This window comes from Homarus americanus, unplaced genomic scaffold (assembly GCF_018991925.1).
Source record: "Homarus americanus isolate GMGI-L3 unplaced genomic scaffold, GMGI_Hamer_2.0 scaffold25727, whole genome shotgun sequence".
NCBI lineage: Eukaryota > Metazoa > Arthropoda > Malacostraca > Decapoda > Nephropidae > Homarus > Homarus americanus.
Window position 1 is genome coordinate 1147 of NW_024737110.1, and position 72089 is coordinate 73235.

At 41.5% G+C, this 72089-nt stretch overlaps 3 protein-coding genes across 4 annotated transcripts in view; all 3 read right to left on the reverse strand.

Moving 5' to 3' along the window:
• Positions 1-10128: 10128 nt before the first annotated feature.
• LOC121873391 (p21-activated protein kinase-interacting protein 1-like) lies at positions 10129-18526 on the reverse strand. The gene is given in 9 exon segments (XM_042376933.1): positions 10129-10445; positions 10821-10906; positions 10909-11017; positions 11558-11690; positions 13565-13571; positions 14819-14937; positions 15084-15201; positions 17591-17759; positions 18406-18526. Coding segments are annotated over 9 exon segments (1041 nt in total). The 5' UTR covers positions 18478-18526; the 3' UTR covers positions 10129-10217.
• A 5525-nt stretch (positions 18527-24051) lies between these two features.
• Positions 24052-42135, reverse strand: LOC121873393 (CCR4-NOT transcription complex subunit 10-like). The gene is given in 22 exon segments (XM_042376936.1): positions 24052-24138; positions 24263-24516; positions 25044-25131; positions 27103-27212; positions 27939-28043; positions 28046-28095; positions 28189-28195; positions 28250-28435; positions 30074-30211; positions 31033-31514; positions 31719-31831; positions 33584-33786; positions 33975-34123; positions 34301-34407; positions 35090-35235; positions 35326-35338; positions 35941-35955; positions 36364-36371; positions 36607-36757; positions 37702-37794; positions 37926-38120; positions 42076-42135. Coding segments are annotated over 21 exon segments (2700 nt in total). The 5' UTR covers positions 42076-42135.
• A 14545-nt stretch (positions 42136-56680) lies between these two features.
• The window catches only part of LOC121873392 (WD repeat-containing protein 17-like), a gene marked incomplete at its 5' end in the record, with an annotated part of 34854 nt that continues 19445 nt past the window's right edge, over positions 56681-72089 (reverse strand). For both annotated transcript variants that reach the window (XM_042376935.1, XM_042376934.1), the window contains 8 exon segments: positions 56681-57485; positions 60380-60524; positions 62828-62902; positions 65524-65734; positions 66080-66290; positions 68419-68637; positions 68801-69033; positions 71364-71464. In XM_042376935.1, the coding sequence (XP_042232869.1) occupies positions 57366-57485; positions 60380-60524; positions 62828-62902; positions 65524-65734; positions 66080-66290; positions 68419-68637; positions 68801-69033; positions 71364-71464 (1315 nt within the window).

The window sequence follows — 72089 nt, forward strand, 5'->3', positions numbered from 1 at the left end:
GAGGCGGTCATACACACCAACAGTGAGACAATCCCATGTCGACTTAACCGAGCTGTTATATTACTACAGGGTGCCCCTAAATGATTACCCTGATTTAAATATGAGAACATACTATTTTTAGGGTGATCATTTAAGGACACCCTGTATATTAAGAGGTCCACTATAAGGTACCACCCAAATGCCAGCAAGTCGTTCCTCATTGTGAAGCGGGTAATGGAGGTGTGTGGTTCAAGTAATAAAAGAAGGCTACTGAAATAATTGGCACGTTCTCTGGTATTTCAACACAATGACAAATTAATTCCAACTCTGGTGAAAAGTCATTAGTTAACCCCAGCACTACCACCGGGACAGGGAGGAATGGTGATCACTTAACACGGAGTTTTCTATAGTAAAATTATTGTTTAGGTTATCCATCTATTTTGATATAGATCAGAAACATTCAAAACACATTAATAACCATCGGTAAAACATCATTTCAACCTAACGAGAACATAAAATCCTAAAATTAACTAGATAACCGAAAGACAAAACTGCGCTTACTGCCAAAGCTCATAAAACAGTCAAGCTCACAGCCGCCTTTACCTAGAGCACAGTAACTCAAAATGCAGCAAGTCAAGTGTATAAACTCAACCAGTCAACGCAATATACGACTTTACATTACAATAAACAGGACACTCAAAGCAAAAATCCTTAACAAGTACATACATGGTGGTTAGGTCTTATACATATTAAAGAAAACGAAACCTCTCTCAGCACGTCACTATGGCTCCACATACTATATAAAAGACTAAATTCATCTTATTTTCTCCTCTTCACCACTAATTGGCTCGTTAGGTTATAGGAAGAGTGATTATGTTACATCCACTCTGCTTATAGGAAGAGTGATTATGTTACATCCATTCTGCTATTGGACGAGTGATTATGTTACATCCACTCTGCTTATAGGAAGAGTGATTATGTTACATCCACTCTGCTATTGGACGAGTGATTATGTTACATCCACTCTGCTTATAGGAAGAGTGATTATGTTACATCCACTCTGCTATTGGACGAGTGATTATGTTACATCCACTCTGCTTATAGGAACAGTGATTATGTTACATCCACTCTGCTTATAGGAAGAGTGATTATGTTACATCCATTCTGCTATTGGACGAGTGATTATGTTACATCCACTCTGCTTATAGGAAGAGTGATTATGTTACATCCACTCTGCTATTGGACGAGTGATTATGTTACATCTCACATCCACTGCTTATAGGAAGAGTGATTATGTTACATCCACTCTGCTTATAAGACGAGTGATTATGTTACATCCACTCTGCTTATAAGACGAGTGATTATGTTACATCCACTCTGCTTGTTACATCCACTCTGCTTATAGGAAGAGTGATTATGTTGCATCCACTCTGCTTATAAGACGAGTGATTATGTTACATCCACTCTGCTTATAGGAAGAGTGATTATGTTACATCCATTCTGCTATTGGACGAGTGATTATGTTACATCCACTCTGCTTATAGGAAGAGTGATTATGTTACATCCACTCTGCTTATAGGAAGAGTGATTATGTTACATCCACTCTGCTATTGGACGAGTGATTATGTTACATCCACTCTGCTTATAAGAAGAGTGATTATGTTACATCCACTCTGCTTATAAGAAGAGTGATTATGTTACATCCACTCTGCTATTGGACGAGTGATTATGTTACATCCACTCTGCTTATAGGAAGAGTGATTATGTTACATCCACTCTGCTTATAGGAAGAGTGATTATGTTACACCACTCTGCTTATAGGAAGAGTGATTATGTTACATCCATTCTGCTTATAGGAAGAGTGATTATGTTACATCCACTCTGCTTATAGGAAGAGTGATTATGTTACATCCACTCTGCTTATAAGAAGAGTGATTATGTTACATCCACTCTGCTTATAGGAAGAGTGATTATGTTACATCCACTCTGCCCAATGATAACCAATTGACGTGATAACAAACGGCCTCAATATTGCTACACACACCCGGCAGCCTACACCACCTCAACAGTCAACTACGGTCTTCAAGTTGTTGAATAGTGGTTCTTAACTTTATGGTCACGCTCCCTACAGCAGTTGGTCCTAAACATTCTAAAACCATGGCCATAATCACCACCACATGGCCATAATCACCACCACATGGCCATAAACAAAAGTAGACCACGTGTTTACAATCCATTTTGAGTTTGGTAAATTTCATTCTCGTCATAAAACGAAATTAACATTTTTTTAATTTATATAAGTAATTATTATTATTTCGTTCATTAAATATCTACACTACAACAAATCTCAAGTGAAGGAACAAGTTCGTGAGTGTGAGAAGTAAAAGTTGTTACTTTTACTTACTTTATTCTCTTAACCACTTATCGGCTCGTTAACAGCTTGGGTAGTCCATCACGTCTCTGTTACACACTGTTAACAAGTACTGGTCTGTTACACACTGTTAACAAGTACTGGGTCTCTGTTACACACTGTTAACAAGTACTGGGTCTCTGTTACACACTGTTAACAAGTACTGGCTCTGTTACACACTGTTAACAAGTACTGGGTCTCTGTTACACACTGTTAACAAGTACTGGGTCTCTGTTACACACTGTTAACAAGTACTGGTCTCTGTTACACACTGTTAACAAGTACTGGGTCTCTGTTACACACTGTTAACAAGTACTGGGTCTCTGTTACACACTGTTAACAAGTACTGGCTCCTGAATGTACCTGAACCTGCTCCAGTCTGGTCTTGAAACAGCTCACACTCGGTGCCGTCACAACACCCTCAAGCTGTGACCTCTTGTGGGGTGAGCGTCCGTCACCTCCAGGTAATGACACTCGACTGACCCTTCACACTGTGTTGACAAATTTTCAAACGTGACTATCGTACTGAGACCTCAAAATTATCATACTGGAACCTCAAAATTATCGTTCCTTCATCAAATTATCGTACATTTCTACATAATTACTACCTTAATTCAGTCACTTTTAATGGAATTGTATATTTTTATTTACATAGTTACCATTTACGATATTTGAAGTATCTGTGGGAGAAAGACCATCCCCCTGCACCCCTGTTAAGAACCTCTGTTGTAGATGAAATGAACTCTAAAACAAGACAGTTGATATGGCTTCATTTTTATCCCTTACAAGTCTTTTAATATTAATAATCCAAGCATTTATATTACATGTTCTCCTCACACACTGGCCTCAAAATACAAGCTACATATTAGGCGTTTTCAACATTTATTGAGTTATTTCATGAGTATCCAGCTTCTTTTCAGTTCTTTATACTTTAGAAAGATATGGAGAGTTATATTATGACTGTTTTTAATTTATGATAAACACCCCAAGACTGAACAACCTCTTGCCATGCTGCTGCTTGTAGTGAGGAGACGCATGACGTTCATTAACACAATTTATAATAGTTATCCTCTCACCCAAATAAAACTTTCTTCTTTCTCTCAACCACTAATAAATCTTTCTTCTTTCTCTCAACCACTAATAAAACTTACTTCTTCCTCTCAACCATTCAGTAAACCAAGTTAAGAGCAGACATCAACTATCTCAGTTAGGTTAGGTAATACAATGGTGGTGAAGGTATGGCTATAAAAGGAGGTTGGGGGCTATTATACAAAGGGCACTACTCAGTTGAGTGTCCTTACCTGTAGCTGGTGGACGCTCGCCCCACAAGGGTCACAGCTCAAGGTTGAAGAAGCCACAAGTCCAGAAAACTGTGAGGGCAAACTTTTTCAGAGTGAGAGTATTATTATTGTTAGTAGTAGTTGAGATGACGAGTGTCCTCTACCAGGGGAACGAGAGCTGTGGACCTACAGATATTGACTATGAGGCAACAGTCACTGAATGCCTCATAGATTTGCCGCCAACACAGCTGGGATAGCTTCTTATGTATTAGGATATTCAATTTTAAGGTAATAAAATGGTAGTGAAGGTGTGGCTATTGGGCGAGGCTGGAGGTCATTTAAAGAAGTTATAGTACAAGTAGTAATAGTACAGTCAGTAGTAGTAGTAGTACAATTAGCAATAATAGTAGTACTGTAGTAGTATTTTCACATTAACAATAGTATAATCAAGATTATTACATATTTACTTTTCTTTTCCTTTTCACAGAAAATGGAAAACCAGAAGTTTGTGGTCAAGTCCTGCTGTTGTGGTTGTACACTACTAACAGCTTCCATCATTATTGCTGTCTTTAGTCTGGTGAGTACTTGATGCTGTCCTTACTGTGTGTACTTGATACTGTCCTTACTGTGTGTACTTTTAGGGGGCAGCCAGACCTTCAGGCATTGTTCATATACATATCTAAGACTCCAAATTTGAGCTGATATGTCGAGGTTTAGTCTGTCAGATTTTCTACTGAAATTTTTAAATTTACCAACAGTACTAGCCAAACAGCCGCTGTGTGGTGCAATGTTCTGTTCAGTGTTTATCAACTTTTTTTCATATCTCTTATTTCATTTAAGTTGTCTTGTTGCAGATGAGTATGGTGCTATGTCTATATTGATTATCAGCCTTTTCTCATTTCATTTCTCAATGTTGTGTTACTGTACTGTAATGTAGGAGACCTGGGTAAGTTACGACTTGAAATTATTCAAATAGTTACCGTTAAGCAGTTCACAACGCAGGATCACCACGTGCTTCCTCAGTCACCCATAAGCAGTCATTCTGAGACCAACGTAAATGTAGGATCAGAAAATGGAGTCATTCATCATCTTGAAATGTTGCTTGGTCACCCGCCCATTATTTCATATGTCAGCTTCACGGAAATGAGCTGCCTTTCCCAGTTTTTATCACTATGATGGTAAACCAAGTGGTCCTGAGCATTGGCGTGGTCCCATTGGAAAGCAGATCAAGGAGTCTTTGTCTGAGCTTCCAGTTGTCGCCTTCCAGCCAGTCAGTTTCCTGATTTCCTGTGTTTAATGATGAAGTGGAGAAAGATCTGTCCTGGGATCAGAAATACCTGTATAGGATTTGTAAAGGAGTTATCACAGGTGTTGTTGAAGATGACTTGGCTGCTATTGAGCCAGGTCCTCCCTGTGTGTCAAGGTGGAACACCTTATGGAGTAGAATCCTCAGGTTGTATGTAGCAACATCAAGACCCAGCCATGAGTTGAAAAGAATTGTCATTACAATAATAAAGTTCAGTGCTCCAATGTGGTTACATCAAGATACCCCTACGTACACACGGCTCAAGGAACGTATTCCAGTCCCTGCTATATATGAAACACCTGAATAGTGAGGAGGAGACGATAGTGAAGAAGCTGTCCAGAGAAATGCATACTTCGCCCACACAGATCAACTCTTCTTGGTATGTGTGCAGATGAGGACATGACTGTTAGAGAAAAAGCTGTCTCAATGATAAGAAAAATTAGAGAGAGAATCAGCAAAAGGGAAGAATGCACTGGCAGATCTGAAGAGGAGGAGGAAGTTTCTGATGCTGCTGTTGACGAGAATTTGTTAAACTATACTGATGAGGAGGGTAAAGATGGAGATGTGAATGAGGATGTGCCTCCTGTAGTCAACATGAGAAAGGTGGTGACTCAAACTAAGTGGCAAGCAAAAACTATCATTCCATGATTAACTGGAGGAATGAACTCAAGACTGAGCCTCCTTACATTGCTTCTCTGTCAAATCTACAGGTTAATGACATTCTTGAGACACCATTAGTGGTGCCCAAGTGGCCAAACAGCACTCAGGCGGTCGAGAGAGCATAAAAGTGATGACTGAAGCTTGCACTGAAGTGACGGATACTAATCGAGATGGATATATTAGGCAAAGATTATTGTCTAGGAAAATGATGCCAAGGTTCCGACAAAAAAGAATTTCAATATGAACTTGTAATGATTTTCTATACGGTGTACCTGTAAAATAACATGTGAATTAAATCGATGTCACCCATGTAAATTTATCATTATCCTGGAAAACATTAAATGACACCTAATTTTTGGTATACACTAAAAGTTGACAAAAGTCGTTCTCGGCGCGGCAGGGTAAGTATGCATGAAATGGCATGAAATTTTGCACAGGTGTTTGTTACAGCCATACAAACGATGCCTGAAAAGTGCAGCCTGCAACTCAAATAAAGTGTTTTTCCCTGCCCCCTAGTGTACTTGATGCTGTCCTTATTGGAGTGTACTTGATACTGTCCTTATTGAGTGTACTTGATACTGTCCTTACTGTGTGTACTTGACTCTTATTATCATCATTTCCACACAGGTATACGGGACTCGCTAGTGCCGCTACAGTATTTCTCTGGGAGTCACTGGTAAGTAAGAATATTAACCATAATTTCATGTAAATCCACAATGAAAACGTGGATAAGATAATCTTGATAGAAATGAACGAGATTCTGTTTATTCAAGATTAACTTCAGAGGCAACTGAAGTTGCCTCTGAAGATGTCTTGAATAAAGAGAAAGCTGGTGCTGTTTCATTTTCCGTGATTTATCAAGATTAACCATAATATATAAACTTTATAAATATTACAATTACACTCAAAACCTAACCTAAACATATTAAATACAGGTTCTTAACACTAACAACCTCCCCCCCAGGTTTGAACGAGGCGGTTAGATCTGGTCATCAATATCTACAATGTTATTTTCACCATCATCCTTAACGTATTCGTAAGGTTAGTAATTGAATCCTAACTTAACCTACCATAATTGACACTTGACCCAATTTAACTTAAATGTAATCTAACCTGTATTTAAGAACTATTTGATAATTTACCAATATTTATCAGCTATCTACTTCAAACCTATATATACATGTATGTATTCATGCGTTAATCTCCCAAGGACCACCATAGGCTAATAATGGCCTGTGTATGTATATATGTATGTATTCATGTACGTTCATCTCCCCACAGGACCACTGTAGACTAATCATGGCCTGTGTATGTATATATGTATGTATTCATGTACGTTCATCTCCCACAGGACCACCGTGAAGACTAATCATGGCCTGGGTGTGGGCTGCAGGTCTCAGCATTGCCCTCAACATCACCCTGGGCATTGTGTTCCTCTTGATAACTCTCTCTCCATCGGCTGCCTTCGTGGTTGTTCCTCACGTCTGCTCTACAAGTTTACTTCTTAGTGGTGGTTAGATCTTATGGTCTTAGCCTGACACCACGTAATACTGTTGTGATTAATGTAAGTGTAGTGTAGTGTGGTGTAGTGTGGTGTGGTGTGGGTGTGGTGTAGTTACTAAATTGTGTTTCTGTAATGGTGTTAATGACATTAGAATATTATTATTACAACTACAGTGGTCCTCGGTTAACGAACACAATTCGTTCCACAGAGTCGTTCATTAACCAAAATATTTCATTAACCGAATCTATTATTTCAATGGGATATTGGAATTGGTTGTGCCACAGAAAAGTACATGCAAAGTATAAACAAATGCAGAAAGTACACTGACCTTGAGGTGTATGGAGGCTCTGGTTAATGGTGATGATGATGATGGGAATTAGAAGTGGGGGTGGAGGAGAAGAGAAGGAAGTGGGGGTGGAGGAGAAGAGAAGGAGGTGGAGGAGAAGAAGAGAAGGAGGTGGAGGTGGAGGAGAAGAGAAGGAAGTGGGGGTGGAGGAGAAGAGAAGGAGGTGGGGTGGAGGAGAAGAGAGAAGGAAGTGGGATGGAGGAGAAGAGAAGGAAGTGGGGGTGGAGGAGAAGAGAAGGAAGGGGGTGAGGAGAAGAGAAGGAAGTGGGGGTGGAGGAGAAGAGAAGGAAGTGGGGTGAGGAGAAGGGAGAAGAGAACCATTTTAATGCTTCTTGGAAGGCGAGTCACCTTCCATAATAACGTCAGGAACCTCTGACTGACAGATTCTCTAACAGTAACATCCTCTCTCATTTCTGGACAGGAACACTGAGGATAATCATCTTTCCCACCTATGCTTGATGTAATTATTTCACTAATAAAATTTTAAGTTCACAGCTGCAATTAAAGATTATTTTATATAAATCAACACTGCACTATATACAGTTATTATCAATATGTCAACTAAATTTCAGAATAACCAATAAATTTAATGTAAAAACGTAAAAATACTCTGTAGTCAAGAGAGCGACAAACATGAAGTCTCCTCCACCGTAAAGAAAGTTAAACAGAGACGCTTTGGTGGGTGAGTCAAGCGGCTGATGGGCGACAAAAACTAGTTCCCCGTACTGTATATATTATCAATATGTTAAATAAATGTTAAAATGAATAATAATTTTAATATAAAACATTAACAAATATTAAAGAGACCAACTTTCTTGATATTTACTCCACTGGAAACGAATGTAAACATAGTACAGATTACTGTATTGCGACTGGCCCATCAGCTGATGCTCACAACAAAACGCGTTGCTTTGTAAGGAATTAGATAAGCGAACTGAAAATCCTTATGGAAGGTAATTGCTAACCAAAATTTCGTTAATCGAACCGTTCGTTAACTGAGGGACCACTGTACTATTACTACTACTACTACTATTATTACTACTACTATTACTACTACTAAAACTACTATTATTACTAGAACTACTATCATCATCACCCACTTCAACTCTTCCAGATGGCCGCTCCTGAACAGAGTATTGCTTAAAGAAGATAAATACTGGATATTATAACATTGTTTGTGTGTGTGTGTGTGTGTGTGTGTGTGTGTATGCCTCGGAGGCAATCACTCCACACAGTGCGCTTGGAGGAGCACCACACAAGAAGGTGTCAATATGTTCAAGTTAGCCCGACTGTATACAGGCAGACAAGCGCCAACGCCGGAAGAGCGCTGCCACCGCCCCTCCGCACTAGATGTAGCCCCCCACCGTGCCACATCTGTGATCGACCCTGCGGTCCAGTATCGGCCTCTTTAGTCACCTCAGAACTCACCAACGAAGGTGACATCATAATAACTCATATCATTGTATCATAGCTGGATGATCGTCATACTTGATTACCAGTGACAGTAGTAGTAGTGTGTGTGTGTGTGTTTGTAAGTGTTAAGTAGTACTGTAATTTACATTAGACTAACTTACTTATATACTTATAAATGTATTTACTCACTTATTAACATTAAATAATAAATAATAAAATAAATTATAATGAATTTACATTTCCCTAAAAGAATCAAAAGCATACACACATGACTTACATACACACACACACACAAATGACTTACATACACATGACTATGTACACATACACACACACGACTCTCACACACACACACACACACGACTTACATACACACACGACTTACACACACACACACACACGACACAAAGATAACTGGGAAGGTAACAAGTCAGGATGGTGTTGCAACAATACTGAATGACCTGCAGGAGCAGTTCATATGGTCTTTAAACTGGTGAATGTTGTTTAGCATGACAACAACCCCTAAGGGATATGGTTGATAAGGGTCATGGTGTTGCGATAGATCATAAGGCAGAGCAACAAGTAACCAAACCACACAAACATTTAGTAATTATAAGGTGTAACACTAACACAGGTAGATGCTAGTGTACAAATGTGACCCAGTGTGTATTAGTGGTCACCCTGCCTCCAGCAAGATAAGGTGTAACACTAACACAGGTAGATGCTAGTGTACAAATGTGACCCAGTGTGTATTAGTGGTCACCCTGCCTCCAGCAAGATAAGGTGTAACACTAACACAGGTAGATGCTAGTGTACAAATGTGACCCAGTGTGTATTAGTGGTCACCCTGCCTCCAGCAAGATAAGGTGTAACACTAACACAGGTAGATGCTAGTGTACAAATGTGACCCAGTGTGTATTAGTGGTCACCCTGCCTCCAGCAAGATAAGGTGTAACACTAAGATCATTGCTCAACCATGTCATCTAGAGGCCTATAAACCCTTCACACAAGGCACAGTAAGACACATCTCATAGAAACATTCACAATATTAAAAGTGATGAACCCGGGACATTTGTACGTCATGTCCCGCACCATCAACACAACGGGACACTACCACAAGCTGTCCAAGTTGTCAATTCTGAGCTTTAATAACTCCCATAATGTGCCCTACTAAGCTTATACCACACCACAGCTTTAACTATAAGCTTAATAAGGCTTACAACACAACACTTATTAATTACATTTATTATAAGTATATTTTAGACAAATTTAATCTTTTTCTTTTTAGGTTTCAAGTCATCAACATTTCCCTCCCTGAGTCACCATCTTGGAGAGTTTGTTTTTCCTTTTAGCTGTTTTAGCTTCTTGGGTGGCGCGTATGTATGGTCGGCTGTGTGTACGTTGTCGCTCTCCTCTTCCTCCGAGTCGTTATGAGAGTCGGGTGTGTGCGTCCTGGGGGGTGGAGGCAGGTGTACGTCCATACAGATGATGCGACAAGTGGTATCAATCTCACCCAGAAGTGTTGGCAACGATGACAGTGATAACAGCTGTAAAATTAAACCGACATAAACGAACTGTATCTGACTGACTAACTGGGACTGTGATAACTGTGATGTACTCAACTCCTTGTGTATGAGTCCCATATGTACTCAATATACATGTGTAGCTATATCTGACTGACTGACTGACTGGACTGGTGGAAGAGCGTTGTTATGTACTCAATAAATATGTCCGACGTTAGCCAATTAAAATATTAAAAGTGGCGCCCCCATAGTGAAGGTGTCGAGAGTGGGAACTATAGGGGCACCTAAACCTAATCCTACCAAACCCTAACCTTAACCTAACCTAACCCTACCCCAACCTAACCTAACCCTGTACATCACCAATACTCAAAACCTAGAGTGGAGACCATCTGAAATTACCTCCAGTCTCCACACTTTTATCTTGCCGTCGGAGGAAGCGGAGGCCAGCCAGAGGTCCTCGGAGTCCGCCGTGTCTCTCGGTATGTGAGACTCTTTATCCGCATGGTGTGAGCCGCCCACTGTGTTAACTCCACCTTGGTTGTCAGGTCGTAGATACAGATATTTTTGCCCTCTCCACCGACTGCTATAATGTCATCCTGTAGAGGAGGAGGAGGAAGAGGTGGAGAAGAACAACAATAACAAGGAGAACAAAAATTAATCGATTATAACAACTACATCCATGGCAAACCAAAACACCAGTCACATTCCACACAAAATTAAACCATCAAACCACACTCCTAAACAAATAAATAGTCTAATATTAAAGTTATCACAGATCGTGGACTCAGATTTATTAGGTTGAGAATGTTAGTAGATTTCTGCCAGGTTCAGTGATGGAAGGTCTGCTATACGCCTCTGACGCAGATAGTATTAGGTATAGGTACTGTACTTATGACAAGGGTAAATGACTATAATTAACAGTGACTATAATTAACAGTGACTATAATTAAACAGAAGTGACTATAATTAAACAGAAGTGACTATAATTAAACAGAAGTGACTATAATTAAACAGAGGTGACTATTTACAATTAAGTCTATGACATGAAATATAATGGTGACTAAACATATACATAATTGGTGACTAATCAGGTATAATAGATGACTAATCAGGGGACTAATCTTCAGGTAACTCACCATAAGAAATATAAGTGAAGTAACCGTCTCTTTGAAGTCAACAGAATGTACCACTTGACCCACTGCCACTTTATACAGGTCAACACAAGAGCCTTTCACCACCACATACTGGGAGCCATCTGGTGACCAGTGGCTCGCCAACTGTGTCGGGATATACAGAATTGTTATATTATGTTGGTATATAGTTCAGCGTATAGTATAAATATAAAGACAGTGTAGATATTAATAATAATACTACCAATAATAATACTGGCGGCCCTCTTGTGTTCGAGGATGGCCAGTCCTAGGGGGCCATTTAGATGTGAATTTGTTTAAGGTGTAGAAGCTGTCACCAACACAACAACATCACCCTAAGTTAACGAGCTGTATGCCCATGTTTAAGGTGTAGAAGCTGTCGCCAACACAACAACCACACCCTAAGTTAACGAGCTGTATGACCCAGTGTTTAAGGTGTAGAAGCTGTCACCACCACAGAGTTAATGAGCTGCATGACCCAGTGTCAAGGAATAGTCCGAGAAGACCGGACAGCTCATCAACTGCACTGGCTAACCATTACCCCTTAACACGATCTGCAAATTTATCATCACCTAGGTTGTAAGTGTGGGTGTTCGTAAGTGTGGGTGTTAAGTAAGTGTGGGTGTTAAGTAAGTGTGGGTGTTAGTAAGTGTGGTGTTCAATAGAATATGTACAAAAGATTCATTATTGTTTATTACTGAATATGTATTTGATGGAATTAATCTTTATATATGTGAAATGAACAATTCAATTCATTAATAATCGTAGAATATTAAAACACACAAGGATAAAGGCGACATTGTTTAGTGGTAGCGATGGTTCTACATAAGAAACTAAACAAAATTAGACCCTGGTTGTAGCTGTAGTAAACTTAATGTAAAAAATTTAATACCTGTATGTATGTTTTGAGTAATGTTATTTAATGTTAATAAATGGAACACTAGAAGTAGCTAACCACTAATGGTAAAGAAATAAAGCGAGACGATTGTGAACGCCAACATATGAACAGTAGGCGTACATGTGAAAACATATCGTCATTTCTCTACATAATAATATGAAAGCAACACTTATTACTGTTCATATATGTTTTAAATAATATTTACTAATGTAAAACAAAAATTCTACTCCCCTTTTTCATATCGTTTTAACACATCAAGTTTCTCGACTAACCTTATACACTTTCTATCAGCTATTGGACCAGCACTACCATCACTTGCTCTCTTGCTCAGGTTGAATAGGGAGGCAAATATGATGTAAGGAACCTGAGGAAGTTTTTCCCTTTACTGTTCAGATCGTGAAACAAAAGGCCCGTCAGCTCCAACTGTTGTTTACCACTCATTACCAAGGCAGCTTCTTCGCACAAGGAACTCTTAATTTTTTTTACAGTAATTTTTTTTTTTTTATAATACATATCGGGATTTAGTTATTATTTATATGAAAATAGTAATTTTATTTTATTTTTATTATATTTTGGTCGTAAATAATCTGAAATGAAATAAGGACGTAAATTGAATTGGGTCATTAAATTAACAAGGGTTTTATATATGAAAAGTTGTTAGTTGAGCCGTTGTTATCAGAGACTTTACTGTACTGTATAATTTCCTTACATCACATACAGCTCCTCCCCGACCACCTCAGTCGTACCAAAATTTTGTCAAATTTCGTATTTTCGAGTCCCGACGTCAGTGATTGCACTGTGTACCGACAAAATTTTCGTTTGTAATTCACTTTAAAACGGCTGGCAAGCTTAAAAGTGAGAGTTTGTGCTGCTGAGAAGAAAAAGAGACAACCATTTTAGATTTTCTATGTATTATTTAAGCATTTTCGACTTACGACCTGGATTTGGGTCCCTAACCCCGTCGTAAGTCGGGAAGGAGCTATAGTGTATAGCTCTGGTCAGGTGGACACATCACTGACAGTTCTCTCTCATAGCTACTGTCAGGAGGATTCTCAACAGCTGAAACTCTCACATGTTTGTTCTCTTGTTGATACACAGAAACTATCGAAAGTCCGGAATTAAGTAAACCCGAGCCTTGAGTGTCGGTGTTTGTAAGTGAAGGCATCAATAAGTGTGGGTGTTTGTAAGTGAAGGCATCAATAAGTGTCGGTGTTTGTAAGTGAAGGCATCAATAAGTTGTCGGTGTTTGTAAGTGAAGGCATCAATAAGTGTGGGTGTTTGTAAGTGAAGGCATCAATAAGTGTGGGTATTTGTAAGTGAAGGCATCAATAAGTGTGGGTGTTTGTAAGTGAAGGCATCAATAAGTGTGGGTGTTTGTAAGTGAAGGCATCAATAAGTGTGGGTGTTTTAAGGTGAGCATCAATAAGTGTGGGTATTTGTAAGTGAAGGCATCAATAAGTGTCGGTGTTTGTAAGTGAAGGCATCAATAAGTGTGGGTGTTTGTAAGTGAAGGCATCAATAAGTGTGGGTGTTTGTAAGTGAAGGCATCAATAAGTGTGGGTGTTTGTAAGTGAAGGCATCAATAAGTGTCGGTGTTTGTAAGTGAAGGCATCAATAAGTGTGGGTGTTATGAATTGAAGGCATCAATAAGTGTGGGTTTTTGTAAGTGAAGGCATCAATAAGTGTGGGTGTTTGTAGTGAAGACATCAATAAGTGTGGTGTTTGTAAGTGAAGGCATCAATAAATGTGGGTTTTGTAAGTGAAGGCATCAATAAGTGTGGGTGTTGTAGGTGAGAGGCATCAATAAGTGTGTGGGTTTTGTAAGTGAAGGCATCAATAAGTGTGGGTGTTTGTAAGTGAAGGCATCAATAAGTGTGGGTATTTGTAAGTGAAGGCATCAATAAGTGTGGGTGTTTGTAAGTGAAGGCATCAATAAGTGTGGGTATTTGTAGTGAAGGCATCAATAGTGTGGGTGTTTGTAGTGAAGACATCAATAAGTGTGGGTGTTTGTAAGTGAAGACATCAATAAGTGTGGGTGTAAGTGAAGGCATCAATAAGTGTGGGTGTTGTAAGTGAAGGCATCAATAAGTGTGGGTGTTGTGAAGTGAAGGCATCAATAAGTTTGGGTGTTTGTAAGTGAAGGCATCAATAAGTGTGGGTATTTGTAAGTGAAGGCATCAATAAGTGTGGGTGTTTGTAGTGAAGGCATCAATAAGTGTGGGTTGTTAAGTGAAGTGAAGGCATCAATAAGTGTGGGTATTTGTAAGTGAAGGCATCAATAAGTGTGGGTATTTGTAAGTGAAGGCATCAATAAGTGTGGGTATTTGTAACTAGAGGACCCCCCCCACACTGACCTGTCTTTAGGTTGGTGATATAAGCCTTCCTGCCCTTGATGAGGTCCCAGGTCCGCAGTGTTCGGTCCTGACCCACTGACAGGTAACATTATCTAAAATATTTTAATTTAAAACTAATTGCGTTGATGTACTGCCTCCTCCACCATAAATTGACAGTGACACCCACTTCCGACAGTGACACCATATGAGGCACTTCCATTGACAGTGGCACCATATAAGAGGCTGTAGTGTTGTGGTGAGTTATATCACTGTACACAACTCAACACAGTATGTCTGCCTAACCTGCCATTTCCTTCTGTTGTATATACAGATGTGGCCGTCCTGTGCTGCTGAGAACAAGTAACCCGACTTATGGAAGGCCACGCTGGTGATGGTACCTGTTGATTGATTGATTGCTGTAAGTACATCCAGTGACCCAGAAGCTTAGGTCATTATGTCTTTGAATTAAACTAACCTACCCTAATCTAAGGTAACCTAACCTACCTAACCTACCTACCTAACCTAACCTCTTCCTGCCAGAACGCGCCTCTCGAAAAATTGTTCCTCCCGGAATTTTTCGTAAAATTCCGACTTTGGGAACAATTTTCAGAGACAACTTCAATTCCGTCTATTGAAATTCTGAGTTTGAGGGATTCTGGCTAATGGAGACGTTATTACATGAGAGATAGTACAGTAGAGTAGAGTAGAGTACAGTACAGTACAGTAGAGTAGAGTACAGTACAGTAGAGTACAGTACAGTAGAGTACAGTACAGTAGTCAGGGATAAGATCTTCAGAGCATCAGACTGCAGGCTGCTCACACTTTCTTTTCTTATAAGCAAACACATTTATTTGAGTTTGTAATAACAGCCTCTATAAAGTTAGGAATAATTATCATCTACCATTTCCTTTCCCTTTTAACCTTTTATAAGTATCATCAATTAAGTAACAATCTGTAATATTGTAACAGGTAATGTAAAGTAATGACCAGTGAATAAACAGTGTTAGTGATGAGATTTCTGTATGGAAGGCACAATGTAGGCACCAACTTCCAGAATAATTGTCCAATTTGAATACATAACAAAATGTCACATTACACAGAAAATACTTAACATGAATCAGCTGTCATGTGGTAAAGTGATACTCTGTGCCATAAACCTATACAGTGGGGTATGCTATAACGAACGGATCCTACTACGAATATTCCTATAACGAACGGTTTTACCTATAAAATTGAGAATGCTATAACGAGCATAACTCCTACATGACGGATGAATACGGACTATTTCGCCTGGCGCATGAATATTGTTGTACGCGACCCACAACAAGCGTCAGGCGCCATCTTTGTCTCATTGTGTAGCCAGTGCACCACTGTTATTGTTGAAATTTCGTTGACGTTGAAATTGCGTTATTGTATAACTATTTTGTTATACAAGTACAATTGTAACAATGAGTCGTCCAAGAAGTGAAAAGCTAATAACCCTTGAAACTAAGAAAGAAATTATAAGAAAGTGAGAATGGAAGAAGCATTGCAGAAACTTAGTGATGAACATGGGATGGCTAAATCGCTATATATGCGATTTTGAAGAATAAGAAGGAGTTAAAAACTGTGCAAGTGGCTAAGGAATCTTTAGACTTAGCAAAGCAAAGTGTAATGTGATTGAAGAGATGAAAATTTTTCTTAGTGTGGATAAAGGAGAAAGAAATGGCAGGTGGTAACATTAGTGAAGCTATAATTTGTGAGAGCTAAACAATTGTTTGAGGACCTTAAAGCCAAGACTCCCAGTGGAAGTGATAGTGATGTGCCAGTGTTTAGGGGTACCTGCATGCTGAATAACACTAAGGTAAGATAAATGCCGTATTTTTACATTTTCCAGAATTTTTTCAGTGTTAAGCGGTTGTATTTGGGGCCTGAACGGATTAATCCTACTTGAGCGAATGCTATAACGAACGAGATTCTGGAACCAATTACGTTCGTTAGAGCATCCCCCTGTACCTGTTTCTGAGCTGCTCCTCCCTCCCTTTAATTTCTTATATATTCCTTTCTTTATTCCTATGTCATGTTTAAGTTTTTCTTCATCCACCTTGGCTCATTCTTATGACCTAATTTTTCTGTATGGTATATTTTGTTCTTGTGCTTTATGTAGTATACTAGTGAATATATTATAGTCATGATCAATTGTTGTGTCATCTATGACCTGGACGCTGTTCCCAGGCGACCTCACCTAGGTACCTTCTTAACCCCTAATCGCCAACCAAAAAGTCTGGGACTCTGACCATATTGTCATTGTTTTTGTTATCCAATTTGGTGAACTTGATTTCTCTGTGATCACTGTTTTTCAGTTCTTTACTGTGATATCTCTGATAATATTTTCTTTATTTGTTAATACTAGGTCTAATATATTGTCACCTCTAGTAAGTTCTGTAATTAGTTGTTTCAAAAAGTCCTGTACTGCGCTCTAGGAAGTCATCAGATTCATAGTCACTATTGTCCCAGTCAATATTTGTGAAGTTGAAATCCCCATAATGCAGAGGTTATTATATTTTGCTGCCCTACTCATTTCCTGCCATATTGGCTGAGCTGCTTCTTTGCCAAGACTTGGGGGCCTGTAAATCACTCCCATAATTAGTTTTCTCTTCCTTCGTGATTTCTACCCATACAGAGTCGGTTCCAATTTCAACATAACCGACTTAATATAACCTAACATAATATAACCTAACATAAACCAAACCTAACCTAACCTCCACTAATGACAGTCAGTAATTAAGGGTAAACCAAGAACTATACCTTGATGCTCCATGATGATGCCAACCTCAGCACGCGTCCGTAGATTGAACACTCTGAGGGTCTCATCCGAGGCTCCAGACACCAGGTACTTGCCACTGACAGCCACCTGACGGACACTGCCGGAGTGTGAGTGGTCAGCGAAGGTCTGGCGTAGTGACACTGTCCCATCCTGATGACAACGAACTTTACTGTTACTGTGGTGATACTGTTACTGTGGTGATACTGTTACTGTGGTGATACAACTGTGGTGATACTGTTACTGTGGTGATACTGTTACTGTGGTGATACTGTTACTGTGGTGATACTGTTACTGTGGTGATACTGTTACTGTGGTGATACTGTTACTGTGGTGATACTGTTACTGTGGTGATAAAATACTAATCTGTATTTTAAACAGTGGCTATTATACTCAGTTCCTAGTAGCGCTATTTAACCGTGAGTGCTCTGATTGGCTGGTCAAATCAAAACAATACCCAAAACCTAACCTAACCAAACCTAACCTAACCTGTCACGGTAAAATAGCGTTAATAGGAACTGATCATAATAGCCACAAATTAATCCCGTGTTGGCTGGTCTATTGTCAATATTACCTCCATATAACGAACTCCTCCTTGATATAGTTCGTTATATGGAAGTTTTACATATAATTAACCCTCTATATAACGGAATTCCTTTAAGATAGTCCGTTAAATATGAGGTCAAGCTATGAGCACCAAGTATCACCTCAGTTCAACAAGTCACTGGTTAACCTGGAATAAAATAAGACTTAAAGAGTTAATTAAGTTGTTAGTAATAAGATAGGTGTTGTTACTGACCTGTTGTGGAGATAATTGATAACCTAAGATATATTCTTCATTAGTCCCGATGATGATCTCTGGGACGGCCATGATGCCTCGGTTATGTTGATGATACTACCACGACCATCACTCCTGCCTAGACTATAATAATTCATGAAATATAAACTAAATTTACGATGAAATCTTATGGTAAAAATATTATATATATTTATTAGTATTTATATATGTTTTAAACTGATGTATTGATTATTATATCGTAAAACAACTAATTAATTTTCTGAGGAATGTTCAGTTTATTTCTTAACATTATTTATCTGCCATTATGTATATAAACCCGGTTATGTATTGATAAAAAATTAAATATTTATCTTTAGTAGACCATAATCCCATTCTAAGTAGTTTAATCGAAAAAATTAAATATTTTCGTCATTATAATCTAAATTATTAAGGTATAACTACATTTATTTTAGACATTTTGTTAAATATCAACTATATAACCCTGACAGGTGGGGGGCAGCTGGGTGGTCAAATGGCGTCTTATTTTATCAACTTTTTCAATCCTTTTCATCTTAATGGCGGCGGTGTAATGGTTTAATGACCTCCACGATGACTGGCCTGGCAGCTCCTTGGTCTATACAACAAGAAATATGTCGACGGGGGAGAATATCACTAGTTAGGGTGTACAGGGATTAACACAGGTTAAGTTGGATTAATTTAGATGGATTAAGTTGAATTAGGTTGAATATAAGTAATTAAAACACTTAATAAAACACTAAATAAAGGCAAGAGTTGGTGGGTTAGGGGCAAGAGGTGGTGGGTTAGGGGCAAGAGATGGTGGGTTAGGGGCAAGAGGTGGTGGGTTAGATTAGGGCAAGAGGTGGTGGGTTAGGGGCAAGAGGTGGTGGGTTAGGGGAAGAGAGTGGGTTAGATAAGGGCAAGAGGTGGTGGGTTAGGACAAGAGGTGGTGGGTTAGATTAGGGCAAGAGGTGGTGGGTTAGATTAGGGCAAGGTGGTGGGTTAGGGCAAGAGGTGGTGGGTTAGGGGCAAGAGGTGGTGGGTTGGGCAAGAGGTGGGTTAGATAAGGGCAAGAGGTGGTGGGTTAGGGGCAATAGGTGGTGGGTTAGATAAGGGCAAGAGGTGGTGGGTTAGATTAGGGCAAGAGGTGGTGGGTTAGGGGCAAGAGGTGGTGGGTTAGGGGCAAGAGGTGGGTTAGGTTGGGTTTATTTCATCAGAACCAATCATAAGGAGTGTGTCATCTATTAACTGCTCCTGACCCTTTATCTCAGGGGTCAGGAGCCTAACCTGTTTCTCTGAGGGGGACACTGCCCTTGGACCAGTAGTGTGTCTAGGAGTCAGTGTTAGGATGTTTAGGATACCTTTTTATAAGGGTCTTGGGAGTCCTCAAGTTTCCAGACCTGAAGAATTTGGTTCACATATTTCTTTATCCCTTTGAGCTGGGGTCAGGAGGCTTTTGGACCAACATGCTTGTTTGTCCAGTGGTTCAGTGGTTGAGGATCCTCTTGGGGGAGAACCCTGGCCTTCTGGGTTCACGGACTCCCATTTTTTCTCATCTTATGCTCGGTCTTAAAGCGTACCTCCCTAGCTTCATGCTGGCTGGGGCGCCACAAACATCCATGGATTGCCGTTGATTAATAAATGTTAAACAATAGTCCCAGGTCTGTACATACGGTCAGGTGATGTTTAATACAATTTTACTGTTACATTTATTTATCAACTTAGTGGTCCACTTTGGTAATGCCATATTTTGTGTACCAAGACTTGATACACATTAACCCTAGTTCAGCATTACTTATAAATGATTACATACACGGTTGTCTGTACATAGATAATAAATGTGTAAAGACCTTACAGTTACGGGGTCAAATTATCACCAACACTATGCCAGGCCATCTGTACCATCTTAACAATTTCAACACATACAGGTTGTCTACAAAAGAAATCATACTGTCACATCATAATTAATACACAATACACCTGACCTTTGTTATATGAGATGATAATGTTCAGCAAAAACCTGATATGAAGTAAATAATTCCTTAATATTATGGTGGAAAATTGTGAGGGTTCCATTATACAAGCTCCATTAACCTGAGTTGTGGCTCTTCTCCAACACAGAGTCAAACTAAAGCACAATAGTATGAAAAAATCAATATAAATGCAGTAAAAACCTCACAGTAACATCACGAATCTTTAAGAAATTATTTTAAAATGTTGAAAAATGTCTTACGAGTCATTGTTGTTGAGATACACACGTGGCTATTATCGGTACAGACATGCCTGTGGGTCCCATATACACACACCGCAGATATCACCTACTTACCAGGCAGCTGTGTAGCCTTGAGATGTGACTTAAAACTATAGAAAATATCAAATAAAACTAGAAAAAAATAAATAAGTCCCTCATGAACTGTGTAGGAGGTGATGGATGGGTCAGAGTGTAAGGGTCACTACACCTCTGCCTGACTGACTACACACACTCTGAGGGTCACTGCACACACTAGTCGGCCAAACCACATAATAGGAACCACATAATACACATTGTCAAGTTATACAGTACCAGTAGTTTATATATATATACAGTACATAATTTGTTATATAAAATACAGAGTAATGAATGTATGTATACAGTATAATCTATACATAAATACAGTATAATGAATGTATGTATACAGTATAATCTATACATAAAATATTACTTATGGAGAACAGTATATGGAGGATTCTTTCATAGTCACCCTGTACAGTACAGTATAATACAATACAGTACAGTATAATACAGTACAAACAGTATAATATAATACAATACAGTATAATACAGTACAGTACAGTATATCTAGTACAGTACAGTATAATACAGTATAATACAGTACAGTACAGTATATCTAGTACAGTACAGTATAATACAGTACAGTACAGTATAATACAGTACAGTATAATACAGTACAGTACAGTCTAATTCAGTACAGTACAGTATAATACAGTATAATACAGTACAGTACAGTACAATACAGTACAGTTAACCCTCACTTTACGCGGTTAATGTAACCCGGAGGGTCCCGCGTAAAGTGAATAACATAACATATGGGATTAATTGAAATGGAGTCCGGGCCGATCCCAACCCACTTTTTGACGACACACACAACTATGTTGTAGTAAAATATTATCTTAACTTTTATGATGGTATGCACACACAATTAATAATTAAGAGAAATATCAATAATATTAGGTTTTAACACTTACATTAGTAGAAAAATGGCTGGGCACACGGGATGGGCGGTTGTTCCGAGGCAGAGGCAGATTATTGGCCCTCACCTGTGTCACTGTATCAATTGTATCACTATCCACCACAGAGTTTCAGGGCCTCTTTGTCAAACTCCCAAAGTCCATATAAGTCCATATCCTCACCATAATTATCACTATCACTGACTTGGGCCGGCTGTGGTGGGTGGCGGTGAAGAACTGGTAATGTTTTGATGACTGGGCATTTGTAGGCGCATCTATGTTTCAAGCAAGCAGCTTACACAACATGGCGGATGGCGGGAGGTTTGGATCAAAATGGCGCTGCCCGCCAGCTTTCTCAGCCAGAAGGGGTACACGCACTGCATGAATGTGAGCATCCTGGGTTCCGCAGGGCACCGCGTAGCGTGGAAACGCGGAATGTGGGACCGCGTAAAGTGAGGGTTAACTGTACAGTACACTATAATACAATACAGTACAGTATAATACAATACAGTACAGTATAATACAATACAGTACAGTACAATACAGTACAGTACAGTACAGTACAGTATAATACAGTACAGTATAATACATTAGTAATAAACATCAAATACACGAGGTGATTAGTGGAAATGATTTAGTGGTTCAGTTATGGTGAAACAATGTGTGTGTGTGTGTGTGTGTGTGTGTGTGTGTGTGTGTGTGTGTGTGTGTGTGTGTGTGTGTGTGTGTGTGTGTGTGTGTGTGTGTGTGTGTGTGTCTGTGTGTGTGTGTGTGTGTGTGTGTGTGTCTGTGTGTGTGTGTGTGTTGTGTGTGTGTGTGTGTGTGTGTGTCTGTGTGTGTGTGTGTGTGTGTGTCTGTGTGTGTGTGTCTGTGTGTGTGTGTTGTGTGTGTGTGTGTGTGTGTTGTGTGTGTGTGTGTGTGTGTGTGTGTGTTGTGTGTGTGTGTGTGTGTCTGTGTGTGTGTGTGTGTGTGTGTGTCTGTGTGTGTGTGTGTGTCTGTGTGTGTGTGTGTGTGTGTGTGTGTGTGTGTGTGTGTGTGTGTGTGTGTGTGTGTGTGTGTGTGTGTGTCTGTGTGTCTGTGTGTGTGTGTGTGTGTGTCTGTGTGTGTGTGTGTGTGTGTGTGTGTGTGTGTGTGTGTGTGTGTGTGTGTGTGTGTGTGTGTGTCTGTGTGTGTGTCTGTGTGTGTGTGTGTGTGTGTGTGTGTGTCTGTGTGTGTGTGTGTGTGTGTGTGTGTGTGTGTCTGTGTGTGTGTGTGTCTGTGTGTGTGTGTGTGTGTGTCTGTGTGTGTGTGTCTGTGTGTGTGTGTGTGTGTGTGTGTCTGTGTGTGTGTGTGTGTGTGTGTCTGTGTGTCTGTGTGTGTGTGTGTGTCTGTGTGTGTGATGGAGACAGTAACTAATCTTCAACCTTTCTCGTGATTTGGGTACATCACTGTGTACCCCACATTATGTACACATTCAATAAATTTACATAAATACACTATGTCACTGAAAATTAATTAACTTTCTACTACAACTTAATATAAACTTTATTAAGTGTGTTAAGTGTTAAGTGTGTTTGATTGACTCACACACAGGCTTGATGGTGTATTAAGGGGCGGTGTGGATACTGTATACTGAGGCAAATCCTTCACCACTATAGACTGTATATTATTATTATTATATATATATACAGTTATCCTCTAATATACTACTGTACTGTCAGGTGAGGTTAAGTTAGGTCAGGTTAGGTTAGGTCAGGTTAGGTTAGGTCAGGTTAGGTTAGGTCAGGTTAGGTTAGGTTAGGTCAGGTTAGGTTAGGTCAGGTCAGGTCAGGTCAGGTCAAGATGGGGTGCAGTAACACATTTATACAGTGTGATAATGTGCCACTAAACTGTCCTCTACAACACACCAGACCCTGCCAGGCCCCGGGACTGAACACTTGTCTCGTAGGTAGAGCGTCGTTGACCCCTGGTAAGGTGACCTCACAGTGATCAGGTCAACAGGATGTTTTTTTTTGACGATGTTCTTCATGACATCAACATGACCTGTGAGGGGAATAACCTATTTTATACACATAGAAAAGGTTAGGTTAAGGAAATAGGGGGTCATATATATATGTTAGGTTAAGGAAATAGGGGTCATATATATGTTAGGTTAAGGAAATAGGGAGTCACATATATAGTTAGGTTAAGGAAATAGAGTCATATATATAAGTTAGGTTAAGGACAGTTGTATAAAGTATTGGACTTTGTTACTTCAGTTAAAGTATTGTTACATTGGTGAGATGTTACTCAAGTAGCAGTAAATAAGTAACTCATTCATAAAGTTCTCAAGTAGTGAAAGTAACAACAAAATTATTATTTGTCTTAAATATTAAAATAAATCAACAGTAAATTATAATAAACTTGTTAACTAAAGATAAAAGTCAGAGGATCACATAAGGTTTATTGGGCGTAGAAGCCTGAAGGATCGAGGGCGTAGAAGCCTGAAGGATCGAGGCGAGAAGCCTGAAGGATCGAGGGCGTAGAAGCCTGAAGGATCGAGGGCGTAGAAGCCTGAAGGATCGAGGGCGTAGAAGCCTGAAGGACTGAGGGCGAGAAGCCTGAAGGATCGAGGGCGTAGAGTTTGAAGGGTCGAGGGTGAGGTCCAGCGGGCTGGAAGGGCGAGAAGCCTGAAGAGTTGGCGGGCGAAGTCGAAGGGTCGAGGGCGAAGCCTGAAGAGTCGGGCGGGCGAGAAGGCCTGAAGAGTCAAGGGCGAGATCGAAGGGTCGAGGGCATAGAAGCCTGAAGAGTCAAGGGCGAGAAGGCCTGAAGAGTCCAGGGCGCCCAGGGCATAGAAGGCCTGAAGAGTCAAGGGCGAGAAGCTTGAAGAGTCGAGGCGAGAAGCCTGAAGAGTCGAGGGCGAGAAGCCTGGAAGAGTCAATGGTTATGGCCAATGCTATAAGCCCAACAACTTGTCCCTGAATACGAATTCACATCTTTCGACTCACACCAGGTACCTACTGCGCGTTAGGTGAACAGGGACTAATGAGGGCTAGGAAGAGTGTCCAGACAACTTCCACTGCCCGAATCGAACCCGTGGACCTCTCGCCAGAGGCAAGTGTGAAACTGCTCTACCATCAAGTGCCCCACAAGAAAATCAAAGGGTAAGTCTGCTGTAATTGCCACCTGACCTGACCTGACCTCACTTCAGGAGACCTCTACATACCCGACACCCACCACAGCCACACCATACCCACCACACCCACACCATACCCACCACACCCACACCATACCCACCACACCCAATAATGTTACTTGAGTACAGACCTAAAGTAACACATTTGGTTACTTAGCTCTGGTTAAGTATACATTAAGAACCAGTGTATACAGCCTATGACACACCCTGTACACAGCCTATGACACACCCTGTACACAGCCTATGACACACCCTATACATGGACCATAATACACCACCACGAGCTGAATATACATAGCCAACATGATCACCTGTGCTGGCATGCTCCCATTGCTCTCAGTCCACACCTGTAATTAAGGCATCAGTTTAACCTGTAATTAAGGCATCAAACCTGTAATGAAGGCATCAGTTTAACCTGTAATTAAGGCATCAGTTTAACCTGTAATGAAGGCATCAGTTTAACCTGTAATGAAGGCATCAGTTTAACCTGTAATGAAGGCATCAGTTTAACGAGGTATTGTAATTATTGTTTCTTGTCTATCTGTGTCTGCCAACTCTATATACAGTCATTGTTCACATGTCTGTATTGTTTAGGTCCACGGGTGGTCCTCGTTAACGAAATTTTGGTTAACGAATTAGCTCCCATAAGGATTTTCAGTTCGATTAGCCTAAAACTCTCACGAGAAACACGATTGTTAGGGCGATCAGCTGATCGGCCGGTCCCGCCAACACAGTAAATGGTTCTATGTTTATATTCGTTTCCAGTGAAGTAAATATCAAGAAACTTGGTCTCTTGAATATTTCTGCATTTTTATATTAAAATTATTGGTCATTCTGAATTTAGTGAACATATTGATAAATAGTGAAGAGATTATTATGAAACATGAAGAAGGCTTTAGAACCAATGGACTCTGAAGAATATGGACGCCATCATCGACTGCCTCTATAATCAGCCGTTTGATATAAAATACAACACCTCAGAGTGTTAAAATACAGTATTCTATTTTTATTTATTATTATACAGTATACAGTACAGTACTGTATTAGTTTTATTGTTTTGTTAATTCTATTACCAGCACAGTACTTGTGGCGTATACTTTTTCTGAGAGCTGGAACCAATTACCCAATATCCCAAAGAAGTAATAGATTCGGTTAACAAAATTTTCGGTTAACGAACAAATCTGTGGAACGAATTGTGTTCGTTAACCGAGGGACCACTGTACCTGTATTGTCTACACCAAGGCTAATTGTTACATCAAAGTCATCTCTTGTGTCAATCATCTCATAAAAGTCTGAAAACTCTTGATTCACACTGATAAGTCGGTCCAGTGAAACATTCTTGCATCACATTAGACCTTAGTTCGTTAATGGATCAATTTCGGTCACCTGCCCACATGTTTCTTCCCATGGAACAAAATACCAAGTTCCATTGATTGTCATGTTACTTAATGTTACTTGTAGAAAACTTTGTAGTGCCACAGTTAATCCCCTGCCATTAATATCTGACTCAGCTTCAGAAGAGTGTTGCTCAGTGTTGCATTTAGGTCCTGAACATGTCACTTCACCTCTCCTAAGATCTGGAACCTTTCATTGAGGGAAGTAATGGCTACATCCACCACTAATTATAAATGGTCATCATCTACCCTGAGTGCATCAAGTCAGTGTATCTCCTAGCAGTAATCTGTGTACCAGTAAAGCCAGTTATAGAGTATCATGTCAAATCACCTCTACCAAACAACCCTAATGACATGATCTGCAGTAGTTTCCCTCACCTCCAGAAGTATTTGATATGACCTATAATCTATCACCTCCAGAAATGCTTGACATGACCTATAATCTATCACCTCCAGAAGTACTTGACATGACCTATAATCTATCACCTCCAGAAGTGCTTGACATGACCTATAATCTATTACCTCCAGAAGTGCTTGACATGACCTATATAATCTATCACCTCCAGAAGTACTTGACATGACCTATATAATCTATCACCTCCAGAAGTGCTTGACATGACCTGATAACATTATACAATAGACACCTCAGCCAATTAATAATAGTTTACTGCCTATATCAAGATTCCACGATACATCCTCGGTTAAATGACAAACTCGACCATAAAAAACAAAACAAAAACAATAATAGCCTATTGTCTTGGGCATTTTTCTGGGCATTTTCTGTTCATTCTCCCCCAGGCATCAGAGAGAGCCTTGGGCGTTCTGAATACAGTTAACATGAATGCCAAATGTAACGTATCTGTTCACATTTAGGTTTGGTTAGGTTAGGAGACGTTAGGGTAGGTTAGGTTAGGGGTGACTTACCTCCTTCAGTAGATTATTAGCCTTCTCCAGCTCCCCCCTCAGGGTATAAGCAACACTCAGGTTGTATCGCATTACCTGCATAGCTGTTGTTGTATTGCCTGGGTACCATCCTGTCAATAGTACAGTGTTATTAGTACAGTATTATCAGTACAGTACAGTATTATCAGTATTATTAGTACAGTACAGTGGCCATCATAAATACTGTACCCTGATCTGTTCAGAGCTGTAAAATAAGAGAGATATTTCGGTCAACTCTCTGACATGTGGACGCCATATTGTTACTCACCTGATGAAGAGGTTTGCACTCATACTGTACAGGATAATGATAATGATGATGATAATGATAATGATGATGATGATAATGATAATGTTTATTCTGTAAAAGTGTCATACAGGTTTATAATTAGATAAGTATATCATCTAAGGTAGAGAGCCCGAGAAGACATTCCACCTGCTGAGTAACAATATGGCGTTTGGTTGGCCGAACTAACTCTAATCTATGGCCTGGAGTGAGTGAGGGACAATTTGTAACAAGACAGCTGATTGGTTGGTGGATGGACACATGAGGAGCCACTACATTTCTAAGCATCAATCTGATTGGTTGGTTTTGTCATTTCTTCTTTCATCATCAGTTATTTTAGATGTAGGCCTAAGGCTGTGATAAAGTGGTATTTTAAACACTGGTCAGGTCACAGGTCAGGTCACCATGAATCAATACATACCTTGGTTTGGTTAGGTTAAGTCAGGTCAGGTGTTTAGGGGTCATTAACCACTTAGGTCACGTCAGGTCACCATTAGTCATACACCACTCAGGTCAGGTCAGGTCACATACCCACCTTGGCTAGGGAGGTTAAACGAGGTAGTTTGAGAGGCATCTTGTGTGGGAGGGCAGAGGCTTAGATCCCCCACCTGTCGAGGGTCAAGATGAGCGATGGCTTCCCCACCTTGCCCAGGCATATGAGGGCCTCACCGGCGTACAGATGCCCTAGTAACCTGCAGGGGACATATTAGACTATTATATCACACTCTGGGACATATTAGACCATTATACCACACATTGGGACATATTAGACCACTATACCACACACTATGTCTTTAGAATATGTCTCAACCTAACCTAACCCAACCCCAAGCCAACCAAACTAACTTGTAAACACCAGGAATCTTGGGGTGAGCGGCCAGTAGGGTCTCTGGGGTCTGAGAGCCGTGGCGTAGTCAAAGAGACACAAGCTGACATAAGCGCTACAGGCCAGGGCTGAGACCCTGAGACTAACAACCTCCGTCCCTCGTAGTGGCGATGATGGACCAGCCGAGTACATCTCCGGCATCACACCTGAGGCACCATACACTAATGTTACATCATGTCACCATACACTATATTTATACCTACAGCACCATACAATATGTTAAACCATGTCACCATCACACCAGAACAGGGGTAGAAAATCACCATCTTTTCATAGTTCAGCAGGACTAGTAGATTTGAAAATTTACTAGTCATTATAATTTTTTACTAGCACTTATACAAAGTTCTATTTACTGTGTGACATTTATTTACAAGTAGAAATCATATTAAATCATAAACCAACACTGGGATAATTGTATATTAACTGAATTAATAGCATAGAGCACATTGTGATGAAGCTATTTAGAATGTACCAATATGCAGTTCTCCCGACTTACGACGGGGTTAGGGACCCAAATCCAGGTCGTAAGTCGAAAATGCTTAAATAATACATAGAAAATCTAAAATGGGTGTCTCTTTTTCTTCTGCACCACAAAACTCTCACTTTTAAGCTGGCCAGCCATTTTAAAGTGAATTACAAACGAAAATTTTGTCCGTGTACTGACGTTGGGACTCGAAAATGCGTAATTTGACAAAATTTTGGTACGACTGAGGCGGGTCGTAAGTGTGGGCGGTCGTAAGTCGCAGAGGTCGTAAGTCGGGGAGGAGCTGTATCAAAATTACTTCCTAATCCAAATGTAAACCATATTCATCCACTTATTTTGAATTAAAGACAATAAAAATCTCATATTGTATAACTATCAAGTGAATTTCTGTGTTTGTGAACTGCACTTTAAACCCTCTGATTATTATGAACGGTCACCAAGTTATTTAGATGAACACACTGGACGAACTATAACATACTATTTAGATCTACTTGGACTGAAACCTGGTGTAGTTCCACCAGTGCTTCCCAATTGGATAATAATAATAATATATAATTTATGCCAAAGAAATAATGATAAGGTTAGCGTAAAAAATAAGAATGTGTGAAAGCTTTTAACCAAGACCAAATTCTTATAGTAGATCTTTATAATTCACTTTGTTCTATAATACAATAGTTAATTACTAGTTGATTTTGAATGAACGTGTGAATTGGTCAAATTTCAGAGGCGTTATTATTTTTTGATACCTCGTTATATCGGGTGATAATCTCGATATGTACTTGAAATTGTTTTTTGATAATAAATGGCGTGATTGTCGATGAAAGGCAGTTTTCATCACTTGTCAATTGTTTTTATTCTAGCCTATTAAACATTCAGGTAATATATTTCCTGCCATTGCTTTTATATATTATGTATAGAAATGAATTCGCCAATAATAATTGTACATCTACTAATTAGACTGAGTTTATTCATTACAGCACGGTTTTCCACAAACCGACCCACTGGCGGTGTTATCTATGTGTGGCGTCATACCGGCCTGGTGGTGTAGGTGGCATTATACCAACTCACTTGTCCAGTCTCATAACGCTAGCATAGTAAGATAACTAGCATTAATAGTAAGATAACTAGCATTAATAGTGTATTCTCTACATGAGGCTCTTATTCACATTGTACCTCTTGCCACAGTCATAGTAAAATTTTGTCGCCCTTATGAGGTAAATTTCTACCCCTGCTGAAGCACCATACAATATGTTACACCATAAGTCACCATACACTATATATCATACCTACAACACCATACCTGAGGTCTCTTGTTCGTCGGTGAGTGAGGTGGTGGAGACGTTCTCAGGCAGTAGGGCCAGAGCGTTACGTAAACACAAGCGAGCGAACTCCCATGGGTTCAGGGAAGGCTGCGTCAGACTGGGAGTGTGGGTCACACCTGTAAGTAATTAGCCACACCTGTAGATATAATTATTGACACCTTAGGTAATTAGTCTCACCTGTAGATATAATTATTGACACCTTAGGTAATTAGTCTCACCTGTAGGTATAATTATTGACACCTTTAAGTAGTCTCACCTGATATAACACCTTAATACTATTGTTATATCGAGTCATAATTTCGTGTTATAATTTTATAAACTCGATGTTTTGATTATTTTCTGTCCCAAGCAACAATCAATTGGGCAATTTTAGTGATATTTTTATATATATTGATGTATTAATTATGTAAGAATATTCTAAAATGTATTGTATCATTTTTGTTCTGATTTATTTATTATTTTAAGCGTCAATCATTCTAGAGTTCCCCAGGTGGGTCTTGAGTCGACCTCCCGTGGGAGTGTCGCTAGGATGGTCAAGGAGTCTGACATGTTACTGCATATAAGCAGCAGTGAGCGGCCTAGAGTGAGTCGATGGTTTGTACCTAGTGTAAAGACCGAGCCCAGCAGAACAACTGATGACAATTGGTGTGGTTAATACAAACTGAGAAGACTAAAGAATTGTTAACTGGTGGAGTCCAGCTGTGAAGACATTACCCTGTTAACAGTGTTGTGAACAATTAACGCCTCCCCGACTTACGGCGGGGTTAGGGAACCAAATCCAAGGTGGTAAGTCGAAAATGCTTAAATAATACATAGAAAATCTAAATTGGTTGTCTCTTTTTCTTCTCAGTACCATAAAACTCTCACTTTTAACCTTGCCAGCCATTTTAAAGTGAATTACAAACGAAAATTTTGTCACTCATGCTACTCTAAATGCGTAATTTGGACAAAATTTTGGCATGATAGGCGGGTCGTAAGTCGGGCGTCGTGGTGTGGGTGGTCGAAGTCCGGGCGGTCAGAAGTCCGGCGGTCGTAAGTCCAGGCGGGTTGAAGTCCGGGCGGTCAAGTCCGGCGGTCGTAGTCCGGCGTCGAAGTCCGGGCGGTCGTAAGTCCGGTGTCAAGTCCGGGCGTAGTCCGGCGGTCGTAGTCCGGCGGTCGTAGTCCGGCGGTCGTAGTCCGGCGTCGTAGTCCGGGCCGGGAAGTCCGCGTCGTAAGTCCGGGCGTCGTAAGTCCGGGCGTCGAAGTCGGGAGGAGCTGTATTCTGTTCTCTGTTGTGTCCAGGTAAGACTCAGCAGCTTGTTAAGAGGAGGGTCACTGGTCGCTGCTCTCCCTAACAATAATAATAAGTAATTGGACCAAAGTTTAGGAATTACAGATATATTTGTGTTCCACGAGCCACAGTGGCATAAGGCACGTGAGCTGAAATTTAACACTAGAAAATTTAAACCTCCACAGCCACCATCCCACCGCCTGTCATGAGAAGATGGAGATGCTTGATATATAATGAAGAGAAACTGACTATATCACCTATGTTAAAGCCTTCACTGATAAGGTTAGTTAGGTTAGGTTAGGTTAGGTTAGGTTAGGTTAGGTTAGGTTAGGTTAGGTTAGGGTAATACTCACTGTTTCTTGTTGTGGTCGGTGATCCGTGTAGCGATGCAGATCTTTCTATGGACGCTGACTCCTACAGTTCCCTGGACGATGGACCTCTTGCTGCCCACGCCTTCCTTCACACCCTGACCAACACACGTCATTAATATTAATACAATAATTTAACCTAACCTAACCTAACCAACATACCCTAGTACATCAAGGCCTTCTGCCCCATCACCAAACTATACTGTACTGAACGAGTGTTTCACCGACCACACCTCAACATTGTTCACTATAGCGCGTTTTCCCAGCTGAGAAGAGATGCCTGCGCCTCCTCAATACTCACAGCTGATTGGCTGTTTCAAACCTGTTCGATATCGTCCTAAAGTAATGATGTATTTATTAATGAGTTTATTCATAATGACCGTTTTTATGATAAAGATGTTTAGTTAAATTATATAAAGATTCATACATTAATTACTTCAAACATGAACACGGAGGAAGTTTATCAGAAATATTATACAAGAATTAACTGTTAACAACTTCATGTTTCTCGCCTCTGTTGACGGCCAAGTAATATTTCAATGTAATTCTGATCTTTTAAAATGTTAGTTTTTACATAGTGTAATATTACTGATATGTAATTAGTCTTAGTATCTTATTGTGGTAAAAATAAGTATATATTAAATGCGTCCTCCGAAAGCATCAATTTGCCACCAGAGTTTAACAGTTAATTCTTGTATAATATTTCTGATAAACTTCCTCCGTGTTCATGTTTGAAATAATTAATGTATGAATCTTTATATAATTTAACTAAACATCTTTATCATAAAAACGGTCATTATTAATAAACTCCTTAATAAATACATCATTACTTGAGGACGATATCTGCAGGTTTGAACAGCCAATCAGCTGTGAGTATTGAGGAGGGGCGACATCTTTTCTCATCTGGAAAAAAACGCACTATACATTAGTCTGTCTCGACCTGACTCTAATGATATTCTAATGTACAAATATTTAATAGAATACACTGTTATTTAATATGTTTCCAAGTTTGTAAATAATATACAATAGTTCCCTGCCTTACAAATGTCCGCTGATACAACTGAGGTCAAACTTTAAATTCCCAGTATTTTATTTACCACATGACTTATTATTAACTTTTATTTACTTTTTCATTATATTTCTTCTTTCATCATCAGTTATTATAGATGTAGGCCTTAGGCTGTGATATAGTGCTATTCTAAACACTGGTCTGTGAGTATGGTCTACACAGGTGTATACGACCTGACTCAAGTATATTTTCAACTTAGAAACGGAAATTATCATAACCCAAGTGACTGCCTGTACTGTATTCATATCACCCAGATAGCCTTAACACCCAACCTTACCTCCTCACATGTCTGTTAAATAAAGATCTCCTCATATATCTGTTAGATAAAGCATTAAACAAGACATCTAATACTTACAGATTTAGCAGCAATACAGCACTCAGACAGCTTCAGCCACAGACCTTAAAACCCAGACATACCTCCCTCATGTCTGTTAAATAAAGATCTCCCTCATATGTCTGTTAGATAAAGCATTAAACAAGACATCTAGTACACAGATTTATGAACAGCAATACAGCACTCGGACAGCCTTAACCACAGACCTTAAAACCCAGACATACCTCCCTCACATGTCTGTTAAATAAAGATCTCCCTCATATGTCTGTTAGATAAAGCATTAAACAAGACATCTAGTACTTAAACTTATGAACAGCAATACAGCACTCAGACAGCCTCAGCCACAGACCTTAAAACCCAGACATACCTCCCTCACATGTCTGTTAAATAAAGATCTCCCTCATATGTCTGTTAGATAAAGCATTAAACAAGACATCTAGTACTTACAGATTTATGAACAGCAATACAGCACTCAGACAGCCTCAGCCACAGACGAGGGTTCATGCTGTGGACTTGAAGAACCTCCAGGAGAAAATCAAAGGCCTTGTCTGGTTTGCTCATGTGCAGGAGAGTTACCCCAAGGTTATAGTACAACTCTGGCTGTATATTGCTGCTGAGTTGGTACAGTGGTCGTGTTGATAGTAGATCACCTGTCGAGAGATGGATATTGATGGATAGATGGCTACATATAGATCCGTTAGGTTAGTTTAGGAATAAATAAGTTAGGTTACTTTAAATTATGTTAAGTTAGGTTAGGTTAGATTACTTTAGGTTAGGTTAAATTTGGTATGGATACGTTAGTTTAGGTTAGGTTGAGCAACGTATACCCAATGTTTACCTGACTGGGTGGCAGCAGTAGGGTCGTCCAGTTCCTGTGTCTCCTGCAGGGCCTTCTGCAGGTAGAGGCAGGCCACTGTAGGCTTACCACCCTAAGTGTATGACCCCAGGTTATTGTAGTACATAACACCTAAACTAGGGCCATAGGTTCTGTGTGAGAGACAGACAGTTAATGATCTTATATTGGCCTTCAACCTATACCTACACTGACTGTATACAGGTTAAACTGTATACCTACACTCTATAAACACAATAACTAACATGTATGGCAACTTTTACCATACAAACAGCACTGATATAGTTTACAGGAGGGGTACATATACTAACGGGCTTGGTGGAGGTATGGCAGCACATTGGTTCAGCACTTTGATCGCTTTACGGAAGTTCCCTCGAAGATATTCCAGCTGGCTCTTAAGGCTGATTAAAGTGACGTTCTGTTGAAAGATTAAGGTGTGAGTCAGTGTGTTAACTACCACTGACGATGGCCACCGTCCCTACAGCCTAACTCGTTCATTATACCGTAATCATTACATCAAAGCAAGAAATAATTCAGTAATATATAACCAAACAATGATAAAGGTGAACAACAATCATTATATATTTCACTCAGACATTATAAACTGTGAGAATACATTATACAGCCAGTCCCCAGACCACATTATATCTATCTTAACAATGTCCACTGATAATACTGAGGTCAAACTTTAAAAACAGTATTTTATTTACCACATGACTTATTATTAACTTCTATTCTGTCATTTTATTTCTTCTTTCATCATCAGTTATTTTAGATGTAGGCCTTAGGCTGTGACATAGTGGTATTATAAACACTGGTCTGTGAGTATGGTTCACAGAGGGTATACCACCTGACTCACGTATACAGTATTATCGACTCAAGTACGGATATTATACGTAACCCAAGTGACTGCCTGTACTGTATGATGTGAACGTATAATGAGAATGTTTGTATAGGGAAGTCACATAACTTTGTCTCTTGTAATGGCTGAGAAATATTTTTTGAGAAACCTAACCTAACCTGACCTAAATTTACCCAACGTAACTTTACCAAACCCAACCAAACCTAACCTAACCCAACCAAACACTGCCCCTCCTTACCAGAGAGTTGCCGGCAGTGACGGCATGAGTGACGATATTCTTGAGTTCCTTCTTGGCCACTCTGAGGGCCCTCATCATCAACATGGCTCGGACCCTCAACTGCTGAAGCTTCCCTCTCAGCTGTTCCTGAGTGGCGCTGCACATATCTCATCTGTGGTGCTACTGGTGCTACTGGTGGTGCTACTGCTGCTGCTACTGCTGCTGCTGCTGCTGCCTGTACCCCCAGATACACTGACTTTCTCTGGGGATCTGGGGAGGTTTTAGAGAGTGTCAATAACAGGCTGGTTGTATTTATTTGGGCGAACAAGTCGGCCAATGGTGACCTTCTCCTACCTAGACCTGGGGTGTAAAATATACAATAATAAATATAAAATCCAAGGTTATATTAATGTACAGAGAAGCATCTTGTTTAGGTGAGACAGATTGTGGAAACACAGAAGGAGGCAGAGCATTCAACAGTGTGAGAAAGGATGTACTATAAGGGTTATTATAGTGTGACCCACATCCACTGTGACACCAGCAGTGCAGCTGGATAAAGTACCCGTGTAAAAGAGAAGTGAAGCAACATTGTGGTGAAGAGAGAAGAGATTATCAACTAAAGGAGTAGAGTTAATAAGCCTTTGATTCCAGCCTATCTAACAGTTGAAGAGCCACCCCAGATATGAGAGCAGTACTCCAAGTTAGGACCAATTAATCCCTTATATACTTGAACCAACAGCTCAGGGGTGAAGTACCTATGGCATCTGTACAGCATTCACAGCTTTGGAGGCAGCTTTAACTATGTTGAGGATATGTGGCTTCCATGACATATTAGAAATGGTGAGGCCTAGCATATCTATTTTAGAACTTACCAGAATAATATTATCCTGAAATGTAATTGGTGGGAGATCATGTAAATTACAAAGTGTAATTGGTAAATACTGAGTTTTATTACTATTGAATTTAACCAAGTTTCTACCTCCCCATTCAGAGATGCTGCACCTTTGAGTGTAGACGTAAATAAACAGAAAAAACACACAAGCTCTATTTCCCTTCCGTTGAGGCGGGTGTGTGTGTGTGTGTGTGTGTGTGTGTGTGTGTGTGTGTGTGTGTGTGTGTGTGTGTGCGTGAGTATAAACAATAATCAAACTCACTTATTCTCCTTCTCTTGAGGCGGTGGCTGCTTGTGTGAGGGTGTGTGGGGAGGCTGAGGCAGGAAGGTGGAGTCTCTGTGTGTGTTATGACGGCCAGGGCTCTGTCGGGGTGGTGGGCTCCTAGGTATCAGACCACATTGCGCTCTCCTCTGTCAAATAAAATGATCTGTTGATTGGGTTTGGTTAGGTTACGTTGGGTTTGGTTAGGTTATGTTGGGTTTGGTTGGGTTACGTTGGGTTAGGTTAAATATTTCTATCATAAAACAACTTTTTCTCCAGCACCTCAGAATAGATCAGTTTACCATCAACGATCGTATCTGGTCGAGAGAGAGAGAGAGAGAGAGAGAGAATTAGAGAGGGAGAGAGAGAGAGAGAGAAGCCAACCTAATGATTCCAGACTAGTGTACATCTTCTCCAGTAGTGACAGCGCTGCCCTGTACTGGTGTAGGTGGTACAGCACAATACAGTGGTTCAGGTGGATGACGCTTCTATCCACCTCATCCGTCGAGTTCACCTCATCCATCTTGATCCCGCACTGTAACACAAGATAGTATAGTGAAGTATATTTACAGTATATTACAGTATATATTTATAAGCTAATATGTACTTGGTCACACACTGGTCAGGTCAGGTCAGGTCAGGTCAGGTCAGGTTAATAACAAAATATTAACTAGATTTGTTAAGGTTTAAAATTTAGTTAACAAAATTCATACATACATACTTTGACCATTAGTTAAACCAGAAACATCACTAAACCAAACTCTGACCAATAGTTAAACCAGAAAGAACATCGCTAAACCAAACTCTGACCATTAGTTAAACCAGAAAGAACATCGCTAAACCAAACTCTGACCATTAGTTAAACCAGAAAGAACATCACTAAACCAAACACTGACCAATAGTTAAACCAGAAAGAACATCGCTAAACCAAACACTGACCAATAGTTAAACCAGAAAGAACATCGCTAAACCAAACTCAGACCAATAGTTAAACCAGAAAGAACATCGCTAAACCAAACTCTGACCATTAGTTAAACCAGAAAGAACATCGCTAAACCAAACACTGACCAATAGTTAAACCAGAAAGAACATCGCTAAACCAAACTCAGACCAATAGTTAAACCAGAAAGAACATCACTAAACCAAACTCTGACCAATAGTTAAACCAGAAAAATTAAAACTCCGATATCGCGAAACCAAATTATTGCTAAATAAACAAAAATTAAATGAATGCTTCCTGTAATTCAACTAAAATCTTCACTACAGGGACGCCAGTTTTAATGTTCTGTCAAGTTAATACCTGACAATTATATTCACCTCTAGGGGGTCACATACTAGGGGTCAAAGATACTAGGGGTCACATACTAGGGGTCAAAGATAATAGGGGTCACATACCTGGGGTCACATACTAGGAGGTCAAAGAATAACTATCTAGACCATTCATTAGGTCAGGTCAACTCAAACATTAAACAACTTTACCTGTGAACAAATATCAATCAATTGTTTGCGAAATGAATCCGTTTTTTTCAAGTCGCTTTTGTAGTAGTCAACCACGGCCTTGTTCATTAACACCTGTGGGGGATTATTATTATTATTATTATTATCATTATTATTATTATTATTATCATTATCATTATTACTATTATTATTATTACTATTATTATTATTATTATTACTATTATTATTATTATTATGGTCATCACCTTGGCATCCTTAGGTCTAGAGGCCAACAGCTGGTTCAGGAGGGTGAGAGCCGTGGCATAGTTGCCTTTGGTGAACTCTGACTGTGCCAGCTGCGCCCATTCTCTCTCCGTGTCGGTCGTGTCTGCGTTGTTGGTGGTCTCCGTGGCTGCTGACTTCTCCGGGGCGTCGTCTCCGCCGCTCTTACTCTCTGCCATCTGGTGGAGGAGATCGGAAGTCAAACGAGGTTCGATTTTAATGCGGATGAGATAATTTAAACACGTTGGAAGTCAAGTGTGGGTGATACCTTGAGGGGTCAAGTGTGGGTCGTACCTTGAGGGGTCAAGTGTGGGTCGTACCTTAAGGGGTCAAGTGTGGGTCGTACCTTCAGGGGTCAAGTGTGGGTCGTACCTTAAGGGGTCAAGTGTGGGTCGTACCTTAAGGGGTCAAGTGTGGGCTGTACTGTAACCTTTCAAAATGACTTCCCAACACCCATCAAGTGCTACTGATACTAGTGTAGTGAAAAACAACATTAGACCATTAGCCTTGTTACGGAAATGGAGGTTTTAAACTGTCTTGAGAAAGGTTAACGTGGGGTAGACACTGGTGCTGAGGTTTCCAGGAACGTAACCCTGATGATAGGTTTTTGTCTACTGCAGGCGAGTGTTTGTAGTGCAGCGGTTCCCAAACACGAGGCCGTTAGATGTATCGTAATGGGTCGCATAGAGGTCATGGGTCATACTGAGGTCATGGGGATGCTGGATTTGGTTCAGTTTTCGTTCATGGCATATAAAACAGTGTGCTTTACTGTGTTTCAAATGACAGTACTACAGGCTGATAATGAGGCAATTTGAGGTCGAAGTTTTGGATTACTTTACCAGAGAGACAGTCAGGGGTCAAAACTCGAGCTACCAAAATTATGAAGCAATTTGTAAACACTTAAGTCTGTGGGGCAGCTTTCTCATCAATGATCTAACTTAACCTAACAGAACCTGACCTAACAAACCCATCTTAATAGGCCCGGTTCTAGTAGGTTCTATGCATTGTTGTGTCTATTTCAGAGTTAAACATCATGCTAATAGCCCGTACAAAAAAATTAAACCAAATCGCATATTTATTTTGTATGTAAACCCAACGAAAGTACACAGAGTTAACATAGAACATCGTAACCTAACAATTACCACGAAAGAATAACTCTCGTGCGTCTGTGGACATTTACAAGTGTTCATAATTAAACCAGAGTCAGAAATATTAACCAACAAATGAGGATCGTCAAGAACTAGGTGTGATAAATGGCGGTAAGGATAATCACAACCACCTCAGGTCAACACGATGTAAATGACACACTGTAATAGGTGACGTACAGGCCCCCTGGTGTGGAGCTGAGAGGACACAGTTCATAGAGAATTGTTATGACCGTTAATGGTATAGAAAACAACGACAAGAGAATCCAATGTGTCAAAATGATCGTGTAAAAGTATAAATATGGCACAATTACACCATTTATTGTTTGTTTAAAGAGAAACTATACATGGAAAAAAAAAAGGAGAATACTGTACATTTAATAAATAAACAAAAGAAGAATTAAGTTGTATATACAGTTCCTCCCCGACTTACGACGGGGTTAGGGACCTAAATCCAGGTCGTAAGTCGAAAATGCTTAAATAATACATATAAAATCTAAAATGGGTGTCTCTTTTTCTTCTCAGCACCACAAAACTCTCACTTTTAAGCTTGCCAGCCATTTTAAAGTGAATTACAAACGAAAATTTTCTCCGTGTACTAACGTCGGGACTCGAAAATACGTAATTTGACAAAATTTTGGTAAGACTGAGGCGGGTCGTAAGTCCAGGCGGTCGTAAGTCCGGGCGGTGGTAAGTCCGGGCGGTCGTAAGTCCGGGCGGTCGTAAGTCCGGGCGGTCGTAAGTCCGGGCGGTCGTAAGTCCGGGCGGTCGTAAGTCGGTGAGGAGCTTCTATACGTAATTCTAAACTTCGGATGCGTAAATATTTTATTAAAAGGATCAGGAATAATGACACACAATTTACACAGTTGGAGAGGAAGGAATGGCAGCGGTTAGAGAATTTGGTGAAGCCAGACTGACTTACGTTACGAAAATGACCTATGGCGACACAAATGCCCCCAGAGACATAATCATTCACATGTTTATTCTGATTATACAAATGGCAGATAATAACGACACAATTGAATTTAATTTATTTGACGTAGTTTTCGGTCTGTGAGATGATGTTATCGACCAATCATTCAGGTGAAATATTGTCCGACGCCATCCAGTCGTGACCAATCATGTGTCGATATCACGTAAATTTTTTTTCGACCAATCGCGTTATTTGTGTCCCGAGGATTATTTTAAGTTTATTGCCGAGTTTTACGAGAAAGACGATGATTCTCTCCTGTTGTTGAGTGTCTCTGGTCCTCTAAGGTGTTGTGCTTTAGGTCCTGAGTCACAGAGTTATTAACTACTGAAGCATTTAGGTTAGTTTAAGGTAGGCCTACCAGGGGTCTGTCACTGGCTAGGGGTCAGGTTAGGCCTACCGGGGGTGTGTCACTGGCTAGGGGTCAGGTTAGGCCTACCGGGGGGTCTGTCACTGGCTAGGGGTCAGGTTAGGCCTACCGGGGGTGTGTCACTGGCTAGGGGTCAGGTTAGGCCTACCGGGGGGTCTGTCACTGGCTAGGGGTCAGGTTAGGCCAACGGGTCTGCCACTGGCTAGGGGTCAGGTTAGGCCTACCAGGGTCTGTCACTGGCTAGGGTCAGGCTAGGCTACCAGGGTCTCACTGGCTAGGGTCAGAATACCAGGGTCTGCCACTGGCTAGGGGTCAGGTTAGGCTACCGGGTCTGTCACTGGCTAGGGTCAGGTTGGTACCACCGGGGTCTGTCACTGGCTAGGGCCAGGCTAGGCCTGGGGTCTGTCACTGGCTAGGGGTCAGGTTAGGCCTACCAGGGGTGTGTCACTGCTAGGGTCAGGTTAGGCCTACTGGGGTCTGCTACTGGCTAGGGGCAGGCTAGGCTCACCAGGGGCCCGCACTGCTAGGGGTCAGGTTAGGCTCACCAGGGGTCTGTCACTGGCTAGGGTCAGGTTAGGCCTACCGGGGGTCTGCCACTGGCTAGGGTCAGGTTAGGCCTACCAGGGGTCTGTCACTGGCTGGGGGTCAGGTTAGGCTCTACCAGGGGTGTGTCACTGGCTAGGGGTCAGGTTAGGCCTACCGGGGGTCTGCCACTGGCTAGGGGTCAGGTTAGCCTACCAGGGGTCTGCCACTGGCTAGGGGTCAGGTTAGCCTACCAGTCTGTCACCAGGGTCAGGTTAGCCTGGCCGGGGTCTGCCACTGGCTAGGGGTCAGGTTAGCCTACCAGGGGTCTGCCACTGGCTAGGGTCAGGTTAGGCCTACCAGGGGTCTGTCACTGGCTAGGGGTCAGGTAGCCCACCGCCAACAATTAAGGTCAGATCCGTTTAAAATACACTGGGAAAACCACGTTAGTCAACCGGTCACTCACAAGTACCGCTGGTCACTCACACAAGTACCGCTGGTCACTCACAAGTACCGCTGGTCACTCCGCTGCCAAGTACCGCTGGTCACCACAAGTACCGCTGGTCACTCTACCGCTGGTCACCACAAGTACCGTCATCACCAAGTACCGCTGGTCACTCACCAGTACCGCTGGTCACTCACAAGTACCGCTGGTCACTCACAAGTACCGCTGGTCACTCAAGAACGCTGGTCACTCACAAGTACCGCTGGTCACTCACAAGTACCGCTGGCTCACAAGTACCGCTGGTCACCACAAGTACCGCTGTCACTCGCTAAGTACCGCTGGTCACCTGCTGTACCGCTGGTCACCACAAGTAACGCTGGTCACCACAAGTACCGCTGGTCACTCACAAGTACCGCTGGTCACTCACAAGTACCGCTGGTCACCACAAGTACCGCTGGTCACCACAAGTACCGCTGGTCACTCAAGTACCGCTGGTCACTCACAAGTACCGCTGGTCACTCACAAGTACCGCTGGTCACTCACAAGTACCGCTGGTCACTCACAAGTACCGCTGGTCACCACAAGTACCGCTGGTCACTCACAAGTACCGCTGGTCACTCACAAGTACCGCTGGTCACTCACAAGTACCGCTGGTCACTCACAAGTACCGCTGGTCACTCACCTTCTTCAGCGTCTTGTTTACAATGCGTCAGCTGTCATGGCCGCCCTGGTTCATGTTGAGTCATAACCACGAACATCAAGACCTAAATTATTTTGTTTTTTTCTGAGACTAAATAATTTAACCGTTTTTAATTATATAATTTTAATGTTATTTAAGATTATTAATAATTTGTTGGTGTTTTATAGATATATTTTGGTAATTTCGGGAGTTAATTTTAGGATATCACTTTACTTTTATCTTCACCAAAAGATCGGCCCGTTAGCTTTGGGAGCGATCACGTTCCTGTTACACACTGTTGGCAAGTACTATGTACTGGCTCTCTGTTACACACTGTTGGCAAGTACTGGGCATGTACTGGCTCGTTACACACTGTTGCTACTGGCATACTGGCTCTCTGTTACACACTGTTGGCAGTAGGCATGTACTGCTCTGTTACACAGTTGTCGACTGGTGTTCTGTTACACGTTGCTGGCATGTACTGGCTCTTACACACTGTTGGATGTACTGGCTCTCTGTGGTTATATCGCAGGGTTAACTCAGTACTTTGTGGCAGTGACCTTTACTCACTGTAGGTTGTGTCACCATCTACGTGGGTGTACACCGGCTCACTGTTATACGTGTTGTATTTCTCTGGGCTGTAAGCTGTGGTCTGATAAACAATCATTACAAGAACATGTTCATTACAACACTATTACTACATGTTCATAAGAATGGAGGAAACTGCAGCGGCCATGCTGGGCAGTCCCGTTTACACCCAACCCCTATTGCTCATATAAGCATCCAACCTGTGTTTGAAGCTATCCAGCGTATTCTAGTTAATGATGATATTTGGTAACTTGTTCCATTCATCCACTACTCTGTTACCAAACCAATGTTTACCTATCTTGCGCCTAAATCTAAATTTGTCTAATTTAAAACCATTGTTACGAGTTCGCTCCTGGTTGATAGTTTGATACCTTTGTTATATCACCTTTGTTTAGCCCTGACTTCCATTTATACACCTCTATCATATCGCCCTCACTCTACGTCTCTCGAGGGAGTGTAAATTAAGATGCTTTAACCTGTCTCTGTACTCAAGGTTCCTAATGCCCGGATTAGTCTGGTCATTCTCCTCTGAACTGCGTAATCCAAGTGAGGTCTAACAAACACAAGATATAGTTTTAGGATGACCTCGCTAGTCTTGTAACTAACACTTTTGTATGAACCCAAGTACTTTATTAGCCTTGTTCCCAGCTAATACACATTGTTCACTTGGTTTAAGATTCCTACTTATCATTACCCCAAATCTTTCAGTCGGATTTCTATATCATCGTTGTTCATCTGGTATCTGGTTTCTCTGTTTACATCTCCTATACTGAGTACTTTACATTTATCAACATTGAATTTCATCTGCCATTTTTCAGTCCATTCAAAAATTTTGTTTAGATCTTCCTGTAGTTTTGCGGAGTCCTCGTCAGCTTTAATTACACGCCCTATTTTAGTGTCATCAGCAAATTTACTTATGTTGTTGTCTACGCCAATATCTATGTTATTTATGTATATAATAAATATAATGGTCCAAGTACTGAGCCTTGGGGTACTCCACTAGTGACGTTGCTCCAATCGGATTTAGCGTCGTTAATGCTCACTCGCTGTTTCCTGTCCTGTAACCACGCCCTAATGCAATTTAGAATATCACCTTTAATGCCATGAGCCTCCACTTTTCTTATTAGCCTTTCGTGGGGACTCTGTCGAAGGCTTGCTTAAGTCAAGATATACCACATCATAGTCGTGCCCCGTCCACTGATTCAAAATAGATGAAAAGAATGTTAATAGATTAGTTAGACATGAACGCCCACTTGTGAAGCATGTTGGGAATCATTAATCAACTTGTGCTTCTCCAGGTGAATTGAATAGAGTTTGAAATGATTGCTTCCAGTAATTTGCCCACAATTGATGTTAGACTGATTGGACGGTAGCTAGAGGATAGTGATCTATCTCCTTCTTGAAAATCAGTATTACATCCACTATCCTCCAGGATTCTGTTACTACACCCGTTTTAAGGACATGTTAAACAACTTTGCGAAGGGCATACTAAGCTCTTCCCTACATTCCTTTAATACTCTGGCAAAATCTCATCGGGACCTGGTGACTTATTAGGCTTTAGTTTGTCTATTTGCTTACTAACATCATTACTAGTCACTACTATCTCGCTTAATTTGTTTTCTTCACTATCTCTGTATATAGTCGGAGCCTCGGATCATGTTAAAATCTTCAGTGGTGAAAACTGTTGAAAAATATTTGTTCAGATTATTGCTCATTTCTCCGTCGTTATCAGTTAGCTTGCCGGTATCTGACTGTATTGGTCCAATCTTTTTCGTGTTTTAGTTTGATACATTTGGTAGAACCTTGGGGTTTGACTTCGCCTCCTTGCTACCTTCAGTTCATTATTCCTCGTTGCTTTTCTTATATAGGTCTTAACCCTACCGGCCAATACCTTATAATAATTTCAGAGGTAAACTAATATACCATAAGTAACTAATATACATAAGTAACCTAATATACCATAGTAACTCAATATACCATAAGTAACTCAATATACCATAAGTAACTCAATATACCATAAGTAACTCAATATACCATAAGTAACTCAATATACCATAAGTAACACAGTATATAACAGCAATTTGTATTACTATATAAAAATATACCCAGTGTATCTTACCAATGCATTCACCAAGTCATTGATCCACGAGTATGAATCAATTGGTGAGTTGACATTTCCTCCTGGGCGGCGAGGTCAGCTGGGTCAACACCTGTCAACATCATCATCCGTGAGGCACTGACAACGACCTGATCCGTATCCTGGAAGACACAACTCATCACTACTGGAAGACACGACTCATCACTACTGGAAGACACAACTCATCACTACTGGAAGACACAACTCATCACTACTGGAAGACACAACTCATCACTACTGGGACACAACTCATCACTACTGGAAGACACAACTCATCACTACTGGAAGACACAACTCATCACTACTGGAAGACACAACTCATCACTACTGGAAGACACACTCATCACTACTGGAAGACACAACTCATCACTACTGGAGCACAACTCATCACTACTGGAAGACACAACTCATCACTACTGGAAGACACAACTCATCACTACTGGAAGACACAACTCATCACTACTGAAGCACAACTCATCACTACTGGAAGACACAACTCATCCTACTGGAAGACACTACTCATCCTACTGGAAGCACAACTCATCACTACTGGAAGACACAACTCATCACTATGGAAGACACAACTCATCACTACTGGAAGACACAACTCATCACTACTGGAAGACACAACTCATCACTACTGGAAGACACAACTCATCACTACTGGAAGACACAACTCATCACTACTGGAAGCACAACTCATCACTACTGGAAGACACAACTCATCACTACTGGAAGACACAACTCATCCTACTGGAAGCACAACTCATCACTACTGGAAGACACAACTCATCACTACTGGAAGACACAACTCATCACTACTGGAAGACACAACTCATCACTACTGAAGACACAACTCATCACTACTGGAAGACACAACTCATCACTACTGGAAGACACAACTCATCACTACTGGAAGACACAACTCATCACTACTGGAAGACACAACTCATCACTACTGGAAGACACAACTCATCACTACTGGAAGACACAACTCATCACTGGAAGACACAACTCATCACTACTGGAAGACACAACTCATCACTACTGGAAGACACAACTCATCACTACTGGAAGACACAACTCATCACTACTGGAAGACACAACTCATCACTACTGGAGACACAACTCATCACTACTGGAGACACAACTCTCACTACTGGAAGACCAACTCATCACTACTGGAAGACACGACTCATCACTACTGGAAGCAACTCATCACTACTGGAGGCCAGACTCATCACTACTGGAAGACACAACTCATCACTACTGGAAGACACAACTCATCACTACTGGAAGACACAACTCATCACTACTGGAAGACCGACTCATCACTACTGGAGACACTCATCACTCTGGAAGACACGACTCATCACTACTGGAGGCACAACTCATCACTACTGGAAGACACAACTCATCACTACTGGAAGACACAACTCATCACTACTGGAGACAGACTCATCACTACTGGAAGACACAACTCATCACTACTGGAGCACAACTCATCACTGGAAGACACAACTCATCACTACTGGAAGACACAACTCATCACTACTGGAAGACACAACTCATCACTACTGGAGACACAACTCATCACTACTGGAAGACACAACTCATCACTACTGGAAGACACAACTCATCACTACTGGAAGACACAACTCATCACTACTGGAAGACACAACTCATCACTACTGGAAGACACAACTCATCACTACTGGAAGACACAACTCATCACTACTGGAAGACACGACTCATCACTACTGGAAGACACAACTCATCACTACTGGAAGACACAACTCATCACTACTGGAACACACAACATTGGTTTGGTAACAGAGTAGTGAATGAATGGAACAAGTTACCAAATATCATCATTAACTAGAATACGCTGGATAGCTTCAAACACAGGTTGGATGCTTATATGAGCAATAGGGGCTGGGTGTAAACGGGACTGCCCAGTATGGCCCAATAGGCCCGCTGCAGTTTCCTCCATTCTTATGTTATCACCTGTTACCCAGTGAACACCTAACTTAAGTGTTCACCTATAAGTGCACTAAGACACTTACCTTAGTACTGAACTCAGTACCTGTGAAACTATATTTTTCTACAATAAAATAAAACTAATAAACTGTTTACTTCAGTCCAGCCACTTATCAAATGAAGAACTAATATATACAGTATATTGTGTGGCCAACACAAGTGTTAACAGGTGGTGGCCCTGCCTCCTCCTGTAGTGGCCCGCCCTACCTCCTGTTGTGGCCCTCCCTCCTCCTGTTGTGGCCCTGCTTCCTCCTGTTGTGGCCCTGCCTTAAGTGTTGGTCTCACAACAACTTTAATAATACTCGTCTGAAGAATTGCCCCACACACACACACACACACACACACACACACGGCAATGTAAGGCTGTATGTATAGGTGATTGGTGGATCTATTTCTGGCTGTATCACTGTCAGGGTAAATATTAAACAATCAAAAGGTAGAATTTTTATAATAATAAACTATCATTGTTATTTAAGATCATGAGAAGTTTCCAAATGTTGGTATATTTGCTTAAATAATGAAAACAATTATATTAATGAATTGGCAGTTCAACTACAACGACGGCTGCCTCAAGATTCTTAGATCAAATTATCTTAATATTTAAGTAAATATACGGACATTTGGAAACTTCTCATGATCGTAAATAACAATGAATGGTTTATTATTCAAAAATTCTACCTTTGGATTGTTTAATATTTATCCTGAGTAATAAAACCGAAAATAGATCCACCAATCACCTTTACATACAGCCTTACATTACCAAGTATTGCCAGTACGAGACCAGGGTGGGGTCGGTGCATCTTTGGCTGACTCTCGGAGCAGCCAGGTCAACTGTTAAGTTGGCCCATGCCAACTCCCTCCTCTGAACCCTCCTCCCCACCAGAATATCAACAAGTTCTCGCCAGAAGTTACAATTTCATTAAGGAAAGGAATAACCAGTGTTGAACAGAGGTGAACAGTGGTGAACAGTGATTAAGTCAGTGAGAACAACTCAACAATAACAGCCGAGTCATACCCAAGTTACCCTTCACTCAGTGAGGTCCAAGGTACCCAGTGATAACTGCCCGTGAGACCCAACAACAACCAGCGATGTGTTAATCCGTCTACGATAGGAAGGCCTGGGACCACACCTCACTCATATAACACCATCTGTGAGGGAATTACTACACCACATCAGGTCCCTCATAACACCATCTGTGAGGGAATTACTACACCACGTGAGGCCCCTCATAACACCATCTGTGAGGGAATTACTACACCACGTCAGGTCCCTCATAACACCATCTGTGAGGGAATTAATACACCACGTCCCTCATAACACCATCTGTGAGGGAATTACCCAGGTCCCTCATAACACCATCTGTGAGGGAATTACACCACGTCAGGTCCCTCACAACACTATCTGTGACTACACCACGCCAGGTCCCTCATAACACCATCTGTGAGGGAATTACTCAGGTCCCTCATAACACCATCTGTGAGGGAATTACTACACCAAGTGAGGTCCCTCATAACACCATCTGTGAGGGAATTACTACACCACGTCAGGTCCCTCATAACACCATCTGTGAGGGAGTTACTACACCACGTCAAGTCCCTCATAACACCATCTGTGAGGGAATTACTACACCAAGTGAGGCCCCTCATAACACCATCTGTGAGGGAATTACTACACCAAGTGAGGCCCCTCCTAACACCATCTGGGAGGGAGTTACTACACCACGTGAGTCCCCTCATAACACCATCTGTGAGGGAATTACTACACCACGTGAGGCCCCTCATAACACCATCTGTGAGGGAACTACTACACCACGTGAGGTCCCTCCTAACACCATCTGGGAGGGAGTTACTACACTACGAGTTTGCTGTTCAACACCTACATTAATCTGTATGTTCACTGTATGTTCCTTCACCTTTCTCTAATGAAGGCTTTTGTTAAACCACCAATGTATGTAATAAGTCATTTATGTCCAATGTATATTTTCAGCCTTTGGGCTGCAGAACTTTTTCAATAAACCGTTAATTATTATTATTATTATTATTATTATTTAAAGACACGATATATAAAATTACGCTTGACTGACTGACTTATTGTTTTAGTAAGAACAAACTGGCTGTATAAATATTAAGAGTTAGGTTAAGTTGTTAGGTTAGGTTGTTAGGTTAGGTTAAAACACCACTCATCTAAATAGGAATTGTTTAAGTATTGTGTATCATCTTACAGACTCTTTCAATTTTACCTAAGCTTTAAATAACAAGAAAGTCAACAATTCTATCTGTGTTATGTGACCTACAGCCACTAAATAATCTTGAAAGTTAAGCTGTACACACTAAGCTTATACGGTGACCCCTCGGTTAACGAGCACAATCTGTTCTAGAAGGTTGCTCGCTAACCGAAAAACTCGTTAACCGAAACCATTGTTTCAATGGGTTTTTGGGTAATTGGTTCCAGCTCACCGAAAATTGCCTAAATTCAAGAAAAAAGGTAGAAAAGTACACCTACTTTGAGGTGTGTATGTAGAAGGCTCCTGGATGATGATGATGGGAATTAGAATGGGGGAGGAGGAGAAGGGAGAAGAGAAGGCATTGGGGTGGAAGAGAAGTCACCCCATGGCGCCATTTCACCCATAAAATTTTAGTTCTCTTGGTGTATTTCAAGATTATTTTCTTTAAATCAACACTGCACTGCATTATATATTGTCAATATGTAAAATAAATTTCAAAATGACCAATAATTTGCTTGGAAACACAGAAAAAAAGCGTTTAGTTGAAGAGAGTCTCAAGCAAGATGTTACCTCCACTGAAAAGACACAAAGACTGACGCCTGTATGGTGTGTTGAGAGGCTGGATGGTGCGCATAAAACTAGTTTCATTACCTTCAATTATGTTCAATAATTGTTAAAATGACTAAAAAATTTAATATTAAACTTTTAAAATTATTGAATAGTATAAACTTCTTGATATTTACTAAAATAGTAAGGAATTTAAGCCCTAAAACCAATTACTGTATTGGCAGACTAATACTACAGCTGGTGGTTGGCCAAATGCAAGCGAAAACATGTTGAGGTCCGCTCGTGAAAAACTCGTTAATCGAGGGATTGCTCGTTAACCGAAGTTAAGAATCTTATGGAAGGTAACTCGTTAACCGAGGGACCACTGTACATAGTGTAGTCTTCTGTAGTACTTAAGGAATTACCTGAAAATTACTCCCTCCCAGGGTAAGGTAGGGTAGTGGTAGGGTAGGGTAGGGAAGTGGTAGTGGTGTGGTAGGGTAGTGGTAGGGTAGTGGTAGTGGTAGGGTAGTGGTAGTGGTAGGGTAGTGGTAGGGTAGTGGTAGTGGTAGGGTAGTGGTAGTGGTAGGGTAGTGGTAGTGGTAGTGGTAGTGGTAGGGTAGTGGTAGGGTAGTGGTAGTGGTAGGGTAGTGGTAGGGTAGGTTAGGCTAGGCTACCATGTAGCTGTTTTAATCACCAGAATAAATAAATCGAGGTACTAATCTTCAAGTGATCCTTTGTTAAGTTACAGAGACATGTTACTTAAAACTGTGATTCATAAATGGAGGGACTTAGCTTATGTACACAGTATAAGACCACCTGTGTGTGTTAAGTGTTGCTCCCCACACACAGGACCATGAGAATGGAGGAAGTTATAAGATCTCTTGGTTCACACTAGACCCCCTGTGTGTGTTAAGTGTTGCTCCCCACACACAGGACCATGAGAATGGAGGAAGTTATAAGATCTCTTGGTTCACACTAGACTGCCTTGCTTACACCCTCATTAGACGGCAGTTAGAGTGATTCGTCTCCACTCTTGAACGTCTATAATACATTGTACCTGATGTAAACCTTTTCTCTCTGAGGTGTCGCTCTGTGCTGAATAAACTCGTCTAGTGTTCGCTAAATAAAAGATTAAAAGCGACGTCTCAGTAGTGAAGATGTGAGGTTAGGTTAAAACTTCCCCCAGCCTCATTAATATGGTCTTATACTGTAGCAGTTTAAAGATCACATTACCTAAATAAACTACACCCATTTGTGAGCTGGTCAGGGCTGCCTTAGACATATGCCCTTCATTTATACCCAACCCTATGACCCAGTTGTTGGTGAATGGTGCTGATTATTGTCTTGGCGTTATCCGACCATCTCAAACAAGCTAGGATGGTCCGTCGCATCGTTACACACTGTTGACAAATGCTGAATTCAGATCCAATGACGAGTAAACAATTAAGAGCTTTCTTGGTTATCATTGGTCAAATTGTCTTACTGAGAACTATTGTTTATATACCTGGACTGTCTAGGTACAGTCCCCCTCACTAGTGTGTTTACAGGGGCTGGTCATATAGCCTAGGTACAGTCCCCTTCACTAGTGTGTTTACAGGGGCTGGTCATATAGCCTAGGTACAGTCCCCCTCACTAGTGTGTTTACAGGGGCTGGTCATATAGCCTAGGTACAGTCCCCTCACTAGTGTGTTTACAGGGGCTGGTCATATAGCCTAGGTACAGTCCCCTCACTAGTGTGTTTACAGGGGCTGGTCATATAGCCTGGGCACAGTCCTCTTCTTTGGAGTGTGTGTTTTACAGAGGCTGGTCATATAACACAGGTACAGTCCCCCTCACTAGTGTGTTTACAGGGGTCATATAGCCTAGGTACGGTCCCTTCACTTAGTGTGTTTACAGGGCTGGTCATATAATACAAATTGCAGTTCCCCTCACTGAATTATTGTTTTACAGGGCTAGTCCTTATAGCCTAGGTACAGTCCCCTCACTAGTGTGTTTACGGGGGCTGGTCATATAGCCTAGGTACAGTCCCTTCACTGCTGTGTTTACAGGGGCTGGTCATATAGCCTAGGTACAGTTCCCTCACTGGTGTGTTTTACAGGGACTGGTCATATAGCCTGAGTACAGTCCCTTCACTAGTGATGTGTTTACAGGGGCTGGTCACTTATAGCTTCATTCCCCTCACTAGTGTGTTTACAGGGGCTAGTCATATAGCCTAGGTACAGTCCTCACTAGTGTGTTTACAGGGGCTGGTCATATAGCCTGAAGTACAGTCCCCCTCACTAGTGTGTTTACAGGGGGCTGGTCATATAGCCTAGGTACCAGTTCCTCACTAGTGTGTTTACTGGGGCCCAGTCATATAGCCTAGGTACAGTCCCTCTCACTAGTGTGTTTACAGGGGAGCTGGTCATATAGCCTGAGGTACAGTCCCCTCACTAGTGTGTTTACAGGGGCTGGTCATGGCCTAGGTACAGTTCCCCTCACTAGTGTGTTTACAGGGGCTGGTCATGCCCTAGGTACAGTCCCTCACTGGTGTGTTTACAGGGGCTGATCATATAACCCCTAGGTACAGTCCCCTTCACTGGTGTGTTTACAGGGGCTGGTCATATAGCCTAGGTACAGTCCCCTTCACTGGTGTGTTTACAGGGGCTGAGATGTATAGCCTAAAATTTTAGTCCCTTCACTAGTGTGTTTACAGGGGACTGGTCATATAGCCTAGGTACAGTCCCTTCACTGATGTGTTTACAGGGGCTGGTCATATAGCCTAGGTACAGTCCCTTCACTGAAAAGATGTGTTTACAGAGGGGCTGGTCATATAGCCTGGGTACAGTCCCTTTACTTCAAGTCAATAATTTTACCGGGGACTGATTAAAATATACTCCCGAGTACAAGTCCCCCTCACTAGTGTGTGTTTACAGGGGCTGGTCATATATAGCCTAGGTAGTCCCCTTCACTAGTGTGTTTACAGGGAGCTGATCATATAGCCTAGGTACAGTCCCCTTCACTAGTGTGTTTACAGGCTGGTCATATATGGCCCTAGTACAGTCCCCTTCACTAGTGTGTGTTTACAGGGGCTGGTCATATAGCTTAGGTACAGTCCTTCACTGAGTGTGTTTTGCAGGGGCTAGTCATAGCCTGAGTACAGTCCCTTCACTGAATTATTGTTTACAGGGGCTGGTCGTATAGCCTGGTACAGTCCCTTCACTGGTGTGTTTACAGGGGAGAAGCTGATCATATAGCCTAGGTACAGTCCCCTTCACTAGTGTGTTTACAGGGGCTGGTCATAGCCTAGGTACAGTCCCTCACTGGGTGTGTTTACAGGGGCTGGTCATATAGCCTGAGTACAGTCCCCTTCACTGAGGGTGTGTTTACAGGGGCTGGTCCTTATAGCCCTGAGTACAGTTCCCTCACTAGTGTGTTTACAGGGGCTGGTCATATAGCTAGGTACAGTCCCCTTCACTGAATTGTGTTTACAGGGGCTGGTCATATAGCCTAGGTACAGTCCCCCTCACTGGTGTGTTTACAGGGGCTGGTCATATAGCCCTAGGTACAGTCCCTTCACTAGTGTGTGTTTTACAGGGGCTGGTCATATAGCCTAGGTACCAGTCCCCTCACTAGTGTGTTTACAGGGCTAGTCATGCCAACCTAGGTACAGTCCCCTTCACTAGTGTGTTTTACAGGGGGCTGGTCATATAGCCTAGGTACAGTCCCCCTCACTAGTGTGTTTACAGGGGCTGGTCATATAGCCGGTACAATTACTACTAGTGTGTTTACAGGAAGCTGGTCCATATAATAGGTACAGTCCTTTACTAGTGTGTTTACAGGGGCTGGTCATATAGCCTAGGTACAGTCCCCTTCACTGGTGTGTTTACAGGGGCTGGTCATATAGCTAGGTACAGTCCCTTCACTAGTGTGTTTACAGGGACTGGTCATATAGCTGGTGCAGTGCACTTCACTGTAGTGTGTTTACAGGGGCTGGTCATATAGCCCACAGAGTACAGTCCCCTTCACTAGTGTGCTTACAGGGGCTGGTGTATAGCTAGGTACGGTCACCCACTGAATGTGTTTACAGGGACTGGTCGCCCATAGCTAGGTACCGAGTCCCTTCACTAGTGTGTTTACAGGGGCTGGTCATATAGCCTAGGTACAGTCCTTCACTGAGTGTGTTTACAGGGCTGGTCATAGCCTAGGTACAGTCCCCTTGCTCAAGTGGCTGAACACGAGGGGCTGGTCATATAGCCTAGGCAGTCCCCTCACTAGTGTGTGTTCTGAGGGGCTGGTCATATAGCCCTGGGTACAGTCCCCTTCACTAGGTGTGTTTTACAGGGAGGGCTGGTCTTTCCTTCAAGTACAAATCCCCTCCCTTCATTATGAACTTTACAGGGAAACGGTCATATAGCCTAGGTACAGTCCCCTTCACTGAGTGTGTTTTACAGAGGCTGATTAAGCATAAGCACAAGTGATCCCCCTCACTAGTGTGTGTTTACAGGGGCTAGTCATATAGCCTAGGTACAGTCCCCCTCACTAGTGTGTTTTACAGGGGCTGGTCCTTATAGCCTAGGTACAGTCCCCTTCACTGAGTGTGTTTTACAGGGGGGCTAGTCATATAGCCTAGGTACAGTTCCCTTCACTGAGTGTGTGTTTACAGGGCTGGTCATATAGCCTAGGTACAGTCCCCTCACTAGTGTGTTTACAGGGGCTGGTCATATAGCTAGGTACAGTCCCCCTCACTAGTGTGTTTACAGGGGCTGGTCATATAGCCTAGGTACAGTCCCTCACTAGTGTGTTTACAGGGGCTGGTCATATAGCCTAGGTACAGTCCCTTCACTAGTGTGTTTACAGGGGCTGGTCATATAGCCTAGAGTACAGTCCCCTTCACTGAGTGTGTTTACAGGGGGCTGGTCATATAGCCTAGGTACAGTCCCTTCACTAGTGTGTTTACAGGGGGCTGGTCACTTATAACTAGGTATGATCCCCTTCACTAGTCTTTACAGGGGCTGGTCATATAGCTAGGTACAGTCCCTTCACTAGTGTGTTTACAGGGACTGGTCATATAGCCTAGGTACAGTCCCCTTCACTGGTGTGTTTACAGGGCTGGTCATATAGCCTAGGTACAGTCCCCTTCACTGGAGTGTGTTTACAGGGGCTGGTCATATAGCCTAGGTACAGTCCCCTTCACTAGTGTGTTTTACAGGGGCTGGTCCTTAGCTTCTAGGTACAGTCCCCTCACTGGTGTGTTTACAGGGGCTGGTCATATAGCCTGAGTACAGTCCCCTCACTAGTGTGTTTACAGGGGCTGGTCACCTCAGCCCTGGGGCTGGGTCCCTTCACTGGTGTGTTTACAGGGGCTGGTCATATGGCCTAGGTACAGTCCCTTCACTGGTGTGTGTTTACAGGGGCTGGTCATGCAGCCCTAGGTACCCAGTCCCTTCACTAGTGTGTTTACAGAGGCTGGTCACATAGCCTAGGTACAGTCCTCTTCACTAGTGCGTTTACAGGGGCTCTCCATATAGCCTAGGTACAGTCCTCTTCACTAGTGCGTTTACAGGGGCTCGTCATATAGCCTAGGTACAGTTCCCTTCACTAGTGCATTTACAGGGGCTAGTCATATAGCCTAGGTACAGTCCTCTTCACTAGTGCGTTTACAGGGGCTCGTCATATAGCCTAGGTACAGTCCCCTTCACTGAATAATTACAGGGCTGGTCATATAGCCTAGGTGCAGTCCCCTTCACTGGTGTGTTTTGCAGGGGCTGGTCATATAGCCTAAGTGCAGTTCCTTCACTAGTGTGTTTACAGGGGCTGGTCATATAGCCTCGGTACAGTCCCCTTCACTAGTGTGTTTACAGGGGCTGGTCATATAGCCTAGGTACAGTCCCCTTCACTAGTGTGTTTACAGGGGCTGGTCATATAGCCTAGGTACAGTCCCCTTCACTAGTGTGTTTACAGGGGCTGGTCATATAGCCTAGGTACAGTCCCCTTCACTAGTGTGTTTACAGGGGCTGGTCATATAGCCTAGGTACAGTCCCCCTCACTAGTGTGTTTACAGGGGCTGGTCATATAGCCTAGGTACAGTCCCCTTCACTAGTGTGTTTACAGGGGCTGGTCATATAGCCTAGGTACAGTTCCCCTCACTAGTGTGTTTACAGGGGCTGGTCATATAGCCTAAGAATCATCATCATCATCATCATCATCATCATCATCATCATCATCACCAGACACACACTTCATCAGAACCATTCCCCACCAACTGCTCTCCCAGGCTACACCAGTACTTATCACCACTAAGTAATAATCTCTCTATAATACAAAACATTACCTATAACTTTCTTCAGTTATTACTAATACTACAAAGAACACTTGTAAAGGCATTATAGGCTGTACTTGCCTCTATAACACAGGCATGGCTGAGGAATTATACCGTCATCTACATAAATTAAGTCACATATGTGGTCTCTTTAACATACCTGGCTGTTTTGATTACGTGTGTGTGCGCGTGTGTGTGTGTGTACCGAGTGTCAGTAAAATCGTACAGTAATAAACTTAACTAACCTAATAAACAACAGTAATTGCTACACTTAACGACCTTCACTGGTAATTATAAAACTACCTCCCACATGAACCATCACTTGGATGTCTTTACCATACAGTACAATAAGTGATAAGTGGAATAAATTTAAGTATTAAGTAAGGTCTAAGATACAGTGCATCAAGTACACACACTTATAACTATAAAAGTGTTAAGTCAAATTAAGTAGTTTTCTTCACACAGTAAAGTAACTATGGGTGTTACTTATGACTCGGGTAGCTACTTAACACTTACAAGTCATATCTACACCATGTTGAAGTCATTACTGTATATCATTTATGAAACACCCTGTACATGTGTGTGTGTGTGACTTATGAAACACCCTGTACATGTGTCTGTGTGTGACTTATGAAACACCCTGTACATGTGTGTGTGTGACTTATGAAACACCCTGTACATGTGTGTGTGTGTGTGACTTATGAAACACCCTGTACATGTGTGTGTGTGACTTATGAAACACCCTGTACATGTGTGTGTGACTTATGAAACACCCTGTACATGTGCGTGTGTGACTTATGAAACACCCTGTACATGTGTGTGTGACTTATGAAACACCCTGTATATAACCATAGGCCAAACCAATCATTATAACAATTATACTAACTCACAACCTAACTACAACCAAACTACAACATCAAGAACACACGAGTAAATAATAACATCCCCAAATTACAACCTTTGGCCCCAACTACACCACAATATTACAGAATCTAAAATTATCATTCCTAAAAAAAAATAACATTAAAATTAATCCCCAGAAGATATTATCAAATTACAATATTATAAACATTATTTAAATTAATCCCCCAAAATATTATCAAATTACAATATTATAAAAGTTATTTAACATTGAGTGTTGTGTTGCGTACAGGAGAGGTTCGTCCATCACCACAACTGTCTGGTGAGTTAGTTACATTTTAGACCAAATCTCTAAAGGGAAATAATCTAAGTAATGTGTTAGTGGGATAATATAGCCAAATAATTTAGTTTGTGGGATAATATAACCAAAATAATTTAGTTTGTGGGATAATATAGCCAAAATAATTTAGTTTGTGGGATAATATAGCCAAAATAATTTAGTTTGTGGGATAATATAGCCAAAATAATTTAGTTTGTGGGATAATATAGCCAAAATTATTTAGTTGCTGGGATAAAATAGCCAAAACAGTCTTCAGAATGGGTTGAGACGGTAACCACTGCCCAGAGGCGAGTACGGGTGAACCTTGGACCACATAAGGGCGTCGTTCTGACCCATGACTGATTCACCGTTCTCCAGGAAGTAACTCGGCCCCTGCAAGACGAAATTGACTTTAGTAAAAGGTTAGGAAGAATTTAATTACAGCACCTGAAGATTAGACACCCCTTAGCTTACTTTATGTTGCTAATTTTATCCTCTTCACCACTGATAGGTTCGTTAGCCGCTTGGGTGGTTGGTCGTCTCTGTTACACACTGTTGGCAAGTACTGGGCATGTACTGGCTCTCTGTTACACACTGTTGGCAAGTACTGGGCATGTACTGGCTCTCTGTTACACACTGTTGTCAAGTACTGGGCATGTACTGGCTCTCTGTTACACACTGTTGTCAAGTACTGGGCATGTACTGACGCTCTGTTACACACTGTTGGCAAGTACTGGGCATGTACTGGGCTCTCTGTTACACACTGTTGGCAAGTACTGGGCATGTACTGATGCTCTGTTGTTACACTGTTGGCAAATGCTAGGCATGTACTGGGCTCTATTTTACTGTTGTAAGTACTGGCTCTCTGTTACACACTGTTGAAGTACTGGTTCTCTGTTACACACTGTTGGCAAGTACGACATGCTGGCTCTCTGTTACACACTGTTGCTTGGCAAGTACTGGGCATGTACTGGCTCTGTTACACACTGTTGGCTTAAGCGCTGAAGCATGTACTGGCTCTGTTACACTGTTAGTAGAGTACTGGGCATATGCTGGCTCTCTATTATTACACTGTTGGCAAGTGCTGGGCATGTGCTGGTTCTCTGTTACACTGTTGGCAAGTACTGGGCATATGCTGGCTCTCTGTTACTGTTGGCATGTACTGGCTCTCTGTTAGACATTGTTGGAAAGTACTGGGCATGTACTGGCTCTCTGTTGTACACTGTTGGTAAGTATTAGGCATGTACTGGCTCTCTGTTATACACTGTTGGTAAGTACTGGGCATGTACTGGTTCTATGTCATGCACTGTTGGTAAGTACTGGGCATGTACTGGCTCTCTGTTATACACTGTTGGTAAGTACTGGGCATGTACTGGTTCTCTGTTACATACTGTTGGTAAGTACTGGGCATGTACTGGCTCTCTGTTACACACTTGGCAAGTACTGGGCATGTACTGGCTCTCTGTTACACACTGTTGGCAAGTACTGGGCATGTACTGGTTCTGTTACACACTGTTGCAAATACTGGTTCTCTGTTACACACTGCTGGCAAGTACTGGTTCTCTGTTACACACTGTTGGCAAGTACTGCATATACTGGTTCTCCTATTACACACTGTTGGCATGTACTGGTTCTCTGTTATACACTGTTGGCAAGTACTGGGCATGTACTGGTTCTCTGTTACACACTGTTGGCAAGTACTGGTTCTCTGTTACACACTGTTGGCAAGTACTGGGCATGTACTGGCTCTCTGTTACACACTGTTGGCAAGTACTGGTTCTCTGTTACACACTGTTGGCAAGTATTGGGCATGTACTGGTTCTCTGTTACACACTGTTGGCAAGTACTGGGCATGTACTGGCACTCCGTTATGCACTGTTGGGAAGTACTGGGTATGCACCAGCTCCAGTGTTGGTCAAGTCTGGTCTTGAAACAGCTCACACTCGGTGCCGTCACAACACTCTCTGGTAGGATTGGCCCAACAGTTCACAACTCTCACTCAGAAAAAGTTTGCCCTCACAGTTTTCTGGACTTGCGGCTTCTTTAACCTCGAGCTGTGACCCCTTGTGGGGCGAGCGTCCGCCAGCTCTAGGTAAGGACACTCAACTGAGTAGTGCCCCTCGAGATGCTTATACACCTCAACTAGGTCCCCCCCTTGCCCATCTATAGTATAAGCTAGGTAAGTTCAGGCGCTCCAATCTCTCAGGGTAATTGAGGTGCCGAAGTGCAGGCACCAGTCTGGTGACCCTCCTTTGAACATTTTCAATCAACTGACAGTCCCTAGCATATCTCGGGGATCAGACGGGGTAGCACTTCACTCCTGAAGATTGTTACGAGGGACGGACCGTCTAGATATCTGAACGACCTTCTTATAAGACCCAATAATTTATTTGCCTGATTTACCTTCTTCTCGCAATGGCCCGAGAACTTCAGCTCATTGTCAACATACACACTTAGGTCCTTCTCACATTCAGTCTCAACTAGTGCAGTTTCTTCATCCCGTTGGAACATATGATACGCCTCCTTACCGTTGGTACGCCCCAGGTGCATCCTCTTACACTTTTTGTGACATTGAATCTCAGCAGCCATTTCTTCGACCATTCCTGGAGCCCACAGAGGTCCTTCTGCAGTTCTTCACAGTCCGCTTGGTTCTTAATTTCCCGAAATAACTTGGCGTCATCGGCAAACATTTGTATGGAGGAGTGTACAACGTCAGGCATATCATTTATGAAACAAACAAACAACAGCGGGCCCAATACACTACCCTGCGGTACCCCACTTGTTACAGGTACAGATGACGATTTCGTGACATTAATCACAACCCATATCTTGAATTTCTGGGTTTTCTTCTTAACTTCGTCGACCGCCGAGTGGTTCATGTGTAGGGATCCCCTCATATTGTGTACATGTTGAGAGAAAGAATGAAACTCAAATCGACTTATTTAGCACCAGATCATCACACAAAACATGGGGACAAACTTTGCATCCCCAACCATGGAGTTTGTCCTAACGTCCAGTCGATAAAGGTGCAACAATTTAAAAATATTTGCCTGTGTGTGTGTGTGGGGTGGGGTAGGGTCTTACAGCACCCCCCCAGTTATATGGGATCACTATACTCCCCCCCCCACTGCCTGATAAACCACCTCCTTAATATAATATTTCAACGTCTGGTTCCATCCCTGATTCTGTAATACCTTTTGTGCTCATCGGATAAGTATGGGGTACACAATAAACTAGCTGCTGTGTGGCAAAATTACACCCCACATACCACATACCACACAACTCACCTTAATCATGTGGTTAGTGATGCAACATATCTGTGAGTCAGAATGTCGAGGCAAATGAGAGCCAATGACACAGGTTACACCAACATCGGCCCACAGCACTGGTGGCTCCTGGCTCACACCCCAGTCATGAACACCTTCCTCCCACCTGTTGACAGTTGAATTGAATTGAAACAGTTTATTTAGCCAGAAAAACACAGATACAGAGTGGATAATATTAACATGGCTGAGCCAGTTGAGAACCTGAGCTGCACCTGATATATACTATACATTTATCTCAAGGAAGTATTATGTAACATTCAGTATCAATAGTACAGTAGTATGGTGGTAATAACAACATGTTACCACAGTTATCACTTCATTATTTATTTATTTATTACATTTATTATTTTTATTTATATATTTATTATTATTTTTTATATATATACGTACATATACACATACATATATACATACATATAGATACACATACACACACACACACATACACATATACATATAAATTACAGTGGAATTGAAAACATAAGTATAATGGGGGAGCAGTACAACCTGGGTTGTACAGTAATAAGGTGGAACAAGAGGACAGAGCTGTCAGGATAATGTCTAGTTGGCAATTATGTGCACTGCAATGGTAATTACTTATTTATTTTTTTAAGAGATGATTTAAAGGAAGGGAGCGGAGTCTTTGCTGGGATGGGTCAGTTGTTCCACACCTTCACACTGGGATATTTTATGGAGGTCTGGGACTGAGAGGAGCACATGGGGGGTGGTCTTAGTAGCTCTGGGGGCCTTAAGTTGTATCTCTGATTATTACGGAACTGGAAATAATTATTGTCAAGCAAGTGAGTCACAGATTTGTAAACAAAGAGGGCACAGCAGTAGGTGTTAATATCCTCGAATTTTAACATCTTAAATCTTTCAAATTTCTCGTTTGTGTGATGTTTTTTTCAAGTAGGTCATTGTCCGTACAACTCTCTTTTGTGCAGTAACCAGAGATTGTGTTTTTGAAGAGCCAGAGGCCCCATAGTGTGTGACAGTGTATCAGGTGTTGGTAAACAAGATCATGATAGATTTTTTTCATTGCTGTGAGAGTGAGTGACTGTCGAATGTGATACATGATACCGCACTGTTTATTGAATTTACAGTGAATGGCTTGTATGTGGTTTCTCCAGTTAAGTTTCTCAGATATTATGTACTATACAGTGAACCCTCACTTTACGCGGTCAATTGAACCCACGGCGGCCCGCGTAAAGTGAGAAACGCGTAAAGTGAACAACATAACATATGGGTTTAATTGAAATAGAGACCGGGCCAACCCCCAAACTCCACTTTTTCCGACACAATACCTACGTTGTAGTAAAAATAACTTCTTAATTTTATGATGGTATGCACACACAATTAATAATTAAGAGAAATATCAATAATATTAGGTTTTTTAACACTTACGTTAGTAGAAGAGATGGCTGGGCACACAGGGATAGGGGGTTGGTTCCGAGGCAGAGGGTAGATTATTGGCCCTCACCTGTGTCACTTGTATCAATTGTATCACTATCCACCACAGAGGCTTGCAGGGCCTCTTTGTCAAACCCCTCAAAGTCCATATAAGTCCATATCCTCACTATAATTATCAATATCACTGACTTGGGCCGGCTGTGGTGGGTGGCGGGTGAAGAACTTGGTAATGTTTTGATGACTGGGCGACCTTGTGTGCACCCTGCTCGCTTCGCTCTCCGCGTAAAAGGGTACACACACTGCGGAAAGTGAGCATTCCGTGTTCGGCAGGGTACCGCATAAATGTGGAAACGCGTAAAGTGGGACAGCGTAAAGCGAGGGTTGACTGTACACCTGTCTAACACGACCAGCCATTCATAACAACTGTTGTCAGCCATACATAATAACTGTCAGCCATACAGTGAGTTCTGCTATAACGCGTGTTTTGACAATGCGAATTGGCTCTAACGCGATTTATGAATAGAGGAACGATATTTGTATAATGCGAACGCTTGTTTGCTGTAACGCGATTTTTGCTTACTATTTCTCCAATTTTGTGGTATTAACTGTGAATATGGTAAAGAAGAATATCTCCAAGAAGTGTTCTGGTGATCGCGTTACCGGTGATGATCGTAAAAGAAAGGCTATAACCCTTGAAGAGAAGCTCGATGTTATCAACCTCAAAATCACCCTTCTCCCCCATCAAGTAAAGTGTTACATTTACTGTATGATTTCATTATTAGATATTAATGTAACATTTATTTAGACTGTGCTATCCTTTGTGTTAGGCTAACTACTAAATTTTTTTCGATTTCGAGTAATCTGCACCTAACCCTATTTTCTCCATAAGCCCTGTTATTTCTATTATGCGAATTTCTATAACACGATGTTTTACAAGAACACAACTATCGCGTTATAGCAGAACTGACTGTACATAACAGCTGTCAGCCATACACTCACCTGGCCTTAGCCTTTGGTATGTGTTGATCACCCAAGAAGTCGTAACCTGTTGGTCTGTGTTTCTCCAAGATGTAACTGTAATATGTAATGATAACAACAATAACAACAATAATAACAATAACAATAATAACAACAATAATAACAATAACAACAATAATAACAATGACAATAATAATAATAATAATAATAATAATAATAATATTGTAATACTACTAATAATAATAATAACAACAATAATAATAATAATAATATCCCCGTTAGACACAACAATTGGTACAGAACTCTTCCGACAATGAGACATTTCCAGGTAACCAGACGAATCTTTCAAACCCGGAAAAAACTCCCCCATCCCCGGGTATTGGGGAAATTTTTTCGGAATTTTCCGGAAAATGTGGCCCTCGGAAAATCGTTCCCAGAGCCAGAATCTTCCGAACAATTCCGTCTCTGGGAACGATTCTCCGAGAAAATTTAATTTCCGGCCGTCAGAGAGTTCCGGGTTTGAGGGATTCTGGGTAACGGAGATATTACTACAATAACAATAAAATATTCACATAAGTCTATCAATTTGTCTATTTATCCACAGTAGTATCCATGTTATCCGGCACCTACGGGTACTGAGAGGTGCCGGATAAACTGTTTATCCATTTACTAGAAAATATCTCAGAAAAACAGACTTATTTAACACTTATTAAACTCTATATAAATGATGTGGCTTATATATAAAGAAAATATATAATACATAACTATAAAGTGTGTGTGTGTGTGTGTGTGTGTGTGTGTGTGTCATAAGCAGGGTTGCCAGGTCGTGGACTGCATTCTCGCCTCATCACACCCCAAAATGGTCACCTCCTTCCCCAAAACTCGCCCCCAACCAGCTTTATATTATGTATTACGTTCAAGAGGACAGACAGAAGCATAACAGAAGTGGGAAATATTCACATCGTACATATTACTCGCTAATTTGCATACTTGTGTTGGCAGTGTTCATGCTGTGTATAAAATATCTTTATGTCACATGTGGGTTTATTTCATGAAATCTTGATATGACAGAATTATTTGCCCCCTGACATGGTGCTGCATCCATCAGTTGCCAAGCCAGTAGATTTTTGGACGTCCAGTTTGAGATATGTTTTTAAGAAGTCAAGTAAGGCCGTTGAGACCAATTAGACAGAGGCTTTGTCCAGTTCTATCAAGGCCAAGAATGATGTGATAATTCTTTCTTCTCACAGCTGGGATACTGAACAATAATACACCTTCATCAATTATTAAAGACCAATATCACTGCATGGTTCATTTAGTTTAAGGAGTCGTAGTAGTTTGATGATAAGTGTCGTTCATTTTGTCCTCTGTAGAGATATCTTTCACAAGCTCAGGCAGATGGTCGATAGGTTTTATGCGAGCTGCTAATTTGACTTGAGAAATTTCCACAGATTTATTGGCATTTACTTACGATATGCCAGAGTTAAATAAAATGTCCCCGTAGTTGAAAATAGAGCTAGATTTAGTGTGTTTTATCTGTTGAACTGTGATTTACTAGAACAATGATGGTCTGTGAGTGTTGTTTAGCAGAACTGGTACGCTTCAATAATCTCATTACTCGGTACATCAGGTTTCTTATTCATTTTGCCATACTTAGACCATTTGTCCACTCCACTACAGCACAAGTATACAAGAGGTCAAACACCCACATATTGTATCTCCTCCACTGACGACGGTTGAGGTGGAAGTTTCAATCAGGCCACATGACTATCAGGTCAACTGTCCACCGGCCGGGCCACCGCGCCTGTCAGCCATCAGTAATGTGTTAAAACGTGTCACCCGACCTCTACGTCTATAAGGTAAGGTAGTAATACATCGTGAACTGTCGAAAATAGACTAAATCACCGCCACCTTTAGTAAACAACCCCCATATTTTCCCTCTCCACCTCAAAACCAAACCAAATTAGCCTCCCAAATGCATTACCCGGCAACACCGTCATAACAGTGTGGCCGCCGCTCTCGGACGACGTGACAACACACACAGTACAGACCAGCTTGACGGTTCGACCCAGCGCTTCTCGACGTGACCTGACAACACACACGCAGTACAGACCAGCTGGTTGACTGTCTGACCTGTGCGCTCGACGTGACTCGATACAACACACACGCAGTACAGACCAACTGGTTGACTGTCTGACCTGTGCGCTTCCCCCCCCGACGTGACCTGACAACACACACGCAGTACAGACCAGCTGGTTGACTGTCTGACCTGTGTTGTGGTAACCCAGATGATGGTGTGAGAGTGGAAGGAATTATGTGTTGATTATATAGTTTATAATAACAATAAATATGGTAACTTAACCCTGTAATGACCTGTATTCAACCTTAGGATTTTAGCTGATGGGTCTACCAGTTACCGGTTAGTTGGATAACTGGGATTCTTCTGTAGTTATTGATGATTAGACTGTCTATGTAACCTGACCTAACCTAACTGACTGTACACATGATTCAATAACTGACTCTACACATGATTCAATAACTGATTCTACACCTGACTCATTAACTGACTCTACACCTGACTCATTAACTGACTCTACACATGACTCAATAACTGACTCTACACCACACTAAACTCTCCACATGATTCAATAACGGACTCTACACATGACTTAATAATTGACTCCACACATGACTCAATAACTGACTCTACACCACACCTTGCATGACTCAAGAGGTGCGGTACGACAGAGGTGTAGTTAAGCACAGCCGCCCTCACTGCTCCGAGGTAAGCTGACAGTGCTAACAAGCCGCCTCGTTGGTCGCCGCGGATCACCCATTTGCCATCGGTTTGTGTCAACGGGACGGCCTGAACCAGACGCAGCACGTACCAGACGCTTGATTGGTCCAGATTCTCACCGATGATTTGTTCTGTGGGGTAGTTAAGCTTATTTGAGGGTTAAGGTTTGAAAGTTTATTTGAGGGTTAAGGTTTGAAAGCTTATTTGAGGGTTAGGTTAAGGTTTGAAAGCTTATTTGAGGGTTAGATTAAGGTTTGAAAGCTTATTTGAGGGTTAGGTTAGGTTTTTAAGCTTGTTTGAGGGTTAGGTTAGGTTTTTAAGCTTATTTGAGGGTTAGTTTAGGTTTTTCAGCTTATTTGAGGGTTAGATTAAGGTTTGAAAGCTTATTTTATCTGGTACTAAGCTTATTTCATGGTTAGGTTAGGTTATCAAATATATTCTCTCTAAAAGGTCTACCAAAAGAACATAACTCAAACCTTGTAGGAACTCTAGCCCCATAGTCAGACCCTTGTGGGGCTGAGCGGACAAGAGAAGGTAAAGCACTTGGTCTAGGACGGGGCCGACAGCCTTCTGGGAGCACTCGGCCGAGGAAGGGAAGCCAGCATAGGCGTATAGGCTCTCTCTCTCGTCAGCTCGGCCGGTGAACGACAATAATACTTCAGTTTGTAGTATAAGTCGATCTGTTCCCTGTGTGGTGGAGAATTTATTAAGGGTCATTATGGTATCAAATTCATCTCTCTATCATAATTAGCCATGTTTGAGTGAGGAGAGAGGAGAGGAGGGGAAACTGACCTAACGACCATACCACCTTCACCCACATAAAGGTTTGACTGCCACACACACACACACACACACACACACACACACACACACATAAGGAGTGAGGGTGTTACTGTATGGTACATCTGTGTGTGACTGTGTGGTAATGAATGAAATATTACCTGTTGAGGAGCACTTGGCAACACACCTTTCTCACTCTATCTCTCATCATCCACACATTTCTCACTCTATCTCTCATCATTTATACTTATACTTCTCACAATCTCCCTAAAAATACTTAAGCTTTCGTGTTTATTCAAGAGATCTTCAGGTCATGAGACCCACTAATCCCCTGGCCAAGAGAGGTGACCTGACATTCTATCAGGTCAGTAATATGAGACCACTAATCCCCTGGCCAAGAGAGGTGACCTGACATTCTATCAGGTCAGTAATATGAGACCACTAATACCCTGGCCAAGAGAGGTGACCTGACATTCTATCAGGTCAGTAATATGAGACCACTAATGCCCTGGCCAAGAGAGGTGACCTGACATTCTATCAGGTCAGCAATATGAGACCACTAATACCCTGGCCAAGAGAGGTGACCTGACATTCTATCAGGTCAGTAATATGAGACCACTAATACCCTGGCCAAGAGAGGTGACCTGACATTCTATCAGGTCAGTAACATGAGACCACTAATCCCCCACAGCTCAACGGTCGTGGAAAATACCAGTCTTGACTGTAACACACACCTTCAGTAATGACTATCTTCTGGATTATTATAGTAAAGAAATATATTTTCTAACAATACACCAATCACAGGAAAAGAAAGAAAAATAAAATAAAAGTTAAAATAATCAACAAGTTCGGCTATCGTGAAAGGTATTCCATTACCGCCCCAAAGAAGTATTTCCTCTGTGTTTCTAAAGGACTGAGTGGGAGCATAATCCATCATTCACAGCAAAATGCAGCGTACAATCAAACACAAAGGTCACGTCGCGGCTTTGTTCGAAGATTAAATATAACTCGTGAAACATTATTAGAGCCCTACCACAAGGCAGAGCGCATCAAAACTCTACCCCGTCGGAATATGTTTTCACCAAATTTCACGACATGACTTTTGTCTTTCATTGTACATAAATAAAATAAATACTGACAAATTGCCGAGGTGAACTGAACAAGGAGAAGAAAAACAGAAGAATCATAAAGAAATGCAAAAATGAAAAAATCAATAGTGAGAAACAATATATGTATGTTGTGTCGTGTCGTGTTGTGTTGTCAGGGAAACAATTGAGACCCTGTGTGTAAATGAGGCAGAAGGTCAGATCATCAACCTGGGACTTGGTCACATATGGCAGCAGCAGAGTCAACCATTAGACAACACATTATGCTTCCAATATCTTCCCAGTACCTCCCTGTTTGGTACCTGCCTACTACCTACTAGTGCAAGTATTCGGCAGGCAAAAAACTGAGCAAGGAGCGAGGCTTCTCAGAGTGTATTCATTCACCCAGACCGCACAGTAATACAGAGGGAACAGCACAAGAAGCTCCTGCAGGACTTGAAGCAGAGGAGGGAAGAGTCAAGGAGGAACAGGGACGGGTGTACATGGGTTATACTCAGGGGGAGGGCAGTGGAAGCAAGTGTGCCGACACAGGGCCAGGGGGCAGCAGTGCACCCTTCACCCGCTCTACCCCCCACCCGGGAGGCGGCACCAGCTCCGCCTATCAGCCGGGTGGAGGCGAGCGCCGTGTAAACACTGACATTTCTAACCACACCCTGCAAAATACAGTGTACTTAGTAAATGCTGCAGCTTCTGAGAATGTCATGTACACTAATACTGACACGTTCCTTGATAAGAGAGAAGAGTTTGAAACACTACTGAAGGAACACCAACCAGATATTGTGGGAGTTGTTGAACTGTTGTACAAGAACAGGAGAATTGACCCAGAGGAATGAGTTCAGTATACCTAGACAGTGTAGGTATACAAACAATATACCTATACAGTGTAGGTATACAGTATACCTAAACAACAGTATCAAACATCAACTCACCTCAGGTAAAGTTTTGGTCAGGTCAATAGCCAGTTCCCAGAGAGACAGTCTCACAGCCCTGTAGGTGAGGTACCTTAAGGCTGTCTCCACCACACCTCTGATCTGGGCTGAGTCAGTCTCACACAGGTAGGAGGAGGCGTCAGAGTGTGACCCCAGTAACCTGCCTACTGCCACCGCTATCTCCAGTTCATGTCCTCGGAGTAACATTGACAGAGCTCCCTGTATGTAAGATGGGGTTACGTTAAGTTAGGGTTACATTAGGTTAGGATTAGGTTAGGTTAGTATTAGGGTGTTATTTTAATCATCAGGTAAAATAAACTAGGGTGTCTAATCATCAGGTAAAATAAACTAGGGTGTCTAATCATCAGGTAAAATACATTACCTTAATGTCATCAACAGCCAATAAGGCACAGGCAGCAACTATAGGTGACCCTCTCATTAAGTGCCATTCTGCTACAAGTCTGGCACACTCAAGCATTCTATCCTGTATATGGGCAGTGCCATTGACCTCTGCAGCCGGCACTCGAGGCGGCACTTCAGGAGGTGGACCTTTACTGCTCTTCCTCGAGATCTTACTCAAAGCAACACACTGTGAGAATGCTTTATCAAGGTAACCTGTAAAAGTCCATTAATATTTAATTTCCGTAACACCAAAATCAACACAAATTTGACCGTAACACTTTCGCAAATTTGATACTAACACGAAAATCAAAACAAAATTGATCCTAACACAAAAATCAAAACAAATTTGATTCTAACACGAAAATCAACACAAATTTGACCGTAACACCAAAATCAACACAAATTTGACCCTAACACCAACACAAATTTGACCGTAACACCAAAATCAACACAAATTTGACCCTAACACCAACACGAATTTGACCGTAACACAAAAAATCAACACAAATTGAATTCCTAAAATAATTACAAACAAACACACACACTGACTCAATTAGGGGAGTAATCCATAATACGCTAAAGGTGTTAAGGAGGAAGTTAATGAGGAGTTAAAGGGGTAATTAACGGAGGGGTAATTAACAAGGTACAGTTAACATCACCAGTCTAAGTTAATTAAAAAATCACAGTTAACAACACTCAGATATCATGCACAGATCATGTTATACAAGGCATGATATAGTGTCAGGCAGTAGTGTATATGGAGCCCATGGTAGGGTTATCATGCAGCCCATGGCAGACTATCATGTGACCCATGGTAGGGTTATCATGCGACCCATGGCAGTCTATCGTACGACCCATGGCAGTCTATCATGCGGCCCATGGTAGTCTATCGTGCGACCCATGGCAGTCTATCGTGCGACCCATGGCAGTCTATCATGCGGCCCATGGCAGTCTATCGCGCGACCCATGGCAGTCTATCGTGCGACCCATGGCAGTCTATCATGTGACCCAAGGCAGTCTATCATGTGACCCATGGCAGTCTATCATGTGACCCACGGCAGTCTATAATGTGACCCATGGTAGGGTTAACATGCAGCCCATGGCAATCTATCATGCAACCCATGGCAATATATTATGACCCACAATCGTCTATTTTGCACCACAAAATTGTATTATGACCCATGACCCAATTACCTGTTAGTCTGACCGCCTCTGTACAGGTACTAATGTGTCGCATGTGTACACCTACAAGTGCTCTCTACCTTACACACCTGTTCACCACACCTGTTGTACCACCTGAACAATAAAGTCAAGCAGGTGTTTATATAATTTACAGGTGCTAGTATAATGAACAAAACATCACCTGAAGATTAGACACCCCAATGCTACCTGGGGTTAGGTTAATAATCTGGGGTGTCTAATGTTCAGGTGACACATTACTTAACTTATTATCACACACACTACAGTACACACAGTCTAGTAATAATAATAATAATAATAATAATAATAATAATAATGATAATGATAATGATAATAATAATAATAATAATAATAATAATAATAATAATGATAATAATACAATACAGTACAAGTCCAAAAATCCGGACTCCTTGGGGTTTGGGTCGGTCCGGATTTTCAGATTTTCCGGATTCTCGGGCAGTACTTTGAAAATTATAATTTAAGGAGGAATAAAGAAGAGATGAACAGGTACATTTTGATAGTTTATTCACTAGTAATATAGCATGGTTCATTTATCAAAACAAGCAGTTTTAAGGAAAAAGCCGTGAATTCTAGAATTTTATTCTTTGCCTTTTTTATATCATAAATTGTAGACTTTCCAGTGTGGTATGTTTCCATTAGAACAGTGTTGCTCACACCACATTCTAGTGTCTTAATTATTTCAAGTTTGTCACTCAATTTCAACGTGTTCTTGTTTCTCTACACACAACCAAGTTTATCTACTTTAGGAGCCATTATTATGGGCTTGTACAGTACAGTACTCTGTAAATGGAAACAGTAGGACTCCACATAACACAGGTCGTCACAGTTTGATTGCTCGTTTTAAAGTGGCGACCACATGGTCGCTTGTTGTCGCTGTGGCGCTCACGCATGCACACATACACACAAAAGCCCGCTAAATAAAAAATAAAAAATAAATAAATAAATAAAAAAGTTTGAGTTTTCGAAAAGTCCGGATTCTCGGGTGGTCCGGATTTCTGGCATCCGGATTTTTGGACTTTTACTGTAATAATAATAATAATAATAATAATAATAATAATAATAATAATAATAATAATAAGTGTTAATAATAATCACTAGCCAACAGCAGTATAAAATGGTGAGACATTACTGGATTACTTCTTAATAATAACAACAACAAACAATGCAGATAGACTAATCACTAGTCAGCAGCATTAGACTAATCAAGCCATTAGCAGCATCATTACCGAGCTAGTTTACCTGCGCTGTGTTAAACTGTGTCACTGTAGCATCATTCTCAGTGCAGTGATTTACAAGACACCAGGAGCATCAATTTACTCTACCTCGACCAATGTGAAAACTGATGATCTTATCAGCATCGCGTGTTGCCATGAGATAAGGGACACACGCTTCGTTATCATCGCTCAAAAGCTGGTCTGCATGCCTTAGGAATCATCGAGGTTAACGATGGTTAGGTTAGGATGCTACATACAGGGTGTAGCAAAAGAAGTCAAACACACACAAGTGACTGTATGTGTGTCGATCCTCCATCACCCTGTACACTCGGGTTAAATATACATAAGGAGAGCTGGTCACACATAAAGCTTTTACATATATGAAGAATCGAAGACAAAAAATATATCAAACTAAACTACAATATTGAAAAAAATGTATAATAATACTTCAATAATGCAGAATATCTACTAGGATTTTGTTGAAGGATACATACAGGGGAAATATATCCTTACGTTTTGTTTAATAAATCTATGAAAAAAAGGAATTTGTAATACATATTTTTACCACAACTTTAGCCAAAAATAGAGGAGGCAGCGGGAGGAGGGGAGGGGGTGGTTTAATAAGAGCTGGTCACATTAACCTCTTGACCCACACTAGGAACTGTAACCTGGTGTTAATATTAGGTTAAGTTAAGGTTAGGTTAAATTAGTGGTAAGTTAGACCAAGTTAAGGTTCCAAGTGTGGTGTAAGTGTTAAGTAAGGCTGATTTAAAGTCCAGAGGGTAGAAAGGAGTTCATTCAGGAAGCAGGGGTCACTTATGAGACTTTTAAGTG